The 72,089-nt window shown below is 43.0% G+C and overlaps 2 protein-coding genes and 1 pseudogene across 4 annotated transcripts; 2 read left to right on the top strand and 1 right to left on the bottom strand.

Moving 5' to 3' along the window:
• The first annotated feature begins 21,753 nt into the window (after positions 1–21,753).
• Positions 21,754–24,492, top strand: LOC147881903 (pentatricopeptide repeat-containing protein At1g03540-like). Its single transcript, XM_087401474.1, has 2 exons — positions 21,754–22,783; positions 22,868–24,492. The coding sequence occupies exons 1-2, from the start codon at positions 21,754–21,756 to the stop codon at positions 24,490–24,492; spliced, it is 2,655 nt and encodes an 884-aa protein (XP_087257600.1).
• Positions 24,493–41,185: 16,693 nt separating this feature from the next.
• LOC147881901 (uncharacterized) lies at positions 41,186–63,240 on the top strand. Of its 3 annotated transcripts, none has more exons than XM_087402036.1 (8): positions 41,186–41,552; positions 41,820–42,185; positions 45,292–45,396; positions 45,552–45,779; positions 45,900–45,958; positions 55,259–55,478; positions 62,509–62,557; positions 62,922–63,240. In XM_087402036.1, exons 2-8 carry the CDS (start codon positions 41,937–41,939, stop codon positions 63,032–63,034), a joined length of 1,023 nt encoding a protein of 340 aa, XP_087258162.1. In that variant the 5' UTR covers positions 41,186–41,552; positions 41,820–41,936; the 3' UTR covers positions 63,035–63,240. The 3 variants fall into 3 exon arrangements, with proteins under 3 accessions (XP_087258162.1, XP_087258164.1, XP_087258163.1); XM_087402038.1 differs by having other exon boundaries at positions 41,189–41,552; positions 62,509–62,571; positions 62,801–63,240; XM_087402037.1 differs by lacking the exon at positions 41,186–41,552 and having other exon boundaries at positions 41,569–42,185.
• LOC147881902 (uncharacterized) lies at positions 57,615–59,957 on the bottom strand (annotated as a pseudogene).
• Positions 63,241–72,089: the final 8,849 nt, after the last annotated feature.

Below are 72,089 nucleotides of genomic sequence, written 5' to 3'. Positions count from 1 at the left end.
CATCTAAGGGAGGAAATTATCGTGTGGTCTCTTGGTATAAAAGCTTCTTTTTAATGTCCCTTTCCTAGTGATAACTATCTCTATCACTCAGCTCGAAAGCAGTAGGAAGTGAAGAGGTGCGTGAAGTTTATTACCCCCAACTTCATGTCACATCTTTTATGGAGACGCTGGGTACGTTTGATATTGGATTCATCCCACCTTACTAAACAATCTCAGGTTTACTTGATTACATGTTATGCCTAGTATAGGCATGTGTTTTCTGATGTGATAAAGAAGATGCCTGGAAGAACTCCGTTAGAAGAGATTGCAACCCATTTAAGAGAATTAGAAGATTGTGAAGGTGATGCTCAAGCTATTCGCACGGTCATCATGATCATATCCTTTATGTTTGCATTCTTGAATATGTTGGTGAATCAACAATGCCAGCAGCAGGCACAATGATAGATTGGGATTGTTTCATGCACTGGCAGCTTGGTGTGAAGAAGAGTTGAGTCTTTGGATAGTTTTTGACTGTAAAAGTGGAGTGGTGATTCTCAATGCTTTCAACTTCTTTTGCTATGCAAATGATGAAGAGTACAATATTTTAAAGTTATTATGTGCACTTCCAATTGTGACAAGGGTGATTCTTGAATGCATGTATACATAATGTTTTCATGGTGCTGGTTGGTCACTTATTTTTGAAGATTTTGTTGAGGATCACATTGTGGAGGGTTTTCAACAAGTGGTTATGCATAATAAGTTGGTCTTGGTATACTAAGGCTCTATGGGATCTTATTTGGATCTTGTTTGGGATATTATTTGGATCTTGGTGTTTCCTTTTTGTGTTTTATCATGGTGAAGATTCCAATGTTTCAAGGGACCCAAGGGGAAGACCCGTGGTCTTATCTTCGGGATTTTGTTCGAGGATGTCGACTTTCTGAATGGTCCATGAAGGATCGGGCAGAGATTTTGCCCGATTTTCTTAAAGGTGTAGCCTTGAGTTGGCATGAGGCCTTGCCGGACTCTACCAAGGAGGACTGGAACCAAGTGATGGCTGCAATGAAGCAGAGATTTGGGATAGTGGAGTCGCCAAATTCTTTGATGTTGCAGTTGGACCGGTTTTATAAGGAGAGGGTGAGATGGTCTTTGCATTGGCAATCCGATATGAAACTTTATGGACAAAGTATGAAAGGGCAACTTTGCGAGCTGTGGCATCTACATCATCAGCCCCTCAAAGTCTCGTAGGGATGGAACACTTAAAGATGAGCAAATGTGTTATGGCTTTGGAGCCTTGTCTTTACTCAAAAGTAATGAGTAAAGATCCAACAACATACATGGAGGCACTTCGCATTGCGACCAAGAAAGAAGCTTCTCTAAAGATCGAATCCTCTTTTGTGTCTTCAACAGCTTCAACTTCTAAGGTGGAGGTAATGGGCACTCCTCAGGTACCAAAGTCCTCTGAGTTAGATCATAATGTCTCCCAATTGATGGCAGAGTTTGCTGATTTGAAATTGCATTTGGTTAATGCACAACAACCTAGAGCACCACAGAGTGAGGATAGGCCTTGAGATAAGAGTGGGGTGACTTGCTATGAATGTAATGAAAAAGGTCAATATCACCCTGAGTGTCCTAGATTAAGAAAGAAAGAAGAAAAACAAGTATCCTTGTTAGAAGATTCTTCAGGGGATGAGGAAAGAGAGGTAATGATGGCTAAACAGGGGCGTGGTAAAGCAAAAGAAGAAGAAGAAAGCAAGGAAGAAGTAGATGAGGAACATCAGGAAGAGGAACGCTGTAATAAGAAAAAGAAGGCATCTAGAAGGAGAATTAGCTAGTTAGACTTTCCTTTAGGACAAGGCATTGGAAGCTATGACTTGTTGTCCGACCTTGAAGAAAAGGAAGCTCATATCACCTTTGGTCAATTACTTACTTTCTCTCCAAAACTATGGAAGGAATGGGGAAAGCTAGCAAGCACACGAGTGTCAAAGAAGAAAAGCACCATTCCTATTATTCAAAATGATGATACAGAGGTTTGTGATGATGTACTTGTGGTTGATGTGATCATTGATGGTCAAGTGATTTCTAATGTAATGTCATGAGTGAGAAGACCATGATAGATGCTCATTTAAAATACTCCAGTAGTACCTGGATGGCTAGAATTGCAAGATGTCTAGCAATATGTGGAAGAAGGCATGTTTCCCCAAGGGTTAACTCCACAACAGAAGCAGAGATTGGTAAGGAAGGCTTTGTCCCTATACTATTGTTGATGACATTCTTTATAAATTGGGAAAAGATAAGGTGCTCCGTTGATTGGTCCATCCCATAGAGACTAGGAGAATCCTAAAAATGTGTCATGAATGCTCTAGTCATTTTGCTTCAGTAAGAACAGCTAGGAGAATTCTTAATGCAGGTTACTTTTGGCCATGCCTCCATAAGGATGTATATGAATGGTGTCGAAGTTGTAAAGTATGCCAAAAGTTTGGAAGGCGACAGTTGATTCCTAGGCCCTTGAAGCCTATTCCAGCATATGGACCATTTGAGAGGTGGGGGTTGGACTTTGTGGGACCACTCCCTCGCTCGTCTCAGGGCAAGCATTATTTATTGGTGGCCACATATTATGTGACTCGATGGGCAAAGGCCAAGGCCACAATCAATAGCAAGGCAAGCATAGTTGCAAAATTTCTCTTCGATCAAATTTGTTCACGCTTTGGTTGTCCTTTGGAAATTCTCACTGATGGAGGAACCTCTTTTAGAAATGAACTAATTAAAGATGTGGTGCATAAGCTAAAGATAAATCATAGCATGTCCACACCATACTATCCCCAATGTAATGGCTTGGCTGAGAAAACAAATGGATTGTTGTGCAATTCAATGGAAAAGCTTGTAGACACCAAGAAAAGACATTGGGATAGGCACTTGGCAGAAGTTTTATGGGCTTACAGAACCACACACAAGCTAGCTATTGGGTTTACACCATTCCAACTAGTGTATGGAATAGAAGCCATTTTGCCCGTTAAATTGGAGATACATAGTCTTTGCACTACTGTTGCAAGAATAGAAGGACAAGAGGATGCCTATGCTCAATGCTTGGTACAGCTAAAAGCCTCGGATGAATGCAGATTACAAGCCTCACAAAACTTGGAAGATTCTCAAAAAAGGTGCAAGGCCCGTTTTGACACCAAATTATGCAAGAAGAGACATATTGCAGAAGGAGATTTGGTCATGAAATTTGATAGCCGGCTTGACAAGCAGCTAGACAAAAAGTCTATCGACCGATGGGAGGGACCATATCGAGTCAAGAAGAAGTTCACCAATCAAACCTATCAGCTTGAGGATGTTGACGGCATGGTGATACCCGGACGCACCAATGAGTATCGCCTTAAATTCTTCTATGCTCGACCACCTTGAGGGCCAGCAGACCCTCTCTATCAGTAGAGAGGATCTGCTAGGGGGGGAAAGATGTGACGCCAAAATTTGATATTTTTTCTTTTCGCATTGGTATTGTTTTTCTCTATGTTCGACGAGTTTGAGTATCACAAATGATAGCATAGCGGCTAAGATATTGTATGGGACTGAGAGGATGAGTGGAATGGATCATTGTAAATACCATGTGTATGAATGATAAATACCTTGGTATGGGGTGAGAGTTATTTGTGTATGGGATATTATGGGGTTTTTAGAAAATAGGAAGAGTGAGTCATATAAAGAGGTGGGCTCATGTCCATGTGTTCCAATAATATACGAGAGATCACATGCCAAGCGTGTGGAAGGCATGTGGAGGAGTGTGGAGTCAAGAGGAATTCTTTTAGAATTCCTATGTGGAATAAGGAGGATGTGGACATATGGAAAAGAGAGGGTCCTTATGGGCTCCATGTGGGGAAACTCTTGACTTTCTCAATATTTTAAGAGTCTTGAGCATCTTTTGATGGGACACATGGCAAGAGTAGCCAAAAAGGACATGGATGGTGACATATGGGCTTATGTGATTGATGGGGATAGGAATCTACAGGCAGCAATTGTAAATGGGTGAAGGAGGGTGACAAAATCTCTATAAAAGGAGCCCTCCTCTCCTTGTTCAACATCTCTTCCACCATTAGGCCTCATGTTATTATAGCTCTAGTCTCCTCAAGCCTCTTCCATGAGCCTTCTCTCCCTCTTGTAGATACTCTCTTATGTAAACTCTTGAGTCCATCTCTCTCTAGTTTATTCTCTCTCTATGAGTAGTCTTGGCACTTTCGCTCCCTCTTGTATGTATGAAACCTCTTCTTCTCCCTTGTGTTTGTAGTATTTTGAGTTTCATTGGAGTGGAGTCTCACTCTATTGGTAATGAAGGTCACTTCAGGTTCTCTCTCTTGAGTGTCTCTTCCTTTTTTTCCCATTGCTTTCTCTTCCAAAGTGCTCAAAAGTGTTGTCTATTTGGGCGCTCATTGCGCATACATGGTTTGGCTATTTCCCAAGCCACAAAGGGAGCTCTTCCTTCCCTCCTAGGAGACCTCTATGGGACTTGGATCGTTGATGAAGTCTAGGCATGAAGGTAGTATTCTCCCAAGTCGGCACCAGTAGAAGGAGTAGGTGTTTTTCATGACAGTTTGACTCCCTGTCAGTATTTTGCTCATAACTTTTTGCTCGCTGGTCCGATTTGAATGAAACTTATATCAAAGTGAAGCTCTCTTCAAGGAGCATCATTCTATGTTTGCAGTTATTATATAAGATTTCAAACCAAAAATCTATGACTCTCTATGTGTGACTGTTTCTTTTTCAGATAGTTTTTACCCCCGTCTAGTAAACTGTCCATATCTTTCTGACCCCTTCTCTGTTTCTTATGAAACTTATATCAAAGTGAAGCCCATTTCAAGGTGCATCTGGTATGTATTTGAATATTTTATATCATGTCTTTGCTTAAAGTTATGGGTCTCTGTGCCTTATAATAGTTTGGAGAGTGTTTGAGCTAAGTGTAAAGGTGTCTATGAAGGAGGTGCAATGTTTCCTCGGAACCTACCCATCTGACCCAATCAGCCCCTTCAAACTCCTCAATATATATCAGTTCATGTCATGTTGAGCCACAAGATATTCTTTCAATAGCATATCGCTCTTCTCTTTGGTGCAGACCGGCTTGCTGAGATTATGGCCTCTGCTGATCCTTTCCTTCTCCCTATGCTTGAGTACAACATCACTTGGGATGTTACCATCTTCATTCTCATCTAAGGGAGGAAAGTATGGTGTGGTCTCTTGGTATAAAAGCTTATTTTTAATGTCCCTTTCCTAGTGATAACTATCTCTATCACTCAATGCGAAAGCAGTAGGAAGTGAAGAGGTGCGTGAAGTTTATAACCCCCAACGTCATGTCACAGTACCCCCCTAGCTCACATGGAAGATGCCTCCACACACACCATGCATGTGGGAGGATGCATTTAATAAGGGAAGCCCCTAACTTTGGTTATAAAAGGTGGGGCTATTGCTTGATACGACATGCTCACTCTTGTATAGCCACCACTTTTGTACTTTGATCTCCCATTCCCCCTCAATATCAAGAAAGTATGCCCCCTCTTCCTTGATGTCTCCCTCTCTTCATTCCCTCTTGCCACATATACTCTCCTCATCCCCCATCCCCTTGCCTCTTACGCCATAGCTCCCTTGTTCATTTTCCTCCCACCTCTCCTCACTTCCCCTCCTATGTTCTCTCTTTCTCTCTCTCCCTCCCTCTTTCCATGGCTATAGAATGTCGCCATTCATTGTGCCTCTATTGGCTTGTGGTGGTTTGTTTTTCCAGTGACACATGTACATGACCTAATGATTTTTTGCTTGCTTACTTTAATGGGTTGTTTCAATAGGTTTTCTTCAATTGTAATGGGTACTTCAACTTTGATGGGTTTGCTTGATGCGCCATTATATAAGCAGCTCAAGAATAGTATTTTAAAGAGTCAAGTGCTCACCCAAATTAGATTTGAAATATGTATGTCCAACTAGTAAGAACATTTCAATATTATGCACTCAAGCATATATTGAAATTTGAAGATATCTTATAGACAAAAAGCTTCCAATTACTAGAGTTTTTAGTTTACAAGAGACAAGACTCTTTAGCCATGAGCTATTGTAGGGTCATGAAATCACCAATTCCGAAAATTATATACAAAGAATCTAGAAATTTAGTTGACAAATTGGGGACAACTTGCATGCTTTCATGGCTCGTAAGGAGCAAATGACATAAAATGCATGGTGGCAAGTTGTAATAGAGAGTCCGATAGATGCATCAAAATTTACCTGACAAATATGACATAGTAATGAATCCTTGCTTCCTTTAGGAAGAGTCTCCATGGGGCATGGTTAGTTTGCACACCATGATGGCATATTGTTGCTTCAAACTTGCCAACTATGCATTGAGAGCCATCACAATATTATGGGCCACATCATCTATCATTTGGCTTTTAAACCACCGATTCTCCTTTAAAAAAGTCTCATTTTCTTCACCAAGTCTTTGGAGCTACTCTTCCATAGTATCTTGAGCTCCGGCCAATGCACTTGAGACTTGTCTTGTGTAATGGTAACATTTGTTTGAAGCCTCACCCATTTTGTCGCTATAGGAGGGAAGTCAATAGGGAGTCCTTTAACAAAGTGCCAATATAAAATCCTTCAAAGAATAATAGGACATCCCCATGATGAGGCTTGTTGCCATATAGATCAATGAAATATCTCTGGGTTCCCACAGTCACTTATCTTCCATCTAACATGTCAATAGGTTGAGATTCCAATGTCAAGAATCTTCATCGTTTCTGGCTTCCCTCACTTCTCATTGCTCCCCCCCTACTTGTGTTGGATAGATAGACAATAATTCCTCTTTGGATACCAATTTTTTTAATGTCCTTCCATTGGAAGCCCTTAGGATCAACCCACTATGACGTATGTTGGATGATGTCAGAGGTACAATAGCAATCCTTTGTATGCACTCAAACATGCCCGCATCTCAGCACACTACTCTTCTTCTTCAGTCTCCTCTTTTGTTATTGCTTTGCTCACTATCTTGATGTGGCTCCTCTCCTGACATTGCAAATGGTAGCAAGTGTTGTGTGAAAGTAGAAGGTGGATGCTGTCTGAAGATATTGATGGATGCAAGCAAGATAAATCTAAGCACAAGTAAGGCATGCAATATGATATGTTCCCATGGTTTTACAAAGGAGGCCATTGGTTCGCTCTGTTTGACCCATGGATGCCGGATAATAGATACTAGAAGTGTGATGATCAATACCCATGCGATCCATGAGTAACTCCACTGCTTCATTTAAGAATGGACTCCCATGGTCAGAGACAATCTCCATGGGTGTCCCAAACCTTGTGCAGATACGTTCAAATATGAATTACCATTTGCAGTGGGGAGGGCGATAGCTTTAGCCCACTTAGTGACATACTGAGTGGCTACCAAAAGATACTTCTTTTTGCGGGCAGTCATGGGCAAGGGCCCGACAAAATCTATTCCCCACTTTTGAAACGGATGGATGGACATCACTGGGTGATGTTGCCCAGGACGCAAATCCTTCCTACCAAAGAATTGGCATGGTTCACAGGTTTTGCAATACAAAGTGACATCCTTGAACAAGGTCGGCCAATAGTATCCAGCATGTAAAATCTTCTTAGCTGTATAGTCACTGGCATAGTGGCCTCCACAAAATCCATCATGATAATGCTTCAATACCTTAGGCACTTCATCTGCATCAATCGCCCGTCTTAGTACCCCATCCATTCCTTGACGGTACAACACCCCATCAAGGAGGGTGTAGCGCCTACTATCTCTGTGGATCTTCTTTCTCTCATAGCTAGTACTTTCTGGAGGAAAGGAGAAAGCAGTTAGAAACCTGTAGATACCACCATGCCATGGATCCCCAACTTCTATGGCCACTACAAGGGTTACATCAAGGCACTTCTCTAAATCAATCAAAGCATTCTTCAAGTTGGAACAACCCCCTTTTACAATTTTGAAAGAAAAATCATATTCTTGTAGAACTGCCAGCCATTTGGCCAACCGGCCCATGGGATTTGGTGATTGAAGAACTTGCTTTGCAAGACCAGTGCTAGTGAGTATAATGAAGGACTTTCCAGCCACATAATGCTTAAATTTCTCAATGCAAAACACCAAAGACAAGGCATGCTTGTCAGCCTCTGAATAGCATCGCTCAGTGTCGAGCAATTGTCAAGAAGCAAATCGAACGGGATACATGAACCGATCCTCCCCTTGCTGGAGAAGAATACCTGCGAGAGTGTGCTTACCATACCCAGGATTGATATAAAAAGTCTTTGACCAATCTGGATTGCATAGAATGGGTCCTGAAGCCAGAGCATTCTTGATTTGTGCAAACCCATGATCACAATCCTCATCCCAAGAGAAATCAACCCCATCTTTTAATAGCATAGTCATGGGTCGTGTCAAAGCAGCATATTGATCAATGAAGCGGCGATAGTATCCTGCTAGATTGGCAAATGAGCATACCTGACGTTTGGTTGTTAGCAGGCAGAGCTTGAGGATAGCTTCTACCTTCTCAGGCTTGACGCCCTCGAATGAGACAATATGTCCCAATAACCTCCCTTGAGTGGCTCCAATGGTGCATTTCTCAGGGTTGAGACTATCGTTTGCATCATTGACCCTTTGGAAGGCCAACCTAACCTTCATGACATGCTCCTTACGTGACGAGAATATAAAGAAATCATCTAAAAACACCTCCAAGAAATCCCCCAAATAAGGAGCAAACACCATCTGCATAAATCTTTGAAAGGTAGCAGGAGCATTGGTGAGGCCAAATGGCATTACTTTGAATGCAAATGTCCCCCAGGGTGTGGCAAATGTGGTTTTAAGCACATCTTCTTTGGCAATTCTAATTTGATAAAACCCAGAGTAACCATCACAGAAAGTATACATCTCATGACCACTTACCTTCTCAAGAATGAGGTCTTGAAAGGGCAGAGGATGATGATCCCTCTTGGTGGCTGCATTGAGTTTCTTATAGTTGATGCAGACCCGCCACTTGTTGTTTTTCTTTGGGGTGACTACCACTAGTGAAACCCATTCAGTATTGTGAACCGGAACAATAAACCCAACCTCTACAAGCTTCTACAACTCTGAGCGCAAAGCATCCGTCTGTAGGGGCCCTAATCTCTGATACTTCTGAGCCATAGGCTTCGCATCAGGCTTCAGCTCTATCTTGTGCTCTATGGCAATCACATGGCAAAGGTAGTGGTAGCTAGTTGCAAAGAGGTCAAGGAAATCTTTGAAAATTTCTAGGAACTCATCTTTCTCACTTGGAGTGAGGTCTAGGGAAAGCATAGACTCAACTTGTTGAGGACTAGCTGTTACCTTTTCTGCAGATGGCGGGGTAGGAGACACCCCCATCATGTAATTTTCCTCCTCTGAGAATTCCTCCCCCCCGTCTGATTCTTCCATTGATTTAGACATGAGCATGAGAGAGTATCACTGTCTTACTCTTCTTCTTCTAATTCCGTGGCACCGGGTTGCACCAGGATCTTCTCCTTAGAAGCACCGAAAGACATGTGTCCTGTCTTCCAATAGCTGACTACATCAGTCTTTCTCAACCATGGTCTCCCGAGTATGGCTGGGTAACTCCTGCCTGTATCTTCAATGTCCACTACATAGAAATTGACAGTGGTGGTCAACCCATTGACACTGATGGGCAAATCCTCAATGACTCCTAGGGTGGCGAGTCGTCGACCATCTGCTACCTTGATTCGAGTGGAGGAACGCCTTGTACATTTCAAATTCAATTTCTTCATGATTCGGGGCACCATGATATTACATGCAGCTCCCCCATCAAAACACACATTTTGACATGGCAATTATCTATGATGACATCGACTGTGTGTGGGTGCCGATCAATTTCTTCAGAGATAGAAGATACCTCTCTTACCTTTCCCTTTTTCTTGTTCCTCCTTGTTGAGAGCCCTTGCTGTAGCTCACGTCTCACCTTAGGGCTGAATGCTATTAGTTGAGGGAGCGTGATGCTCAAAGAACGATGAGCAAGGTCCTGAACGACCGAATAGTCTTCTTGCCCCGAGCCGATGGGAAAATCTGAGGGCGACCACTTACTCCTACGGGATCTTTTAGTCTTCTCTGTTGGTGGGTCTACCATTTCAGCATCTGAGGGCTCTGAGAAGGACACCTTCTTCCTAGGGCGGCCCGGTCCATGGTTTGGAGAGGGGTACGAGGTGGTATGACTTCTTTTCCCGAGGTCAAGGATCTCTACATGAGAATCCTCAGTGCCAAACTCACTTAGAAGAATCACCCCTGGAATATTGGGGCATTCCGTGTGATAATGACCCTTCTGGTGGCACTTGTAGCATACAACATTAGCACGGTCTCTTGGAGGGTAGTTGGCTTGATTTTTGATGCCCGCCATCTCAAGCCGAAGATCATTCAGGGTTTTGGCTAGGTCATTGACTCCAGGTTCTGTTGCAGGGGGGGCCTCTTTAGGTGGAGGGCCGAGGGAGTAGAACGGAGGGGGGCTCGTGGGCGAGGCTAGGGAAATCTTCGAGGTGGAGGGTGAGAGTATACACCTTGTTGAGGGTAAGCATCTAAGGGAGGACCATACATTTGAGGTGGAGGCAGTGGATACATCCCTGATGAGGGGTGGGGGTATTCCCCTGAGTTAGACCCCCCAGGTTGTTGTTACAGGAATTGAGGGGGTTGCGGAGGGACAATCGTCTTCTTTGAAGCGGGGTCAGACTGAACTTTATCAAACTTTTGAGCAATCTCATGTGCTAGCACCATAGTTTCTGGATTCTCCCATTTAAGCTTGAGGCGGAATTCATCACTTGCTCCTGCTACAAGGTAGCCCAGCACATGCTGAGTCATTCCAGCTCGAAATCCGGCATTGTCCTCCTGTGTGGCAATTAAACGGTCCAGGAGCACGGTCGCTCAATCCACATATCAACGCACCGTCTCACCTTCTGACTGCTTCAAGTTTGCCACCTGCAGGTACACATTCTCCGGCTCCTCTTCTTTGTCGAAATACTCAATCATTGCTGCTGTCAACCTTGGCCAGCTTTGGCGAACATCTTCGGCCTGCTTCTCATACCACACTTGAGCCAAACCCTCTAGAAATGTGGGAAGAACCAACAGCCATCTGTCTTCAGTAAGAAAGTTGAGCGAAACACAATGGCGCTTGAAGGCCACAAGATACTCATTTGGATTTTCTTCCACTCGTCCACAAAACATGGGAATGTCAGCCATGCTTGGAAGATGGAAAAGGGAGTGGCAAGACAAGGCTTATCTATGGACAAACAATAGAAAGAGGAAGCTTGAACTGAAAATCGGGTGAAGATACATCCACAAAGCACACATAGGCAGGGTAGGGTGTGACTGGTGTATTGTGAAATACTACGCAGGAAGAATCTTCAGCATAGAATAGCACATAGACAATCTTAAAAGGACCAACCCTCATGATATCACATCCATCTTTACAAGCGAGGGTTAGAGATGCGGCGCTGCATGAGGTTGTTCATCAAGGCAAACAAGAATGCCATGACAAATGTCAACAATTGGAGAGCTTGCACATCACCTTCAGCTTCTTCCAGTTCTTGTAGTCACCATGCTATTTCTTCAAGGGGTGTGCGGTCTGGCATCCTTCTTTTGAGCAATGTCCTTGAGGACCTTCTTGATGATCTTTCGAAGTCGGTGAACTCGTATCAAGTATGCCCAACACTTAGCTTCATGATGACCACAACCTTTACATTCCTTACAAATAATCACCCTCCTTCATGGCTTGCGGCTTTGTTGGGGTGGTGCTTCCACTCGCGTCATGCATGATTGAAGTACAAGCTTCACGTGCCAAGAAATCAGCAACTAGATTTCGAGCTCAAGGGATATGCTGAATTTTTACCTCTTTAAATTGGTTGCAAAGCTCCAATGCTTGTTGATGTCGTGGAACCAAGCCTTTGCTCCGCACCTTCCACCTTCCACTAACTTGTTCACACACTAGTTGAGAATCTCCTTGCACTTCAAGTTGCTTGGCATAATGCTCTTGTGCCTTTTGTAGCCCAAAAATGAGCGCCGAGTACTCAGCTTGATTGCAAGTACTTGCAGGTGCAGACTTGCTGTAACAATACTCCTCACCACCCGGTGAAGTGAGCTTCACACCCATGCCAGCAGCCTTGGTCGAAGGTTTGTAAGCTCCATCAAATTGAAGGATCCAAGATGTCATCACACCAAGACTAAAATGTTAAGGGCAAAAGCAGCAACAGCAAAGAGGAACTAGGGGGGGAGTCCTTAGATCATTAGTCCTTAGATCATTATCATTAATACGTTGTATCTAGTTTATAGTGAGATATGAAAAGACGGAAGTTCTAGGACTAGGCGGAGAACTGAATAGGCACGGCAACCGTCACGGCAACCGTGAAGGAGTTATGTGTGCCGGTTAGATAAAAGAGAAGAGAGCGATCATTCAGGGGGCTCATTGATGAGGATCGGAGCAAGGATCAGTGTGATCAGAAGAGGAACATTGTTATGTATCAGAGAGTACGGTGTTGTACTGCTCGGAGAAGTGTAATACAGATATTCTATTGCATCTATCTTATTGTTTTATCATGAATGATTCTGTCGATCACTGTTCTACTCTATGAATTTTCATACGCAGTTCTGAAGTTCGATTACGCATGTAAATCTGTCGCAGTAGTGCGTTTCGAGTTAGTCTTCAGAGTAGAGAGGGCTAACACTTTGGCGACCACGGAAGATTTCCATGTTCGTCGCGGTGGATACCCCGGAGAGGTTGGATGCTCCCCATCTGTAATACTCTGATTCCTCGGTGCGTGGACTAGCGCATGAATGACGCTGGGAGTGAGCCAGGGGGAACATCGCGCTCTCCGGCACGGCCTCGGGAGCCTGCAACTCCAGTATCGGCACGTACAACCCGCGAGGACCGGCATGACAGATATGTGGCTCAACGTGATCTTCTCTTCGGCTTCTTCACGGATAGTGAGAGTAGTAGCCGCTCTGACACACCTCCGCTGATCCCAGGAGAGGAAGGTCCAGTCGTTTCCGGTGTTCAGGAGGAAGGCGAATCCTCCGGACGCAGTAGCCCGTTCGATTTAACAAGTACTCCTCCGGAAGACGAAGCGTCACCGTTGCGGAATTCCCCACCACCGAGTCCCAGGAGACGGAGGGGTGGTGTGCCTGCAGGAAGCGGAGCCCCAGGTCCGTCACCAGATCCCGGTAGGGGAGGTGGAGGCGGTGGAGGCGGAGGCGGGGGTGGAGTTCCGGCGGTAAGTAGCGCGGCTATTCCACCACTGGTACCCAGGATGACGGTGAAGTACCCCAAGTTTTCGGGACGGGATAAGGAGGATGCGGATGCACATATACTGTCATTTGAGATGGCATGGATGGTGAATACGGCTCCACCAGTGCAGGCGACAGATCTTATGAAGATGGCGACTTTCATCCCGACACTGCAGAAGCAGGCGGCAGTATGGATCGCGCAATATGGAGCTACCCATTTCGCCACGTTTGATCTACTGCGGGATGCTTTTTTGCTCCGGTTTCGGGAGGACAAGACCCGTGTTCATGTCCTGGCCAAACTGGGGAAACTGGAACAGAAGAACCAAGAAGTGGAGGCGTATGCGGCCAGGTTTCGGTCGTTGATCCGCCGCCTCGATGCAGCAACTACCCCGGCAGTCCCCATCCAAAATGCTTACTTCATGGAGGGGCTGAATAAAGGATTGAAAAGGTCCCTGGCATCGTTGGATCTGGAAGCTCTTTCATTGGAAGAAGTCGTCCAAGCAGCGGTGAGGGCGGAACAAGTTCTGTTTACTTCCAAGGGAAGGAAAGGAAAAGTGAAGTATGAGGAGGCTGAGGGAGACTCCGATACCGATAATGAGGAGGAGTCGGATCAGTCGGATGAGGAGGAGGACAAACGTTCCATGAGGCGGAAGGCTGGAAAAACGGCAGGGAAGTCATTTCCGGAAGGATCTGCTGCCGGAGCCAAAAGCCGGGATAGTGGAATAGGGTCCTCTTCAAAAGTTCGCAAGGATTCTTGGTGTAATCGGTGCCGGAATGCAGGACACTTAGCAGAGGAATGCGGTTTGAATGAGCGGTGGTGTGCGATTTGCCAAACAGCGACGCATACCACGGAGATCTGCCGCTATAACGCACGAATAGCCCCGACACCAGCGGTGGCGGCGGTAGTTGCGGCACCAGCCGCAGCACCAGCCGCAGTACCAGCCGCACCGGCGAGAAGACCTTGGCGGCCGAGAACGGCTGGAACAGGTGCAGATGAACCAGCAGGGGAACGGACGTTCCTATGTTTTTATTGCAATCAACCCGGACATCGAAAGGTAGATTGCGAATTATTCAAGCGCCACAAGGCGGAAAAGGAAGCAATCCGGGGATCCGGAGAAGGCAAGTCCACACCAGCAGTGAATGCGGTTCTGATTATCGAATGCGATGATGCCAGTCAGCAACAGGATAGCAAGGAGCCTAGTCCGACGTCCGAAGAAGTACCGGAAGTACCGGCGGGTGTCCCTGTTGAAGGCAAAGTGGGAGGAAGTGCGAGCGGAGATGTGCTCGTGGTCACACGATCCCAGGAAAAGGTGCGGGAATACAAGGCCCCGCAAGAGAAGGGGAGACCTACGGCGTTGGACTGGCAGGCACAACAAAAGGTGCGGTCGACGGTCGGTGAATGGGTCCAGAAAACCCCAATGGTGTTACCTAGGCCGAGCGTGGAAAAGGCAGTCTCGGTGACGGAGAATGGTGCGAAGGTGGCAAGGCGCCTGCAAGGAGAGCAGCCAGAAGCGACTTGTCTACCTACCAGTCAGAAGGACAGCCTGATGACCGGCGAGGAGGGTGTTGAACCATATGATTTATGGCAGGATTTGTGGAAACAGCAAATACACATGACAATGGAGCAATTGTTAGCATTGGTACCCAATTTCCGGAGTTCTCTCATCAAACAATTGACGGAACCAGTCAGGGCGATGGAGTCGGAGATGGAAGCGGTAACAATGGAAGTGTCGTCAGACGGATCTGCAAAGCCTGAAGCGGAAGTACAGCCTCCTGTTTTTGACGAAGCGGTCCCGGTAATTTTCGTAACACTGGAGAACAGCCGTGTGGGAGGGGTGTTGCTGGACGGAGGGTCTGGGGTCAACATCCTGTCCGAACAAATGCTGGTGCCATTGGGTATCACAAAATGGGAATCAGCACCCTTCGCCGTTCGGATGGCAGACCAACGGAGAGTGCAGCCGTTAAGATTGCTCCGTGGATTGAAAATGGAGGTTTGCGGCGTGAAGTTCGAAATCGCTGCGGTGATTCTCCGGATGGAGGATATTAGCGGGTCATACCCGTTATTGCTCGGAAGACCGTGGTTGCGGCAGGCCCATGTGAAACAAGACTGGCAATCAGACCGCATCACCATTCGGAAAGGAAAAAAGAAGCTGAAGCTCTCAGTACATACCAAACAAGGGCTGAGGACACCATTCCGACCGACGATGGCGGAAGGTATCCATATGATGGACGGAATGGGGGTCGAAGAGGAGGATGACTACTTCAGTAGGAATACGGAGCTGGTAAGCTTGTTCGAGGTCGATGTGGTTGCCGTTTTAAAGCAATATCAGCATCAGATTCCCTCGGCTACGCAGGCGTCATCCAGTTCCATGAAAGAACCAGTCGAAGGGAGTCTACCGGAAGGCACAGGAGACATGCCGGGGACGAAGCGGGAGTGGCGGAGGCGGAAAGAGTTTTCGAGCAGGAACTCCGTCGCTCGCGGAGGGTCAAAGAAGACGAGCTCCGGCAGTACAAGTACCGGCGCCGGCGGCTCCAGCAGTTCCGGCGGCGGCGGCGGTGGCGGACGATGACGGTGGCGACGTCGAGGATGAACCGTAGCGGAGAACCGGTGGGTTCGGATGCGGATCCGGAATCCGATTCACCGGGAGTGCCAAGTGTTAAGGGCAAAAGCAGCAACAGCAAAGAGGAACTAGGGGGGGAGTCCTTAGATCATTAGTCCTTAGATCATTATCATTAATACGTTGTATCTAGTTTATAGTGAGATATGAAAAGACGGAAGTTCTAGGACTAGGCGGAGAACTGAATAGGCACGGCAACCGTCACGGCAACCGTCACGGCAACCGTGAAGGAGTTATGTGTGCCGGTTAGATAAAAGAGAAGAGAGCGATCATTCAGGGGGCTCATTGATGAGGATCGGAGCAAGGATCAGTGTGATCAGAAGAGGAACATTGTTATGTATCAGAGAGTACGGTGTTGTACTGCTCGGAGAAGTGTAATACAGATATTCTATTGCATCTATCTTATTGTTTTATCATGAATGATTCTGTCGATCACTGTTCTACTCTATGAATTTTCATACGCAGTTCTGAAGTTCGATTACGCATGTAAATCTGTCGCAGTAGTGCGTTTCGAGTTAGTCTTCAGAGTAGAGAGGGCTAACATAAAATTCGGACATCCCAAGTTTCTTGGTAGTCCAAGATAGGTAGGAGGAGAGGGTGGGGAGAATTCAATACTTGAGCCAAACGTTCAGCACCAAATAAACTTGCAATCCTTTGTTGATAGTTTTTCTTTAGACCAAAAAGAATTACAACTTGAAGCTCGAAATGAGGCAGAAAAGGTTGACTAGGTACAAATAGATTCCTTGGTCGAAACATTACCAATCGTAGCCGAGGCCTAGAAACCTTTGTAGTGAGATTGAGAATAAACCATTCAGGACGAGCTTATCCACAAGAATTAACAAGCAGATGCGCCAAATCTTCCCCCAAGCTTGGGGAGCATCCCACCCTTCGATGGACACCGTTTTAATTACCTCTAAAGCAGCAAGTAGTTCGATCACCGCACAATGAGTAGAAGTAAAATCAAAGTTCTCCCAGCGTATCAGTAGTTCTTCACCATGAATCATCCATGGTGTATCATTCCACCCATCATCTCCTTGAACAATGCACTGGACAATCAGCCGTTAAAGGTCGACATGAAGATCAAGGAAGAGATCTCGTGCATTGGTAGCCATAAGGCACGGAGGACCAGGCACCAAATCCTTAAACGCGTTGAGAAGTGACATAAATATCCACCCTCCTCGTGTGGCATGCGTCCGTGAAGTGAACTTGGAGAAGTTTTGAATCGGCGATCTAGCAGGAGATGTGAATAGAGCACATGAAATGAAGTACTTTTGCTTTTTACAGCAAGAGCAAACTCCCCACGGTTAGAGAGTTACAATTCCCGAGATTTCAATATATAAACAAAAATCATTTCATTTTCATCACTCCCAACTTGTTGGCCCAATGATAAGTCTCCCTTTTGTGAAGGGGGAGGTCTTGGGTTCAAATCCTACTCTTTAATAAAAAGAGAGTGGAGGAGAAAGAGAAAGAGAAAGAGAAAGAGAGGGGGGGGTGCGGGATCTGCTGTTACAGGTTTACAGAAACTCAGAAGAACTATCCATGACCAGAAGATGTAGCAACCCAAAAAACTGTCGCACAGGTGAACACAAAAGACGCGCGAAGCAAGAAACTATCTACGACCAGAAGATGCAACAGCCCAGAAAACTGTCGCACAGGTGAACACAGTAGACGCGCGAATCGAATGTGCACGTACTAGCTTAGAAGGAGCACAGATGGTATAGTTTTGCAGATGCGACCGGTACGAGCGAAAGATTCGCCACTAGCCGTGGAGATTTCGATCCCAGAAGCCACACCATTTCTATTAGCTGGAAAAGAAATTAAGACTAGAGGCTAGAGGCTAAGCATGGCGACTCTCGAGGGCCATAGAGGAAAGGAGATCGTGAGGGCGAAACGTTATCATGGGAGGGGAAAAGGAATTAGAAGGGGAGGGAATGAAGAGGGAGACTATGACACAAGGGGAAAGGGAGAGGGGGAAGAGAAGCATGTACATGATAGGAGGAGGAATGTAAAGATGGAGACATCAAGGGAAGAGGGCCATACTTTATTTGAAAGAAAGGATGAGAGGGAAATATCAAAGTACTAGCTAGGTGGCTTTACAAGAATGAGTGTGTCTCATCAAGGAATAGCCCCCTCCTTTTATAGCCAAAAGAGGGGGTCTCTCCCAATTAATGCATCCTCCCACATGCATGGTGTGTGTGAAAAAGTCTCCCATGTGGGCTAGGCGGTTACGCACTCTCAATTGTGTGCGACAACCCTTTGCCTCAATATTCCACATAAATCAAGCCCCATATCTCAAGTCTATGATATATCTCCCTTGGTCTTTTCCCAATTTTATAATATGTTCAAACCTCTAGGAGGACAAGTGGAGGGTTGGCACAAGGAATCTTGCCACCTCATCCTACTTTCCCCATTATTTAACTTGCTCTCTTGGACCTTCTATACCTCCCCCACATGGGCCTATCCTATATGGAGGGAATAACCCAACATAATATCCATCTCCACCTATTTTATATTACTTCTCCCATGGACTTTGTGCCATAACTCACTAAATGCAGCCTAGGTGGAGGGGTGGCACATGGAGGAGCCATGCCACCTTACATTTTATAATATTACTACCATGGATTATGTACAACACACCTTATGGGTCTTCTTACGTGGAAGGGTGGCACATGGTCATGCCCTGCCACCTCAACCCTAGGCCCTATGCACACCATATTTTATTATACTATTACCACATATACAAACACACACACATATTAATGCCTTTTTCCTTAGACAATTTTATCCATAACAGTGCATAATAGATAAGTACCAAATATAATCACCACAATGTGGCCATCTTTTGCATGTGTATTGTTATGAGGTATTCATGAAGGCAACATCAAAGTGTAAACTCTATGATATGCCATTGCCTAAGTTGTGGATAAAGTAGATGTACCTACCTGCTACAACTATCCAAGAGGGGAGAGAAGCTACAATAAGGGCATTTCATGGTGTTCTCTAAATAACTCATCTTCACAAAAAAGAAGGCAAAAAAAAAGAGCTCCTTCATGAAGAGTGCTTAAAGTAGGAGCCTTAATATTGAATATCTCAATATATTGTTGAATATTGGAAGATGTAGAATTCCAATAAAATTCTATCATAGAGATAATTGTGTCCTTGGGAAAATTGGCAAGGCACGTCCTAAATTGCTTGTCTTGCCAGTGAGCTATAAAATTGTGAGGCACATATTTTGGGATGGATTGAACTAAGTGATTTATAAGCTCCTATGATTGAGTGGACTTATATGACACCAACCATCTCTTCTTGTTTGATCCTTCAACATCACAGAGATAATTGTGTCCTTGGCGAAATTGGTATGGTGCATCCTAAATTGATCGTCTTGCAAGTGATCCATGAAATTTGTGAAGCACATATTTTGGGACGGATAAACCAAGTGATCTATAAGCTCTTGTGGTTGAGTGGTCTTATCTGATAAGAGCCATCTCTTCTTGCCTAATCCTTCAACATAAACACATTCCAAATCTCTTACATTTTACAATGATAGAGTTGCAAACCTTAAATCCATTTGGAAAGACAAGTGCTTGCCCTTCACACAAAATTGTGGAAATCTACTATGTATGCATTCAATGTGGTGCCTCTTAAGGTCTCCTTATGGACATATCATTGGGTCCCACACAGACCTTAGGTTGTCAAACTTGCTTGCCTTTACAACACATGATTGAGTACGTATACAATAGAGGATACATACTTCACATGCAAAATAATATTTTTCATGTTGAACGATCTAATTTAAGAATGCATTTTTATAATGTGTTAGTCTCTTGTTCAAGTTTGCACTTGAGATGAGCTTAAATAACAAGTTTATCAAATTTCATTAAGCAACACATAAGTTATGGACTCAGCAACTTAACCATATGCAACATATTCCACAAACCTCACAAAAAATTGCTACACCCAATCATGATATTGCCCCATGGTAGATTTGTGTGGACATATTTTGTAAATTTATTGTAGTGTATAGTAAATGAATGGATCTATTCATGAGAAGAGAACTTACTATTTATTTACTAGCTCATCAACATCTTCATCTTCACTTTCATTAGTAGTCTACAATTTATTGAAGATTCATCATAGAAAAACATCTTTCTCTAGTGATGTGATACCCCAACATGTAGGACACACATTGGAACAAACATTTGTGGATGGTCTTTCTTTCATAGATTAATCAATACACAAATGAAGCAATAGACATTTATTGATCTTTGAAAAATCCTTGCTTTCTCAAGGTTTGAGCACACACTTTCAAACAATAAAGAATTCAACTCTCTAATTGATAATGCTTCTATAATTTGAATAAAGAAACTTTTGTTAGAGGTCGACAACATGTATTTGTGTAAAACAAAGTACTATCCAAAAAGTAGTACGCCTAATACCCATAATGTGTTGCATATGGCATTGAGATAAGTCACACTTTTCCCCTTTGTAGGCTAAGCTTTAAAAGTGACGCATGGTAAAATGGTGTGGTCTTGATGATATATGAAAAAAGCCCTTCTTTATGTTTCGGGTACATTACTTGCTATGTCCAAGAAAATGTTTTTTACAACAAATACAAAACTTTATGACATGCAAGATTTACAATTTATCCACATGACTTCAAAATTTTAAAAAATCCATGTAATTTGAACTTAAAAAACCTTGAATCGCAAAAGATTCCACTTCAAAACCTTCAAAACTCAAAAGATCCCACTTAATCTACCGTTGGAATCCAATGCATTTCATTAGTGTCCCAACTACATAATATTATTAATTTGTATGATAGTGAGGCTGGCTGCTTGCGCTATTATTTGAAGTTCAAGCCATCATTTTTTTCACATGATTACTCAACACTACCCACTATTTATCCAAGTTTTAATTTGGCTTTGGCCCGAGACTCACACCCTGTAACTTAGTCAATAGGCTAAGACATACAAACTATTATTACAAAATTATAAATATTTCAATAAAAATTCAAATACCTTATAGTCCTTCCAATTTCAAATATATTTATTTAATTTTTAAATGCATTTGTAGGTCAAAAATTACAAACCTCCAAAATTTGCAATTCACAAAACGTAATTTTAATTTTCAAAATTCACGTGATACTGAACCTCAGTTTTCGCCCTTAGCTTGTCGTCTGCATTGATTGGGGGTAAATGTTTTTAAGTCATTGTTTGAATCACACGGGTGGATGCTAGTTGTTGTTTTATAGGGGTGTTGAAGAATTTGAAAAAAGGCCAGTCAACGTCGAGGGAAGGAGAACTCATCCAGCAGAACCTCCACCCAAGCATGCCGTGAGCCAAGCCGACGGCCAATGAACTTCCAGACTCCAGAGGGAACCGTTTTTTGTGTCATATGTCCCTGAATCCGCCAAATCCATGGTCCAAGATGCATTCAATGCACCATCAATGATGATGTACATATAGCAAGGGTGTTTACAAGACTAGAGCCTCCCATGTCCATCCAAGGAAGCCTGAGCATATAGTGATTGGAGACTGCTCGCCAACTTTCACTTAGAGAGAGAACCTCCCTCCAAGGTAGGCTATTGCAATTGAGATGGAGCATCATCATGGCTCAGAAGCGCGAGACTCTCTTTCAGCCAATCTCTGTCAGTGGTCCCTCAGCAGAGCTTTGGTAGAAACACAAACATTCCTCATCAAAGACCCGCCCCGAATTTATCGACCACAGCGGCCTGCTGTGAAATACTTCGCCCAACTTGCTTATCGAGTTTTTTCTCTACTGGGTTTTCTTGTTCAGCATCGATCTCAAGGTAGCTCGGTTATCGAATCGTGTTTTCTCAACTTCACTGCGCTGTCTTGTTCAACGTAGCTCTCTGCTTGTTAGTTGGTTATGCGCCCACAGCTTAGGTTGCCTCTCTGCAGCCATTCCTTTAATGCAGACAGAGCTGGAAATACAGTTGATAAGAGGTTACTTAAGCTGAATGAGGGTAAGGAAACTCGTGCCAATATGGTGCAATGTCCACATGAATTTCAAGTCTTTAAGACTAACAATTTAATGAATATGTATGTGAAAAGTGGGAACATGGTGGATGCTCGCCATGTATTTGACAACATGCCAAAGCGGGATGTGGTGTCATGGAACATTATGATCTTGGCGTATGCCAGGCAAGAGGACGGTGCACGGGCTTTGGAATTGTATGCACGGATGACCCAGGAGAGTGTCCAACCGAGTGATCGAACTTTTGTTGGCTTATTGAAAGCTTGCTGTAGTCTGGCAGAAATGGACAAGAGGAGGCAAGTTGGCAAGAAATTGGGGAAAGCAGGATGCCTGGAAAAAGGTAGAATCATCCATTCTGAAGCTGTACAGCATGGATGTGAGTCAGATGTATTTGTTGGAAATGCCTTGGTGGATATGTATTCAAAATGTGAGAGCATGGATAATGCATTGCGGGTCTTTGATGAATTGCCTCATCGTGATGTAGTTTCCTGGAACGCCATGATCCTGGGATACAGCAAGCAGGAACAGGGTGTATTGGCGTTGGATTTGTATGCACAGATGCAACAGGATGTTATCCATCCAGATAATCGAACCTTCGTTGGCACATTGATGGCTTGTAGCAGCATGGAAGCATTGGACGAGGGGAAGCAACTTGGCAGGGAAATGGGGGAAACAGGAGGCCTAGAAAAAGGTAGAGTCATCCATTCCCAAGTAGTAAGGAGTGGCTTTGAGTCAGATGTGTTTGTGGGAACTGCCTTGGTGAGTATGTATATGAAATGCAGGGGCATGAAGGATGCACGACATGTCTTTGACAATTTGCATAAGCGTAATGTGATTACATGGACTACAATGATCTTGGGGTGTTCTGAGCAAGAAGACAGTTCTCTGGCTTTGGAATTGTATGGACAGATGCACCAAGAAGGTATTCAACCTAATGGTAGAACTTTTGTTGGTGCATTGAAGGCTTGCAGTAGCCTGGCAGGACTGGAAGAAGTTTATGTGACAGGTGCAAAAACAGGATGGCTGCAGAAAGGCAGAGCCATCCACTTCCAAGTTTTAAAGAGCAACTTTGAGTCAGATGTATTTGTGGGAAATATCTTGGTGGATATGTACGTGAAATGTGGAAACATGGAGGATGCATGGTGTATCTTTGACAAATTGCCTTATCGTGAAGTGAATTCTTGGAATGCCATGATTATGGGCTATAGCAAGCAGGAAGAGTGTGCATTGGCTTTGGATTTGTATGTGCAGATGGAACATGAGCATGTTGAACTGAATGCTCGAACCTTTGTTGCCGCATTAAAGGCTTGCAGCAGCCTGGCAACAGTGGAAGAGTGTGAGCAGAATTTTGCAAAGGTAGGATGCTTGGAGAAAAGTAGAGCCATCCACTCTTTAGTAGTAATGAGGGGATTTGACTCAGACATCTTTCTGGGAACCACCTTGGTGGATACGTATGTGAAATATGGAAGCATGGAGGATGCGCATCGTGTTTTTGATGAATTGCATCATTGTGACGTGGTAACGTGGACTTCCATGATCCTGGGGTATGTGAAGCAGGGAGAAGGTGCACTGGCTTTGGATATGTACATATGGATGCAACAGGAAGGTGTCACACCAGATCATCGAACATTTGTTGCAGCATTCATGGCCTGCAGTAATCTGGCAGGACTACAAGAGGGGAAGCAAGTTGGTGGAAAATGTGGGAACACAGGATCCCTGGAAAAGGGTAGAGCCATCAATTTCCAAGTGGTAAAAAACGGCTTTGAGTCTCATGTATTTGTCGGAACAGCCTTGTTGGATATGTACACAAAATGTGGTAGCATAGAGGACGCACGGTATGTCTTCAATGAATTGCCTCACCGTAATGTGGTTACATGGACTACCATGATCTTGGGGTATGCCGAGCAGGAAGAAAACGAGGAGGCTTTTAGACTTTATTCACGAATGCAAGAGCAAGGTCTGTCACCAAGTTGCTTTACGTTTGTCACTATTCTGAAAGCATGTGGCAACATGGCAGCCTTGGAAGCTGGAAAGGAACTCCATATTCACATTAACAGGGTTGGTTGTGAGACTGTTACTAGTGTGGTTAATAGCCTTGTTGACATGTATGTAAAATGTGGGAGCATGTTTAATGCCCAGAAGTTGTTTGAAGCATTGGATATAAGGGATGTTGTACCATGGAGTGTGTTGATGGCAGGATATGCCCACCAGGGAGATAGTGAACGTGTGTTTTACTTGTTCGAGAGAATGAGGCAGGAAGGCATAGAGCCTACTGGGGTCACATTTCTTAGTATTCTCCAAGTATGCAGTCATGTGGGTCTAGTGGACGAGGCCCAGAGATACTTTCAGGCTATGACCAAACAGTATGGCACTATCCCGACTGTTGAGCATTATACTTGTATGGTGGATCTCTATGGTCGTGCAGGTCAACTGGAGGCTGCAGTGGCAATGGTTGAGAAGATGCCTTTCCAACCTGATGTTGTTGTATGGTCTTCTGTATTGGGTGCTTGCCAAAACTGGAAGAACGTAGAGTTTGGAAGGCATGCATTTCAGCATTTAATGATATTAGATAAAAAACTTCATGTAGCATATGTTTTGATGGCCAATATATATGCGGATGCTCACATTTGAGCTGACTGTGAGAGAATTTAGGTATGCTTAAGCATGGAAGTCAGGACTGAGCTGTAAGATCTCTCTCTCTCTCTCTCTCTCTCTCTCTCAGACACACACACGTGCTGGAAAATATCTGGACCTGTACTTCCAGCTCAAGTCCCAGCTTCTAGTACCATGGTACAGTATGCAGCAGAAAATTTCATAGGCCATGAGATCACTCTAAGAACTCTAGATCCTCGGGACGTGTACACAAGTGTAGAAATGTAAACCATGATGGAAACCAATAACTGAATAAAATGTCCAAAGAAAGCACCCAAAATGTTTACAAACGCTGCACTCACAAACCACACTACATGGAAAGCAGGGTACTGCCCACTAATGCTGGAACTAAGGCCACAATTGTTGCCCAATTTGTTGCTCACCTCCTCATGGATTGCAAAACGACCTTGGATTGACTTGAAAACTTTAAAGGATGTGGTGATGAGACAATGGAATGCATACACCGCATGTGGGTGCACGCACACACACGCACGCGCGCTCGCACACATTCAAAATTTAGAATATGTGGTGATGACCACAATGGCCAGATACTGCAAATCGATCTTGGTCGATTTCGAAACTCAGAACATATGATCTCCATACATACGCACGGACACACATACATATGCACATTGGTAGGCACACACTAATATTTTCCACCCAAGGTTGCTTTCAAACCTCAAAACATGTTCTAAGTAATACTGAGGCACATAACCTCCCTGTCTCTAATAATTTGACCCAACGAGGCCCACAGAGAGAGAGAGAGAGAGAGAGAGAGAGAGAGAGAGAATTTCATGAAGTTAGGTATTGCCAATTTCACGCATGACATACGATGAGCCAGAATGCAAGGTCGTTCTACTAAAGAATGGATTGAAGGTAGTAGAAGGGATAATTATATTTCTTGACCAAAATGGATCTTGCACTTTCAACCTTTGGGAAATGGGGTGGTACCTGTTTCTATTGATGTCAGTTACACAATTTTTGATGTGGAGCTTTCGTATCCTAAAATGGGTGCATCCCATGTTACAGAGGCTCTTGGTAGTATTGTGCATTGGCACTCAAATGTAATGCAACCCTTAACCTTAGACACTAGCACACACATACAAAATGTTCTACTGTGGAGGTCACACAACCATCAGGTTGGTTTCTTCTGATGCTAAACTAGATGTTAATAAGCAAAATATCAAGTATGTTGTGGTTGTCATTTATGTGGATGACCTGATCATCACAGGAGATCATGAGCAAATGTTGTAGCACATGAGGAAGTTGCTAAGTTTTTATTGAGCAAGACCATAGTGGGACAGATTGGGCAAGGGATCATGATTCCTAGAAATCAAATTTTGGATATTGTTTATCATTTGGATTAAGAGTGTTCTCTTGGATCAACAAGAACAACCAACAATGGCATTATCTTTGATAGAAGCTAAGGTACAAGGCAACATGCTTTGCTACTTGTAAAGTAGTTTGGCTAAGGAGGATCTTGATAGAAGAGAGTTTCAGTTAGCGCACCAACAACCTTGAAGTGTGACAATTAGAGTCGCAACGCCATTGCTAAGAACCATGTGCTCCATGCCCAAACAAAACACATCGAGCTCTAGTATCATTATGTGCAAGAGCTCATTAAGGAGCTGGAGTATTGTCCACACAAGACAATTGTAGGGTTGGCTGTTTCTCCGTGGGTGTAGTCCACACTGGGTGAACAACTTATATCAGTGTCTCTCTTTCTCTTCCATTCCGTGTGCTTTTTTTATTATGTATTTTACGCATTTCACTTCTTGCATTGTTGCCCCGTTATCGTGTTGCTCCTAAGAATTGGTATTAGAGCATTTGTTTGATCAATGTGATTGACTCATTTGGAAGGAGGTTCCTGGTTCAAGTGGGAGCAATGATTAATGAAGGCAAGTTCAAGATCAAGAAGTTCAATGGCAAGTAGTACCAGCATTAGAAGTTGTAGATTGAGGACTATCTATACCAGAAGGACCTTTTCCTGCCATTAGGCAAGATAGAAAAGAATCTTGTGAGTATGTTTTCCCCATTATCGTGTTGCTCCTAAGAATTGGTATTAGAGCATTTGTTTGATCAATGTTATTGACTCATTTGGAAGGAGGTCCCTGGTTCAAGTGGGAGCAATGATGAATGAAGGCAAGTTCAAAATCAAGAAGTTCAATGGCAAGTTTTACCAGCATTAGAAGTTGTAGATTGAGGTGCCATTAGGCAAGATAGAAAAGAATCTTGCAAGTATGTCAATTAAAAACTGGCAAGTTCTTGACAGAAAGGCACTAGGAACGATACTATTGTGTTTGGCAACATGCATGTCTTTCAACGTTCTTGAATAGAATACAACAAAGGACTCGATGAGCATGCTAGATACATTGTATGAAAAACCATCAGCTTCCGAAGCATCTATTCAATTTGTCAGAAGTTGGGTCTATAACTGATCATTTGGATCATTTCAATATGAATACAAGCCAACTCCCGAGGGATTCAGAAGGGAAAACTTATGATATCACGTGAGTGTACAATAGGGGGTTTTGTTGAGATGAGGTATAAGCTTATACAGTAGGGTCGGGGTGCCCTTTTTACTTTTTCCCAATCTTAAATTTAAGTTTGGGGGGGAAGAGGGAGGGGTGTAGGTACTAGGGAAACACAAGGTTTTACCTCCTAAACATAAAAATACACACATGTCACATACACATTTGACTAGTGACAATCGGTCATGTACCAAGTGTGCATGAACTAAGCCCGAGCTATGGCTAGTTTAAGGCCATGGTAGGGAAACAAATGAATATTACCCATTGGTCAATATTTGAAGATTGTCTAACATATATCATCTAAACTTTATTATGGAGTCTGATCTAAATAATTGAGAAAGAGCGTAGATTTAAGGAAAGGGGGGACATAAGTGTGCTTTTGGTGATATCCTTATAAGCTTAAACAGGGGTGTTTTATTATGCTACATGGACCATATATAGGGGTTTTCTTAAAGTTCATGCACGCAGGTGACGTCCCTCTCGTACTAAGAGTGAATCTCTCGGGAACCAACTAAGGTTTGTAGGAGTAAACTTTGATGATGAGGTTTGAAATATCCTAATTTTGTGCTCATTGCCAAAAAGTTGGGATGGCTTGGTCATGGCTGTGAGTAACTCTATTTCTAGGTCAAAGCCTTTAAAGTTTGATGATGATGTTTGTGTTCTCCTTAGCAAGGAAATGCGATCGAAAAGCACAAGTGAAGCATCAAGTAATGATTTGACTCTTGAGAATTGGGGAAGATGAAGGGAGAGAGGAAAGAGCCCAAGACATCGCAACAAGTCGAGAAGAAGCAGATCCAAATGCAAAGGGAACCTAGAGTGTTGGCATTGTGGGAAGAAGGACACCTAAAGAAAGACTTTTTGTTGTGAAAGAAAAAAGAAGGAGATGGACAACAAGCAAATGTAGTAGGTGCCTAAATTCTTTCATTGGATACTATCACTGATGCATGGGTAGTGGACTCGGGGACTTCATTCCATGCTATAACTCATAGGAAATATTTTCAAGACTATGTTCAAGGTGATTTTGAAGAAGTTCATTTAGGTGATGATGAAGCATTGAAGGTTGCTGGAAAGTGCAAGGTGTTGATAAAATTGCAAAATGGAAACCAATGGTTGCTGAAGGACTCTAAGGCATGTTCCTGATTTAAGAAGGAACTTAATTTTAGCAAAACTATTGGACGATGAAGGTTGCACAACCATATTTGCAATAAATTTGTGGAAGGTCACTAAAGGTTCAATGGTAATAACAAAAGGACCCAAGGTGGGTACGTTGTATTTATGTACTAGTAATGCTTATTCCTTTATTTCTTTAGCTTCTACAGGAGTGGATGTAACTCTATGGCATCATAGGCTTGGACACGAGTGAGAAGGGGATGCAGATTCTTCACTCAAGAAAATTATTGCTAGGTTTGAAGCAGGTTGATTTGGACTTTTGTGAGAAAAATATTTATAGAAAACAAAAGAGAGTAAGATTTCTCAGCATTGGGAAACAAAAGAAGAAAGAAATGTTAGAGTTTGTGCATATAGATGTATGGGGCTAATGTATCATATTATGTTACTTTTATTAACAATGCAACTAGAAAAACTTGGGTTTATTACATTCAAAGAAAATTTGAGTCTTTGAAACTTTTAAGAAATGGAAAGCTTTGGCTGAGAATGAAGCAAGAAAGAAGTTGAAGGGTCTCAGATTTGATAATGGAGGCAAATACTGCAGCAAAGAGATTGATAGTTATAGTTCACACAATGCAATTCATAGAGAGAACTCCAAGAATGACACAAGAAAATCCTGTGTCACAGAGGATGAATAGAACAATCACGGAGCATGAGAATACATACATAATTTCCCTCCATGTGCAAGCATCAACAATTGGTAGCTTGATGTATACAATGGTATGCACAAGGCTTGATATTGCACATGCAGTGGGAGTTGTGAGCAGATATATGAGCAATCCAAGTAAAGAACATGGGATGTCTATAAATTGGATTCTCAAATATTTGGAGGCACAACTATTCGTGCATTATGTTTTAAAGGTTGATACATTTGTCTACCTATAAGGATATATTGGTTTAGATATGGTTGGTGATAAAGATGGAAGAAGGTGCACCACTGGGTATGTTTTCACTCTGGATTCTTAGATTTTTGAGAGGCATGACTGCTCATACATTATGTGTTAAAGGTTTAAACATTTCTCCTATGAGGATATGTTGATTCAAATATGGTAGGTGATAAAGATGGAAGAAGAAGCACCACCGGCTATATTTTCACTCGGTAGGTGAAACATCAGTAAGTTGGGTTTCAAAGTTGCAAAAGGTTGTTGCCTTTCTACGATATAAGTAGAATATGTTGTAGTTACAGAGTCTAGCAAAGGGATGATTTGTTTGGAGAGGTTTATGGAGAAAATTGGAAAGAAGAAAGAAAATTCTAGCTTGTATAGTGATAGCCAACATGCTATTCATGTCACAAAGAATTCAACCTTCCATTCAAGTACCAAACATATACAGCTTAGACAAAATTTCATCCAATCTATTTTGGAGGATGGACAGTTGAAGATGAAAAAGATACACAATAGCCAAAATCTTGCAAAGGCACTCTTCAAGAATGAGTAACAATAAAAGAGATAGCCAGATCCAAAGAATTTTAGTGAGTGTAATAACGGTGGAGTTACTATGATGAGCCTCCAAGTGGGAGATTGTTGTATGTGGGGCCTAATCTTTTTTTAAGAGGTCATTTTTTGTCGTGCTGTGGACCCAAGCATGTTTATACCCCTTCTATGAAGGGTGTAGGAGTGTGAAACACCCTCCCTTAGGATTATTGCTAGGGGTTGGTAGCTATTATGCCTCCTTGGTGGGGGTTCGGGGGCAATGTCCCCCAAAGCCCAAAATACATGAAAATTGATGCATGAGTTGTGTAATAAAAGTTGTAAGATAAGGGGTGTGGATCACATAGCAGGAGAGCAATGAATATACTTCTTGTATGTTATATCTTTTCACTTTCTGGATATGAACCACCTATATCGGTGTCTCTCTTTCTCTTCCATTCTATGCGCTTTTTGTATTGTGTATTGTATGCATTCTGCTTTTCACATTGTTTCTCCATTACACGTTGATCCTAACAGAGGATGCAGCTAGAAGATGGGTTGTAGAGCACAGCTGGATGGCTATGGCATCTGAGGCTATTGGCAGAATACATTGATTATTGGCACGGATGGCAATCTTGGTGCTAGTGTCTTCGAAAACATTTGTAATATGCAAAGTCTAGCAGGCCCCCTATCTATCTCCCATGCGTGCATTGAAATCACCAAGGATGAGGGTATCTCCCTACTTGGAGAACTCTATGATGTCATTGTGTATCATCTCATATGGGCTGCACCCCTCCGTAGTGACCTCACGTGCATAGAATGACGTATCTGGTGGGAAGTAGCACACCATAATGAAGATCCAATGGGCATCTGGTAGTTGGACTCGTATCCACATATGTTGTGTGTGCTCCTCTCTCTGTACTATAAATATGAGTGGTCTCATGTGTGATCTAAAAAGGACCCTCACGCCCCTCGATCCTTGTACTATAATGTCTCTCCTCATCTCTCTTCTATGGGCTGACTCCCATGTACATCAGGCAACTCTCTCTCTGGGCTCTCATGTGTCTCAATATAAAAGATTATGTTTTTGTCAGTGTATGTTTTTGAGAAACCCCCAAGTTAGGACCAAAGGGTGCCATTGCAACTCCACACTACCATTTTCAATCCAAAAAGTGCACTTATCCTAACAGTGGATGCAACTAGAAGATGGGTCGTAAAGCACAGTTGGATGGCTATGGCATCTGAGGCTATTGGCAGAATACATCGATTATTGGCACGGATGGCAATCTTGGTGCTAATGTCTTCGAAAACATTTTGTAATATGCAAAGTCTATTAGGCCCCCTATCTATCTCCCATGCGTGCATTGAAATCACCAAGGATGAGGGTATCTCCCTACTTGGAGAACTCTGTGATTTCATTGTGTATCATCTCATATGGGCTACGCCCCTCTGTAGTGACCTCACGTGCATAGGATGATGTATCTGGGGGAAGTAGCACACCGTAATGAAGATCAAATGAGCATATGGTAGTTGGACTCGTATCCACATATGTTGTGTGTGCTCCTCTCTCTGTACCATAAATATGAGCGGTCTCATGTGTGATCTAAGCCATGCCCCTCGATCCTGGTACTCTAATGTCTCTCAGGCTGACTCCCATGTACATTAGGCAACGCTCTCTCAGGGATCTCATGTGTCTCAATATAAAAGATTATGTTTTTGTCGGTGTACGTTTCTGAGAAACCCCCAAGTTAGGACCAAAGGGTGCCATTGCAATTCCACACTATCATTTTCAATCCACTTAGTGCACTTATCCCATGGGCCCGACACCGTGGGCCCGACACCATCATGTGCTGTCTAGTTCCCGCTCTTGTTTCTCTTCCTTCTCTCCCTTGTCTACTTGCTCTTGAAGAATCACCTTGCCATCCCTATATACAGACCATTTCCCTACTTCTCTTGTTGCTATCACGTGCACCATTCCCTCCCTCTGATGCTCTTGTTATAGGAGAGTGAGGTCATCATCTAGATAGACCTTGGTCCCTTTCAAAGTGTCCCTCATACCATAAGGGTAGATCTATCCATAGCAGTCCTAAGCTTCATTACTAGTGGTCTCATAGGTGTCCCTATTGTTCCCACTCGCCAGGTTGTCTCTTAGGTGATATTGGCCCCCATCTTATCAAACAAAACTTTGGCATCTACCATTGAAGTGTCCCCCACTATAAGGCCTCTCACCAAGAAATTTAGCGCCTTGCTAGCCCTTCTCTTTTCCTCCTCCAAAGCTTCAGAAAGGAACTCTTTCTTGGCTGTTTTTGTACCTTTCTTGACTACATCTTTCCATCCCATCATCTTTTCATCTCCCTTGTTGATCAGTTGTTTGAGTTCAGCATGTGTTCCTTGTAATGTTGCTTACATAGCTACAATATCTCTTCCAGGGCGGGGGGGAGAGAGAGAGAGAGAGAGAGAGAGAGAGAGAGAGAGAGAGAGCTAGTGGTTTAGTCGCATCTATATATCCCGCATCTGTGTGAGGAGAGATGTTGTGAGATTCATGTGTGGAGGTGCTTTTCTAGGTGTGCTGCATGTGTCATAGTAAATTTATCTTGGCCCATGAGTTGCCTTTTGCATTTTATGTAGCTAGCTACTATTGTTGAGTTGTAAGGCTTTGTGGTGGCAGTACTTACATGCTTGTAGATCTCCACAACAAGCCCCATAGGGATGTGTGGAGGTAAGTTTGTCTTCTTAAAATAAAGTCAAGTCTTTTTATGATTGCAATTTTGGATCTTTTTGAGTATTGCTTTATTTTTACTAAGGTTCAATGACAAACTGAGTTCTTTTGCATACTCTTCAAAGTTTTGAATGCTTACAAGTGGTATTTGAGTATTGTATTGTGGATTTGTGAGAGTTTACAGGCTCTATCCACACGAAATTTTGGTCGATATTTATGGGTTGAGGTTGGTCCTCTACAAGGTGTTAGTTTACCTTTGAAGAGTGTCTAAACTCTAAAATGGATAGCTAGTCCAAAGTCTCTCCACTAAGTCAGAGCTACAAAGGACCTCCGTTGTTGTAAAGTTTGATGGAAGGAACTTCCCTTCTTGGAAGCTCTTTTTTCATCTCCTTTTCATGGGAAAGGGTTTGTGGAGGCTTGTATTAGGTATAGAAAAGAAACTTGCCAATAATCAAGGACTAGAGAAGATGTAGGCAAGGGACTTAAAGAATGAAAATGCTTTAGGCCTTCTAGGTTAAGCTCTAGCAGACGACTTTTTTTCATCGTGCAGTGTCTCATTGGGTCCATTTCTTAGGCTATGGCCACTAGTACTCGATTGCCCCTCTTTCCAAACCATAAGCCTCTACCAAAAGACACTTCCCAACTGTGTTTTTCTCAACAGAGTGCTACTCAAAATTTGAGTCCTACTATGTTTCTCTCAACCGAATGCTACTCAAAACTTTAGTCCTAGTTAACACTCTAATCTCAACAGGTTCTAGCCTCACGTGGTTGCCCAAGAACAAAGGTGGACCTCATCAATTATATGAGAGCTCACAAAGGTGAACCTCATCAATTATATGAGAGCTCACAAATTTGTTAGCTCAAGCATTCAATACTCTAGTTTTTAGAATCTAGCACTTGCAAAGGGTTAGCACCTCTTCCCTCTTTCTCTCCTCAAGGTAGATGGGATGTATGGACCTGATCCGCTAGCTCCATCCCAACACCCCAAAAAAGGAAGGAAGATGGAAAAAACTTGTAGCCCCAAACAGAAGACGATGAATGAGGGGATTTTAAAGAAAATGAACTCTCTCTCTCTCTCTCTCTCTCTCTCAAATTTGGATTCCGCATGTCTCCCCATTGTTCGGTTTGCCTCTATGCTTGGTCCACCCAATATGTTGCATGCTTCATTTGTTGCTCTACTCTCCCACCAATATGTTGGACCCTTATCTATTTTGGTTGTCGAGGCCCATCTCTATGTGCCTCCTTAGATGGCTACCATTGCCCATCTCTACGTGCCTCCCTAGCCCCTCCCTAACTAGTTGCATGTGTGTTCTCCTCTTGTGCTCTCCTTTCAAGCTTTGTGTTAGGGTTTTTGCCCGGGGGATTCAGAAGGGGCAACTTATGATATCATGTGAGTGTACAGTAGGGCTTTTTTTAAAGATGAGGCTTAATTTTATACATTAGGGGTGGAAGCCCTTTTTACTTTTTCCCAATCTTAAATGTAAGTTAGGGGCATGCCATTTGGGGGGGCAATGGTTGGAGGGTGTTAACCCTGTGGCAACAAGGGCCAGAAGTGCAGTCTAGGACAACAACTATGAGAGCATTGTGTGTGTAGAGTAGCAACAAAGCTCTGCTTGTAATATCTTGAGCCTGAAAGATAGTATGATAAATCTTAAAGGATGAGAATAACCAACATCCTCTCTAGAAAAGATCCAATCATACTTGCAAAATCAAGATCTAGAGAGAGAGAAATACTAAATATAGAGAGAGAAATACTAAAAGCCTACACTTTCGGAGGTCCCTCCACTTTGTGTAGAGACCCAAAAGGTCCCCCCCAAAAGTGGAGAGACCAACATGTATAGATATCTCTCAATGGAATGAAGCTCCCACTCTTTGGGGTTCAATGTTCAAGCTCACTATTGTGTTCATGTGATTGATCTCCATTGCGTCCATGCTCTCTTACACTATCGTGTTCTACCCTTGCACTCTCTACCCTTGAACTCCCTCCTCCTCCTCCTTCCTCCCTCTTCCTCCCTCCTCCTTATCCTCCTCCCTCATCCTTCTCCTCCATCTCCTTCTCCTCCCTCCTCCTTCCTCCTCCTCCTCCCATCTCCTTCTACTTCCTCCTCCTTCCTCCCTCCTCCTCCTTCTCCTTCCTCCTCCTTCCTCCCTCCTCCTCCTCCTCCTTCCTCCTCCTCCTCCCATCTCCTTCTCTTCCCTCCTCCTCCCTCCTTCTCCTCCTCCTTCCTCCCTCCTCCTCCTCCCTCCTCCTCAACCCTTATCCTTCGAATCCGTGAAGGAGACTAGCTCTCCACTCCTCAACCTTGGACTCCTCCTAAACCCTATAACCCCCTCTGAACCCTGGAACGCCTAGTTAACTCTCTCAACCCTGTCCCCCTTTCCAACCCTAAAATCCCCTTCTAAACCCTTGAACTCCTATGGAGGCAAGAGCCTCCATCAATCGTTATAATCAAGCCCTCTTTCTCATTCACGCACGCATGAGATCTGCTTTCCACACTTTAGCCTACACCTCTCATCGAAACATGACCCGAGGACCTATGCTACACTTGTGAACACCTATGCTACAACGAGCAACGACACGACTATAGGTGACCAACACCCTCGGAACCTGCACATGGGTAAAAAGAGACAACATTTGGTGCTGCTGCCAGGGAGGTTAGCGCCTAAAGTGAAAGCAGAGCACGTGCTTGCATGTGTGAAAAAAGATGTATAACCCGGTACTTCATACTAAATATTACTTCCCATGATGTGGTGTTTGATGAGATGGTAAAGAGAGCTACTTGCCATCATTAGTTGACAATGGTAGAGATACAAATTTGCAAACATCCATGTAAATGTTTGATGACACGCTACCTAGCTGAGTAGGTGTAGTCCACAGAATGAGGGAGTATCTCTTAGACCTTTTGCAAGTCCTTAGGTGGAGAATGCACACCATGACCAAGAAGCCTCACCATCCAAGAAGATGCCAAGGTGGGTAAAGAATCTAGTGGATGAGGTTGAGGACATTGTCAAGGACATCAAACCTAGAAGGGTGCAAACACCATATAGGTGTTCCTTGGCTTAGGTGACACTAAACACCCAAAATTAACCCTTAATCCCTCCACATCCTATAAAAGCAACACCAACCCCCCTCATTTCTTTCCCCACACTTTTGCTAGCCACTTCCTTCTCCAAATTCTGTTAAGCCTTCATAATTTCCGTCTTTCTCTATTTTCTGTCCTTCAATTTCCGTCCACCACCACCACCACTTCTTTTTCTGTCAATCCCCCCTCCACCACCTCTTTTTCCATCACCCCCCCTTCCATCTCCATCTCCATCTCCACCTCCCATCATCTTCCTCCCCACCACCTCCACTTTTTCCGTCCATCCCCCATCTCCCCGACTCAAGGTAACCATCATTTTCCCCTCCACCATCTCTCTACCTCTCTCTACACCCCATCTCCCCTTTTTCTCCTCCACCTCCCATTTCCTTCCCTCTCCCCACCCCCCATCTCCACCATCTCTCTACCTCTCCCTACACCCCATCTCCCCTTTTCCCCCTCCCCATCCATCTCCCATCTCCTCCACCACCCCCCATCTCCTCCACCCCCCATCTCCTTCACCCTCCACTCCACCATCTCTCTACCTCTCTCTATCCCCCACTCCCTCCACTCCACTATCTCTCTACCTCTCTCTACACCCCATCCCCCCTTTTTCCCCATCTCCATCACCCTCCACTCCACTATCTCTCTACCTCTCTCTAGAGCCCATCTCCCCTTTTTCCCCTCCACCTCCACGCTCCACCCCCCCATCTCCTCCATCTCTCTACCTCTCTCTACACCCCATCTACCCTTTTCCCCCTCCATCTCCACCCCCCACCTCCTCCACCCCCCATCTCCATTACCCTCCACTCCACCATCTCTCTACCTCTCTCTACACCCCATCTTTTCCACCTCCACCCACCCCTCCCTCCACCCCCCTCCACCCCCCCTTCGCCCCCACCCACCCCATCTCCACCGCCACCCCCTCCCTCCATCCCGCTCTAGCCCCCCTTCACCCCCACCCACCCCATCTCCACCCCTATCCCCCCCCTCCACCTCCACCTCCCCCACCCCCTCCACCCCCACCTCCTCCACCCCCCCTTCTCCACCTACCCCCTCCACCCCCCCTTTTCCCCCCTCCACCCCATCTTCACCCCAACCCACCCCATCTCCACCCCCATCCCCCCCTCCACCTCCACCTCCCCCACCCCCTCCCTCCCTCCCCCTCACCCCCCTCTCTCTTTCCTTCCAACCCCCTTTGTTCTCTCTCTCTCTCTCTCTCTCTCTCTCTCTCTCTTTGCCCCCCTGCGCCCCAACCCCCCCTCTCTTCTCCTTGACTAACAAGGCCTTAAGGCCTTAAGGCTGCCTAAGGGCAGCTTGCTCGCCCGACCGCATAGAGGCGGCGGTGCTTGAGTGGCGGTGGTGCCCGCCCGCGACGACGACGGCACCCGCCCGACCAGCGCCTCTCGGTGCCCTCCCTACTAAAGGCCTTAAAGGCCTCTTACTAAACCCCCCCTTCCTTTTGCACTCCCCTGCCTACATCTATAAAAACCAACCCCGCTCCCCTCCCCCCCTCCACCGCCGTCGGTGGCTTTTCCCTCCCCCCTCTTCCAAAAAAAATAAAAATAAAATAAAAATAAAATGGATAAACTATTCCTAAACAAACTAACCGGTTAGTTGACATTAGGTTCGGTTAGTTGCCCACTGGTTAGTTGACTGACCAACACCCTCGGAACCTGCACATGGGTAAAAAAGAGACAACATAGGGATCTACTAATTTTTACCCTAAACATAAAAGGCACAAGAAAGGTCACACACATACACATTTGACTAGTTACAATAGACATGTAACAAGCTTATGCATGCACTAGGGGAAAAAACAATCATAAACATTTGAGGGTGGTCTAATCTATAGCGATGAGATGCTATTAGATTTAAGGCAAGGGGGGCATAGTAGACTTTTAATGGTATCCTTATAAGCTTAAATAGGGGCTCTTTATCATCCTACATGGAATGTATATAGGGGTTTTTCTAGAAGATCATGCATGCACGTGACGTCCACATCTTAGTAAGAGTGAATCCCCCGAGTTTGTGAGGTTGGGTTAGTTGTGGCATGCATGTGGGGATAGTTGTGTAGGTGGTTTGGTTTGTTTGTTTGTGTAGCATCCGAGTTGAGAGTCTAGGTTGGGGACCGGGGTTGTGTATCAAGTTTGTGTGTTCATGTTTATGCTTGAAATCATTGGATTATCTACTAGTCTTTGTGGTATTGAATGCCGTGTGATCCCTCTCCACCCCCCCAAAAAAAGTATTGATCCAAGTCATTTGAATTTTCATTTGTTAGTTATGGGAATCTCAATTTTAGGCTACCCATTATGTAAAGGCAAAGCCACAATGCTCTAGCATTGAACTATAGGGACCTTTTCTCTCTTTGATTTAAAGTTTTATGTGTTTACATTCCTAGATGTAATGTCATCTAGTTCTTGATAGGGCTCACGTTGTGATGATGATGTCTTTTTCCTACCGTGTGTTGAATAATTGATATTCTCCAAGGTTGAAAATTGAAGAATCAAGTGAAAGACATGTGTGGTGTATGGGAAAGTAGACATGCCCCCAATGTTTTGTAGAGTCTTATTTACAACACTTGAGTGCACTTGCAGAAGAAAATGGGGCAAACCCTTGAAAAGTAGTCATAGATTGGGTCATCTATTTCCATCCATGAGATGTGAGAGCTCATAGGAAAAGCTTGCTACAAAGACCCTATATATTGACCAATGAATGTTTTTTGTGAAGAAAAAAGGAGATAGTAAATATTATTCAAAAAGTAGAAGATTATACAAAAGTGTCTCAAGATGAGACAAACTTTTCAAACATCGTGCATACTAACGTGTGCAGGCTATCTTCTCTTCCAAGATCTATCAAATCTAATCACCTTAAACAGGTCCCTCCTAAAAGGAATATTTCAAAAATATTTGTCATTCTTGGCTTTCTAGATGGCATCCAACATAACACCTCTAATATCTAAACAATATTGTATAGGGAATCAGTGAGCTTATTCGATCCCCCAATACAGCCTGCTTCCATCTAAATTGGACTTAGTAATCCCTCCCACCAGGAATCAGGGATCACTACCTCAATCTCCGCCCTCCTGCTTGCCTCCCTAAGGCCATCACATTAGCATCTCATAGAGACTTTTGCATAGTCCTCCAAATGCCTCAAGCATGAAAGCAATCCCACAATAAATGGTAGGAATCTTAGCATTTCTATTGCACAAAGGGTTGATATTAAGCCACATTGCTAGTCTCTCTTAGAGGCACACGGCTTGTTAGGACTCGCCAAAGCATGAAGTTAATTCTCCTAAAGGGAGTAGCCTTCCAAACATGTTGCATCTCAATTCCTAGACGTTGTTTCTATCCAAAGGAGCCACTTGCGTCCATCTATTTCTGATTTGAGCAAATATATTACTATCAAGCTTTTCCTTCCACTCCTGACGATAGTTGCATTTACTTAGAGGCTTCCCTCTAACATTGATCCAGCCAATTAGATCCTGCATAACTTTCATTTGCACACTCATAGGCCAATCGTTTTAGTAATCACTCATAGGCCAATCGTTAGTAATCACTCCTCCCAAAAAAAGTATTTCTCTCTGTGTCAGTCCAAACTTGTTTTGCATCACGATACTATTGTACCATGTTCGATTGGCCTCATCCCATAGATTTACAAATCTCGTGATTCCTTTCTTTTGCAAAGCTCTAGCAATTCTAACCTTCTTAGATGTAAGAGGCATATTACTTACAACTGGGACCTTTGCCAACCATGCAAAAAAATCAAGAGAGGCATCTCCCACCAATGACCTTCCATCCCTTCCATTTCGCTTGAGCGAGCTTGGCCTTCCAAATTCGAATCAACTGTCTCATCACTTTAGAATCTGCTAATTTAAAGTTCCCTTAAAAAAAGAGACATCTTGCCATATGATACCATCACCTCTTAGCCCTGTAGCTTTAATCTAGATGAGCCACTAGTGAGCTAGAATCGACCAAGGCTGAGAAGACCCAATTTTACTCACCCATTTTGTGATTCGCTCTTGAAATCTTCCAATCCAAGCCCACCTAAATCTTCGGGCAGTGTGATAGCACTCAGACTAATTACATGTTGCTGGTTCTGCCAAAGAAAATCCCAAAATATATTGCTCTCCTAATACATAACAATTGTCGATTTGTAATGTCACCAATTGTGTGGCATGGTAACGTTGGTTAAGCAATGACATATAAGAAGGACGTATAATAAACCGAAAGACTTTCCAAAGACAATAGAAGAAAGTGCAACAAATAGTGTGGCAAAATAATATTTGTCAGGTAATGACCTAACAAATAATATTTGTTAGGCAATGACCATAAGAAGAACACATGACCAAAGACTTTTTGAATAGTATTTATTAGGCAATCACCATAAGAAGAACACATGACCAAAGACATTTTGAAGACAATAGAAGAAAGCATATATCAATGCACTGACGATTATGAAATATCTAAATTGCCAAAAACCTTTGACAATAGTTTCTTTATAATCACTTCTTGAAGACTTTGGACAGTTGGAAACAGCCTAGCTGCCCAAAATACTTTCTATTGTATAGTGTCTCGAAGTTCCAGGTTCGAAGGGGAAGATAAACTTCAAATTACTGCTCACCTCCCTCCCTCCCTCCCTCCCTCCCCCCCCCCCCCCTCCCCCTCTCTCACTCTCCCCCCCCCCCTCTCTCTCTCTCTCTCACACACACACACACGCGCGCGCGTGCGCATGCACTCTCTCTCTCTCTCTCTGTGCCCCCCTCTCTCTCACACACGCACGCATGCATGCACTCACACATGCTCTCTCTCTCTCTGCCCCGCCCCTCGCTATCACCCCCCCCACACACACGGGTGTAGACACACACACACACCTTTTTTTTGGTAAGACACATACACGGTCATGCACGCGTGATATAAATATAAATATAAATAAATAAATAATATATAGAGAGAGTATAGAGAGAGAGAGAGAGAGAGAGAGAGAGAGAGAGAGAGAGAGAGAGAGAGAGAGAGAGAGAGAGAGAGAGAGAGATGTATGGGCACGATGACATTTGATATATGTCAAAAAGATATTCTAGAAGTTTAAGAAAACAAGTTAACCCACAAGGCAATTGACATTGGGGAAATCATTGATGCAAAATGTAAGGTGGAGCTAAGAAGCTCTTTAGCAAGGTATCTCTCTAAGGTTTATGGGTATGTCTACTATAGGATGCCCTTTATAAACACAATTGGAGAGAGTTTTTGTAATGGTCTTATTCCCCAGGAGGATATTAAGAGTCATTTCCAGTGGACTCTAGTGTAGAGCTATGCAATTTCTCTTATTCCTACACTAGGATATTAAGAGTCCCTTCCCTTGGACTCTAGTGGTAAATGGTATGGTGAATCATAAAACTTTGAAGTCCTCATGGAGGAGTTTGCATTTATAGTGGACTCTTATGCAATTTCTCTTATTCCTACACTAGGATATTAAGAGTCCCTTCCCTTGGACTCTAGTGGTAAATGGTATGGTGAATCATAAAACTTTGAAGTCCTCATGGAGGAGTTTGCATTTATTGCATACGATGTCACCTAGTTTCCTTGGCTCAGGCCCCACATCAAATACTCGAAATGCTTTTCAATGCAAAGCTTGGTCAAATGATGATAGTATACAACACAACTTAAGTAGGCCCCTCCCCCACCCCTCCCCACCCGCTCGATTGAAAAGATCCAACTTGGAGTTGCATGTTGTAACTACTAGACAACAGAAAAGGACATAGGAAGTGGAGGCAAGGCTTTATCGGGGCGTTGATCGAGATTCATGGGTAGTGCAAAATGCGTGGGAAGAGACTAGAGAGGTTGAGATTGAGAGTGAGGATGGTATTGGCCAATCTAACCAAAAGAGTATTGGCTTATCTAACAAGGAAGTGTATTGGGAGATTGTATTAGGGAGATTGATGATCTTCCTCAAATGCGAATAACTTTATTGCAAATGCTAAGTGGAAGTGAGCAAATTCAGTTGGGTTTTAAGATCTTGACCTTTCAAAATGGATAGTGTCATCTTGCAAAATTGCAGTTTGATCACCTCACAACCATGCCTTTTGCAGCTTCTTTCTCATCATCTTTGTGATTGTTGACTTTCATCAATCTGCAAGGTGAGACATTCAAATTCTTAGTTTTGCTCTGCATTCTCTGCAAATTCCGCTTGAATTTCTCTGCAAATCTCTCGTTTGAGCTCTTCAAATTGCAATTCCGCTTGAATTCTCTCCCAATTTCTCGTTTGAGCTCTGCAAAGCCGTTGCATCCTCACAAATCCGCATCCTTGCCCTTCCATTGGATCAGTTCCGCCTCGCAAAATCGCATTTGGTTCACCATCTTGATTGCCCTTCTTCCTGTGGATCCCTCACAACCATGCTTTGCAGCTTCCTTGCAGAAGAGTCCGTCGACGACACCAACAGCACCCGTTGCCAGCCTCTCGTGGGCTGCTTTTTACTCGAGTAATTTTGCTTTTGCCAGCTCCAGCAACGCAGAAATCCCAGATGCCCGCCCATGGGAGTGCCCACTCAGATGAGGAGCTTCCTCCCCCTGCGCATTCTCGCAAGAGGAGCCCTCCCAGAGAGGATCACTCGGAGAGGCCCTCGAAGAGACAAGCCACGGGTCGTGATGTTCTATTTCGGCTGCTAGTTCCTTCGAACAGAATTGGAAGAGTCATTGGGAAGCAAGGGATGCGAATCAAGCAGCTGAGAGAGGAGACTGGTGCCCACATCAAGATCGCGGACGCGATCACCGTAAGTCCTCAGCCTTACTGATCTTGCTCTTGTCAGATCAGATCTTTCGGCGTGTCAATCACAATGCACTGGATCTCATTCCATGGGGACCAACATTTTGGGATTTAAAAATTAAGACTTGTTCGTGGTAGAAGAAAGGACAATTGCGTTGGTTGTGTCGCTGACAGGTGCAAAAATGTCTGATTGGCTAAGATCTTCTCTTTCTTCGCGCATGACAGATTGATGAGGTTCCTGTCGCATAATTTCCTTTTTCGAGTTACGACCAATTGGTTAGACCGTAGTATCGGCGAATTGTGCTCCACCAATCATATTTTTGTATTTATGTAGTTAAAATCAGCATAACTTTCAGGACTCGTATTTTGTTTCAAAGAATTCAGGACTTCTATTTGAAAACCAGAAACAGGGGAAATCATGCCCGCTCTCCAGCCAGTCTTTAAGAGGGCCATGCATGCTTTAAAAAAATCTACACTTGTAACTCCCCAGTACATGGTGCCAGGAGTAGACTAGGATGTCCTTTTCTATACAGTGAAACTAACCTTGCGTTTCTTAGCATCCCATGGGAAGAAGTAGAAGAGGCCCGGTAGGTATCCTATCAGCCAGCACAGTTCAGATGCAGAAGACCGTCCTCTTCAGCTGAAAAAAGGTTCTTAGGTTATAGTAGGATTGGCAGGAACAGCTCCTCCGCAGGCAAGACAAGAAAGACACTTTCCTAACCTCGAGATGCTTTTTATATATGAGGTTTGGAGCAAAACTCCCGCAGTCATATCCATTGAATCACACCCCTGTGCAACTTTATGGCTAAAAGCCGGCACAGGAGGTCTATGTGTAGGGAGTAAAAGACTCGAGTGGGATTAGAAGGGGGATAATCTTAGAAACGGGACCCTGTTTGGAATGGGTCCTTAGAATGGGACATGCCAAGACCCAAAGCTAGTGTGAATAAGTTCGGGAGTTGCTTACCACCCACAAGATGTGAGGAGACACAGAGGGAGATTTATTATCGGCTGAATACAGAAAGCTGGTCGTAGAGTTTAGTCCATATCAGTGTCTCAAAATTACAGGTGTATTATCACAAACACTATGGGAAACACAGGCAATGGCAGAGGTATAATTATCCAGTGGTTTAAACCAGCATATTTCGTGGTATATGTTGGTTAAATCCCTCAAGGCAAAATACAATGCATTTTTAAGTAAGGACGTGTGTAAATGATTGTGGGAAACAGGCATTGGACCCGAAAGGTTGGTGGAACCTTAACAATGTCAAATTTTGAAAGTGACATGCTGAAGAGCATGAGCAAAATCTGTTTTCTCATCTTCCATCTGATGGTAGAGATGCTATTTTCAATGTGCATGAGAGTTTGCAGCCAAAGAAGCCATTTCCTTGTGGCATCCTCAGTTAAGTTAGCATGAGCAGGTAATTATTCCTACCAGTCAGGCTTACCTTGTGTCCCACATGATCTTCCAGGTACAACTATTCCATAGTCTTCAGTTGCCATTCAAGCAATTTAGGAGCCACAACTCTAATACCAAGCTCAAGAAGCCTGCTTCAGCCCATATGCTGCATTGTTGTCATCACGCTTATACTAATGACGCACTCCACACCAGAAATGATTAGCATAAAATCTCAAGGATAGAAACACATCCAGGCCATCCTATTGAGTGTAGGATATGGGCTCTTACATCATTGTTTGGACATTGGAGATTGGCATAAAAGAGCAGCTGATTTATGTCATCTGACAGAGTAGCAGTGAGCCCTTTTTCTCAGCCTATGAGTAGTGTCAATGGAAATCAGCCAGAAGTGTACTCAGGGACTTTTGAGTATAAAAGAGCTGAGGATTCAAACTTTTTTGGTACTTGTGACGTTGGTATGAGATGTAGAGCAGAGGAAGTGTCTTATGCAGACTTCTTTGGACTCAGATCAGCCTTCATCTATTTTTTGAATTAAGAAGGATGCTGCTTGCAGAGCACCACAGCAGTTTCAGTGTGTATGTTTGAGAGGCCCTTGGGTTATATTTGACTTACACAAGAAGTTCCACATTTGATGATGTATAGTAACTACAGCAGTATTGGATTGGCCATAGTGCCTTCTATGTACAAACGAGACGCATCTCAATGTGCTCATCAGAGAGAAGTTGAGAGGTGCTGAAATGCTAACGATTAACTTTGTTCAGGGGATAACGTTCCCTTTAACAAGGGGCTTGGGCTGATAATTTCAGAGAGTCAGGCATAACGAAAGACATCCTGGATTCTTCACAGCTACTCAGATGTTAATCATTGTAGTCAAGGAGTTATTGTCCCTCGCAGTCGCTCATTGTGATCTCATATATGGTTGAGGTTAGTATCCTACTCCTTGTCATTGGGGCATTGGGGGTTAGCAGTCTCTAGTCCTACTATGGGTTTCAACCCCTTGTTTTTCTTAAATGACGCTTATAGAAATTGGATAAATTTATTTAAATTAAATGTATGTTGTATTTGGTAAGAGTAGACTTTGTTCATTCTATGTCAAATTTCAGTGAGAGAAAGCATATTGGAAAAACTCTATGATAAGTTGCAATGCTCGTCTAGATGAAAGTAGTCTAAAGTTTTGGACTGATACCTTTCTTGAGTGTGTTGGATGCCAGCACGATGTTGCATATGCTGGATGGAGACATCCGTTTTAGTCTAATTAGATCGTTTGTTTCTCTGGCTAGAGTAGGCATAAAAATTAATGTGCATTGGGAAAATTGAAACATATTTATGTTGTGTGACACTCATCTCTCTAGAAAAAAGGCTGCATGAGCGCTCAGTTCACTTCCATTGCAGGGCAGCATTAAAAATACAACATGGAATTTTTGAAGCACATGTTGAGGACTATTATACAAAGATTTGTAGTGAGGTCCTGGAATGTTAATTTCTGCAAGAAGAAACTCTATGAGTATCAGTCGTGGCATCTTTGGCAAGCTAAGTCAAGAAATATACGAATTGTATGGAAAGTTTTTAGTCTGTGGCTCTATGGCACTTCTGTTGGTAAGTGCACTCTCATTCTATACACTGCAGCAGATGTTGTGTCAAAGGGTTTTTTGGGTGCTGTTTGAATTGTGGACTTAAGAGGGCTTTTGAATGCCTGCAGAATGTTGAGGAACGTGTGATATTGATTTCATCCAAGGACGAGGCTCTTGAATCTCAGTGTGTTGCAGAGCAGGCACTCATTCGAGTGGCCACCCTTGTCATTGAGGTATTGTTTTGTCTGTAGAGCACACGTATCTTGTTTGTCCACATTTTGATTGGTGGAGATTCTGCTATTTCAATGTCTCTGCCTCAAATGTGAAGGCTGCTTACAAGTCATCTGTAGGTTAGAACTCCATCTCATTTTGATCATGTGTTGCCCAGTCAGACATTGAAGACAACGTGACCACGGTAGCTGTTGGGCCGAACCAGTATGAAGGTCAAAACATGACCCGGCTCCTGATTTCAGGTTCGCAAGCTGGTAGCGTGATTGGAAAAGCTGGAGCAACAATTAAGGAAATAAGGGAGAGTTCAGGCGCCAATGTCCGTATCCTTACAAGAGACCATGTACCCATGTGTGCATCCGTGTCTGAAACGGATAGACTTATACAGGTACAGTCAAGACGCTTATTTTGTCACACAACTGTTCAGAAAATTGAGCTACGTGTTTAAATGCTGTTGTCATTTGTGCATCATTGTCTGAGGGATCCAGGTTACCTGAACTTTTGGCAGATGTGCGGGGGAATTTCGCAGGTGCAGAGGGCACTGGAACTTATTGCTGCCAAGCTAAGGTCTGAAACAACATCAGTTTGTGCTGCATTCTTGCTGAGTGTTTGATTTGTGGCCTAATCTTAATTGCATTTTAACTATAAAATGTCATCTGGTCCAATAGTTAGCAAAGTCAGAAGTTAAGTGTTGGGTCTTTGGAAGGCCCTATCCTTTTTTATTGAAGAAATACTCCTGTATTAAACTTGGGCCAGGAAGAGCCCCTATTTTCATTTGTTACTCCTACAATGTGCATGAATTTGAGCAATTCATACGATTTGGAAGAACAAATATTACGATACATTGGCCTCAGATCACACAAAACCAATATCAATCGCAAAAGTGGCAATGTTATATTATTGAAATGGTCACTAAATTTTTAAAACTAGGATTGACATGCCATAAATCCCTTTACAAAACATCAAGTGGTTTAACAAGTGGAATACTAGCAATATCGTCGACAGCCATAGGAGGGGGGACGAGCATTTTCTGAGCGAAATCTTCCGAGCGTCCGAGCGAAGGAAAAAAAAAGCTTCCAACTATGCATAAATATGGCAAAAATCGATCAGAAGAAAACATAGTTTCACTTAGAAATATGCAAAGTATTATAGCAATGCCTATTTTATACAAAAATCTTTAGGTGAATCTGTAGGTGGTGAGAGCATAATGGGATGGCTTTTGAAGAAACCCACATGTAGAGTAGACTTCTCTATGAAAATTCCCTTATGATCCTTCTTACAACTTTTACTTAATAGGGGGTGACATTGAAAACCCTCTCTCAACCTATCTTCATGAAAGAGTTTCTTCAAAGAAAACTCATTGAAGCAAGCCATCCAGGTAGTTTCGCCAGCGAAACCCCTTTGAAGCAAGTCTCCCAAGGTAGTTTCGCTGGCGAAACTACCTTGGACAGCACTTTTAAAAGTGACATAACTTTCATATCAAATGTCCAAATATAGTCATTCAGCCACTCAAATTGATCGGAACACCCCATTTGAGCACATCTATGAAGTTATATTTTGGAAAATCTTCCATATATAGTATTAAATATTACATGTATTTTATGAGAGTGATATATAAGCCCAAGTTAATACTTATTTATAGTAATTTAAACTTCTTTAGAAACATGTCCATAAATATGCTATAAAAACACTAAAAAGATATTGCCATATGATATAAATGTGTTAATAAGTAATTATATATGCATAGTATTATTACATTGAGAGTGATTATGAGGAATGTTTCTTAAAGGAATCAATACTTTTTTAAGGTAATAACAGGGGTACAAAGGGATGTCTCTAAATAAGAAAATTATGTTGTGTAAAAATGAATGAGTGACTAGTCTGTATATTTTTATGATAAAGGGATCTAGTTCTAGTGAAAATAAAAGTGTAAAAACCATGTTTCCTAAAGAAAAACATTTTTAAAAATCTCTTGAAAAACACGCTCGGATAAACCTGCTCATAGGTTTTTGCTCGTAAAATTGACGCATCCCCATAGGAGGGAAAGGGTCCCATTGGCTCACCATCATCATTTGAATCATGTAGTGGTGAAGCAGCAACAACTGTTTGCAGTGGATTTTTGATTCTGAACCAAAACTTGATGCTTGGTTTATTGCTGCAAGATCAGAATAAAGGGACTCAACTTCTATGGCTTGTGCTTATGTCAACACCAAGGACCCCACTCTTCTTTGAGAGGATAAGACATGTATTGCAAGAGCTCCTGCTGGTCTTTTGGATCACATGAAGTACTGGACCTGAGGTCCCATTGCTGATTGAGATGACCAAGGCGCGACCATCGTTGGTTAATGTTGGTGGATTCCCGCCAATCGATTTGGCAATTAACTGCCCAAGACCAAGTCCTCCCAAGGATAACTTGTTCATCCATAGCACCTGCAGACATAACATAGCAATTACTAGACACGCTATGATTATTAACTGATATTGGTAATTCAATACAACCTATTGCGGGTGAGATTTTTCCATTCACACTGAGTGTACCATGATAGTCGTAGGTTCAAGGGTTACCTTAGATGTCAAGAGCTGGGTGCACATCTTGTACGAAATCAGGTTATGGCTTGCACGAGGGTCAATGAAGGCTTCTATAGAGCAAATAGTTTCCTTGCACAATGGCAAGTGTGCTTGTACTCTAGCGGAGGCAATAGTGAGATCATCCAAGGGGTTTAACCCTTCCTCGGATGCCTTGAAAATTGTTATTAGCCTTTAGTTTTTTGCTTTAGCCTGCCGAGCCCTAGCCTCCTCTATCGCTTTTTGATTCATAAAGAGTTATAGCAATCCATCATAATCATAGTTATAGTAATGCATGCAATCATAAGAGTGACATTTAAGAATTAATATATATCAATTTGAAACATGGCTGCATACCTATAAGAACTTGTGCCAATCATGAGACTTGACGCCAATAAGCTTATTGTCCTTTGTAAATGCTCCTTTCAAGCAATGCATGTGTCCTATTAGTGTCTAAAGAGAGGCAATGTCCTTGACTGTTGCCTCCTCTCTCTCGAAAAATATCCATGGTGCTTTTGAGAGAACTACTTTACGACCATGCATTTGGGGGGCCACAACTGGGGCATCCTATCTATTTACATTATATCTGCGTTCTTGTTTTCTGGTTGGTCCGATGACAACGCAAGACCTAGCAGAATATTTATTGCCCATGTCACCACATTGGCGGCGGCACCAATGTCAACACTTGCAATCTTGGGCTCTTCTAGAGAAACAATCTATACATTATGGATTTGAGGTATCGTAGGTGCCGGGTGTCATGTTGTGCACGCAACGCGTTCTTCTTGGGCTGGTGTTTCTTCAATAGTTTTCACTCACTCTTTCGGCCCTCCTTGCTCCTTTCCCGAAGGGGGCTGGTTCCTCCCTTCAGGGGCCTGGCCCCTCCCTTCATGTCACTTCCGCACCCCCAAGCAGCAAGAAGAAAGGAGACGTATGTATGAGACTCGAGTCAAAAAAAAAGAGCAAGGAGCTGAATAGGCTTTATAGGAACACGAGGCCTATGAGACCCACCAGAAGAAGCTGAAGATCATGTTTTGGAATTGTAGAGGCTTTCCTTGGTATAAAGGGGCTGGATTGAACGAAGTGCTACATGATGCAGACTTTATTTTTCTTGCAGAGACTTGGGAAAGGGATATACGCAGGATTCCTAAAATTGATGGTTATTTGGTGCACTCCATCTGGCAAAAGCAAGTAGGTATACGAGGGCAAGAAGGGGTAGCATGCATATACAAAGACCATTTACATGACAAGATCTCCATTGTCAAAGATGACATCCACAAACGCTTCATATGGATCATGGTAAAAGCAAGCCATCCGCCATTGTATATTGCAGGATGCTACATCCCTCATAGAGAATCCCCCTTTTACCAGAGACATGAGGTTGATCCATCCCAACCATTTGGTTGATCCATCCCGACCATTTGGAGACCTATGCTTAGATATTGCCTTGTTCAGCAAACAAGGAAATGTTATGCTTATTGGTGACTTAAATGCACGCATAGGAGACTCACAATTTCAATATCCCACACAGCAAGAATATATAAAGGACCAGGAGATAGACATTGACCCCGGTTGGTGTAGATGCTCGGAGGATAAAGTGGTGAACGCACATGGCACAGCATTGGAGCACTTGATGAATGGGATGCACATGTTGGTGTTAAATGGGACAGCCCATTTCCCAAAATCCAATTCCCCTACTTGTTTCCCTGCCAGCGGGGGGGCTAGTGTAATTGACTATGCATTGATTCATGTGGAAGCTTGTAATCTTGTCCAACAATTTCTCACTTGGCCCGAAGTCTCTTGACTCAGATCACAAACCACTCTATGTAGAGCTTAATATATAGTTGGCCACAGCAATTTTTGAGCAGCATACAGTAGCTGAGTGTGGATATAGAATAAATGAGGCGAAAAAGATGGAGTATGCTGAAAGTTTAGAGGCATGCCTGTGCATTGATAGACTTGAGGAATTGGTGCACAAAGAAGCATGTAAAAGAGAATTGTCCAGTCTTAACCTAGCAGGTTTTGGGATTTGGTTGCTTCTTTATGCAGATGATGTGGTTGTTTTCACTGATAGTGAGAGCAAGATGCAACAAATGATGGATATACTCGGCATATTCTGTTCGGAAAGTGTTCGGAAAGTGGGCTGGCTGTTAATGTTACCAAAACTAAACTCATGACAGTCAAAACTATACAGCCAAGCAACCCCCCCTCAATCTCATACATGGGTCAACTAGTTGATACAGTGCACTCATTCAAATACCTAGGCATTGGAGGGTACGAAGACCAAATGGCTTTGAAACAAACCAAGGTAAAGCTTTAGTGAAAGAAAGAAAGAAAGTTTATTAAAAGTCTTCGAAAGACCAAACGGTCTATGAGACTGAAAGGACCTCATACAACGGGCTGAAAGGGTGGGCATCAACAGCTGTGGCGCCTCTAAGCGGGCATCAACACCCGTGATGAATACAAAGAAAAGCCATAATCATAACAACACCGATACATGAAGAGAAACCTTTTAGCTCATGGAGAGGATGGGCACTAGTGGCATTGTGATGGTCATCTAGAAGCTGGCGGAGATGTCAAGCCTAAGAGGGGATCGGTGATGTATGAGGCTGCGATGACATAAAGCATAGGATAAATCGCTGATGGTTGTTGATATGTGTGCTCCGTGGTCTCCTAGCTATGGCCCTATGACGGACAAGTTCCATTGTCACTCCTGTTGGCCGTGCCGCCGGTCTAGTAAGCATGGAGGGAAGGTCCCCTAGTCTAATATGTGCCTCAACACGTTGCTGAGTTTGCCGTGTCTCTCGCTCTAGTCATCGGATCTGTTGTGTCTCCTTGAGCTCTCCTAGTCAGTGTTGTCTGGTTGGAAAAACTCAGTGACCATGATCCAAGTGGAGTCTAGCTGTACACCTTGATCTCGCCTATGTGTCTTGAGCAAATGCTCCCTGTATCGGGTGGCCTCATGGATGAAAGTCGCCAAGCATCTTTGATTTGGGTAGGACAAGAAGCTAGATAGGGGTCCGAAACTGACCGTGAAGAGACAGTGATAGCGACCTTTGATCTCATAGTACATAGAGCATTTGAAAGTGAAATGCTCCTTTGATTCTATCCCCCTGTTGATCACATAAAGTGTAGTTTGGGTATGCCCTCCGCCCGTCCACTGTTGGTGTGGAGAAACATGGAACTACCTGATCGATATCCTCAAGGAGTGGGGGAGAAGGATCCGTGTGTATTCTGGTGGATCAATGAAGTCCTCTGCCGAAATCCGCAAGCAATGGTCTTTGTAAAAGCCGAGTTTCATAGGAAGCTCACGAGGTGCTAACTAGGTCCTTAATCTGTGTAGCTGTAAGAGATCCTCTTGGATAACTTGGTTGACTTCGTGATATGTGAGCAGACCCGAGGGGGCCTCAAATCCTATACTAGAAGGGGGGTAATCTATGTGGAGCCCTAGGCTCTCAAACCATTTGCATTTACGTGCATACAAACACCTCTGGTCACCCTCTAAGGACCCCCAAGTCTGTATAGGATGCAACCACCTCAACTGGTAACCCATCTAGTGTTAAATGCTCTCTATGCCCTATCTGAACGTGCGTGAGACTCTCTCATAAAGGGCCATGATTGCCCAAGTGATCTCTTGATCATATTGCAGCTCTTGTAGACCTTTGATGAGTCGAGCTCTTGGCATTGTGTCAAAAAGCTTTGCGAAAATCCACAAATCAACAATAAACCCTTTGTCTCCGCGCCTTAGCCTCCTCAATGATCCCTCTGAGTGTGAGGATGTGATCCATGGTCGCGTGATCTCTCCGGAAGCCTGCCTGTCCCACGGCTCTGAGTCCGTGAAGCTCTGCAAACGAGGTAACCTTTGTGTCAAGCATTAATGTATTAATGTTGGACATGACATGTCCAATTATAATGGTTGTTAATTTTCCGTGCTCATGGGATCTCCTTCCTTGTGAATGGGAGTGATGGTGTTAAGGATCCAGGTGTGAGAAAAACTAGGGGAAACCGCTTTGTTAAAAAGCTTTGCTAAGATCGAGGCCAACGTATATATTCCATATGCAATGAATTCAGTACGTAGGCCCTCATGATCTTTCGCTCGACTGTTGTGAAGCTTCAGGGCTGTGTGTTTGATGCCATTGGTTGTGGAAAGTGTGCACGATATGGGGCTTGGTGTGTGAGAGATCAGGTGCTGGCTGGTTAGGGACATCATGTGGCGTGCATGTTTGGTGTCCGTGAGAGGGGATGGGGCTTGTCGCTCAAGGAGCTTCCACGAGAAGTCTTTTAGAATTGTTTTTGTTGTGGCGAATGAAAGCCTGCTTCTTTCGGCATACTCAACAACGGTCCGCCTCACTAGGAAGATGATGCTTAGCCTCGAATAGAAAGATGATGCTTAGTCACGAATCTGAGTTGTCGGCGTAATGCCTTACACTCGGCATCATACCAGCTGCTAGAGGGTACTGAGTGAGGAGGCAGCCGGTGCGTGAAAGGTGATGTGTGGAAAATGTGTAGGGCAGCCTCATGCAGAGATCGTGTGATTAGGGTGGCTCAATCCTCTAGGAGCATTATGTGGTAAATGTAATTTGAGTAAAGTGAAGAGGTGTGCGGAATACTCGGGTTTCGGTTGTGATCAAAATGTATGTGATAAGTAGTGTGTGTGAGTGGTGTTGTGTGCCTCGTAAGCCCTGGGGTAGATATATTAAAAATAGATAGGTGGGGCCTGCTCCTGGAGGTGGTGGGGGGATGGAGAAATCTATGATATGTGAAGTTGAGGCAAGAGATCCCATGAGATAGTCAACTACGTTGGAGCCCAAAACCACCTCAAGGCCCCCCCGCCCCCCCTCCAAAATGTGGAGAGCAAGTGAAACCACCTAAGGAGGGTTAGTGATCCATGCCATTGTGGATGATAAGATCATGTATGCTGCCCATGCCGAATAGTGCATGCCCATAAGATGTGATTTGGCTCATCTATCTGCGGAGACTTTGGACATTTCAGCCTTGTCTAGATCAACATCTGGTAATAAGATAGAATCATTGCGAAAATCTAGATACGTGGCTTGTACTTGTCTTCGGATTGAAGTCCCCAACAAGGAGAACTTCCCCGCGGCTCGAGAAATCTATGATGTTCGGGTAGAGGGCAGCGTATGGTGAATTTTTAGCATCCTCTCGCATGTCTCGAGCAAAGTATGGGGTCTTGGGAGGAAAGTAACAAACTGCAATGAAGAGGCCCTCTCGGGAAGGGTGTTGGATCCGAACCCACTAAAACTTGGCATGTGTATCTTGCCTCTCGATAGAGATCGCCCCGGTAAGGGTTGATCTGTATAGTATTGCCACTCTCCAATCCTCGGACTCCTCTTGTCTCTCGGATCTCATCCCAGTATGCTGCTTCCCATGTGTATCCATTGACTTCCAGCAAAGGGTGCTCTGGACTCTGGTTTGTCTCTGTGTAAATAGTGATGTCTTGACCTATGTAAGACTCCGAGAAAATCCTTGGATCTGACCGTAAGGTACCATTATAGTTCCAAACACTGTAATTCAGGGTCTTGTTTACTCTAAATCTCATAGGACCTGCCCCCCTATGTAGGGCATAGCCACCAGATGCCCCTCAAGGACCTATCAAGATCCGCCCCTCGCAGACTACTACCCAGTTCCCCTCCTTGCGGGCGATATGAAGGCCTTCGTAGGCTGCTGTTTCACGAAGTCCCTGCATGACCAACTGCATGGTGGCTATCTGTGCCTCTACTTCCTCAATTGCTGGCCCACTGCTCGGGGCTGTCACTACTTTTGCCACCTCCTTATGGAACTGTGATATCTCTTGGCCCAGGTCCTGCTCTGCCTCTTGTGTACGAAGGCCAGCTACCACCATGAGGAGGTGCTCCCAGGTGTTAGATGGGATTGTGTGACCATGAAGTGACGGGTATGGATATGGCCTGAATGGGGGCTGAGTGATAGAGGGTAGGACATGGGGGCAGGGGACTGAGAGTGGTGAGGGGACATCCGGAATGCGGATGTAGTGAGTTCGACAGGGATGGTGGCTGGCTGAGTGGTAAGGGTAACAGAAATGAGGCGTACTGTGGTGAGCATAGAGAGTCGGGTTAAGAGGGCATGTCGGGGCTTCTCCTGACCCCAACAGTGATGATGATGCTTCTAACTGTGGTGCTGGTGCTGTCACATCCATGGATGGTGGCTCCGAGGATGGTGTAGTGGATATGGTGATGATGATGATGGTGGTGATAGTGATGATTTAGAGATCTGGAACATTTGTACCTATCCATGTATGTTGAAGTCTTACTGATCTTTGAACGCGTTCACGAATTTAAAGCCTCACAAACTTGGGACATGGACATAAGTGTCTTGCATTCTGCTCCACTAAAAGATTATGGAACTTGCTTTTTACTTGTCCATGACGCGTAACCAGAACGAAGTGGAAAAAAATTCCAAGTTTGGGCTTCCAATCATCACATCTCCAGCCCTATTCAAATCAAAAGTATTTCTGCAGCATTGAATCAAAAGGCATACCATAACTGCCTGTATTTTTATGTACCTTAGAAGTCTATTAACTTCTTGTCAGCGTGTTTCCTTTGGATCTGAACAAAACTTACTCATCTCATTTATCGCATAACTGATGTGTGGTCTTGTATTATTAATTAAATAAGGTAGCCCATAGCACTCCTATACACTGTATTCATCATATGAATAAGTTTGCCCATAGCAATCGTATACACCGCGGAATCAAAAGATACTGAACCATTATCTTCTGTGAATTTACTCCTTGAGCCAAAGGTGTTGAAATTGTCTTGTTGTCCATATAAAAATAGCTGAGGATACTATGAAAATACTTCCTCTGGGACAGAACTGTTTCTGATGTAGTCTGTTGCAATACTTCAGACCCAGATAATAGTGAAGTAATCCCAAATACGTTATCTCAACTTTACATGAAAGCTGCTCTTTTATCTTTCCAGTCAACTTCAATCATTTCGTACAAAATCATGCAGAAAAGAAGCAAGGCTATTGTAAAAAATTGACGCCTGGTCTAGGGCAGCTCCTTGAAGACTCTGTGAGTGCCCACAATCAAATTGAGAAATTGAGTGCACCAAGAGAAGACTAAGATTGCAACACAAGAACTTTGTTGGATTCACCATCTTGTAGTAGAATGGGTTAGCATCATAGAGAGTGTTCGACAACATAACGAATAGTTTGAGGGAAATATATGTTCGTGATTGACTAAAATCTACTTTTTATAGGTCTGAATCCCTTGCTGCCTTATGTGACATATTCATTAGTTTTGTCTGCTTTATTTTGTCCCAGGGAGAACCCTCCACGTGAGGTGGTTTCGATGAACACAAAGCCACCACCGGCTGCTCTTGTGGGAAACGGGTTTTCGTCTTTTGATACAAGTGTTTATATTCAACAACTTTCAAAGATTTCAGCTGAGATTAATGTTCCTAGTGGCCTTATTGGTGGGCTGATTGGAAAGGGTGGTACTAATATCACACGGATAAGGCAACAATCTGGCGCATCAATAAAGGTAAACGAAGCAGCAAATCATTCCTTTTAAACATAACCTTAATTTCCCTATTGATACTTGTTGTGTTACTTTGTTGACATTGGAAATGAGAAGGACTCTAGAAATGACTTGTTATAATCTTAATGCCATACTTCACCAAATTTATTTATAAGGTTAGGAGGTGGACTTGTTCTCATTATCCTTGCATTATAGTACCAATGGGACGTTTGCAAAACGCAATAGATCATAAATGAGTCAACACCCTAGCCTGGTGTTTGTGCAGCCCCTCACAAGTCAAGGTCTCTCACATGGATTCCAGGTACTTTTGGTGATTATGTACATGATTACTTGCTGTCCTATCATTCTACTCCTTGCTACTATCAATTCTGCCAGCTGTACCTGGTGATTAGGGCAGATTTAACTAGGCTGTAGGCTAGCTTAGTTACAGATTCAGACATATTATTCACTTCAAAATCAAAATATGTAATATACACTGATATACTTTGTACTTTAACTTTGCAATTACATAAGCGACTTCCAACGAGTTTACAAGGTACAAGATGGGACATAAAAATCTCCTTGTAATACATAGGGTACACCCTCTTTAACAAAAGTTAATCTATGACTGTGCTAATCAGTTTGGACAATCAGTTTATGCAACCATTCTTTCACCAAAATTACATCTATCGGTAATTAGCATGAAGGCTAGATTCCTAGCTGCCATGTCCACTTCATAGACATGGTCACGTAACTGCATTAGCACTCCCCATTTCTGCTCAAGTTTGGCATTTATGGAATTGTGAGTACTACCAGAATCAACTAGGATGTGGACTGTTGTACCCAAAACCAACCCATATATATATGAACAAGGCCATTGGGCTCAAACACTTTCATAATGAGTTACAATCCTGAATACAAAGATTTGATCTAGGACTATAGCGTGTACGGAAGAATAGTATTACCATCGAAGTTGCACCGTTTGACCTAGTCTTTAATTGCGTATAGTGCGCTCACATGTGTTCTTTTTACCCACATATGAGGCAACCACCCTCCTTCACAAACTGAAGGGTTTGCTCCGCTTTGCATTTTGCACTCGCTTCCCCACAGTTTGTGATGAACTTGCGGCTTGAGCTGTGTAGCCCCAGTTACAATCCTGAATACAAAGATTTGATCTAGGACTATAGCGTGTACGGAAGAATAGTATTACCATCGAAGTTGCACCGTTTGACCTAGTCTTTAATTGTGTATAGTGCGCTCACATGTGTTCTTTTTACCCACATATGAGGCAGCCACCCTCCTCCACAAACTGAAGGGTTTGCTCCGCTTTGCATTTTGTGATGAACTTGCGGCTTGAGCCTGTGTAGCCCTAGTAGGACAAAATCTATCTTTTCGTCTAAGATTCTTTTGCTTGGTCCTCTCCCCATTTCGGCTGAGGGAGGGATTGTTGGGTGTTGACATTACGAGTGAGGTCATCCTCATGGAGAGCATTTCGAGGTCTAAGGTTCGTATTAGGTAGTGAGGCAATTGCCACTTGTGTGTACACCTAAGTGTTCGTTCCTACTAGTCGCGGTGTTGTTTGATTGGACCATGCAAGCTGTCCAATGCATGGGTGACGTGTGGTAGAGGCCATGCAAGGTACATGTGAGGAGGTCATAGTTGCCAGGAGTTTCTGAAACGGGAGGTTTCAAATGGGTTTCATATGTTTGAAACGGGTTTCATTCGAAATGTGAAAATATGTGCATTCATACCTAGGATATACATCATGCCATATACAAAAATGTGCAAATAAAGATTGTAAGTGACTCCATAGTGCAGACATGATACAAAAAACATACATATCAAGTACAAGCACCATACATACTGAATCCTGATCATACAAAAAGCTAGTCATCAATGATCATACATTATACATATTAGAGTACTCAATGATCATCTTCACACATACATACTGAATGATCATACATATTGATAATTGAATCTTGATCATACTGATCACACATACTGAATACTGATAATAATAAAAACTAGAGTCATCAATGAACCTCCCAAGACCTCCATGGTGATGGACTATGAAGGTAAAAAGGTCAAACTACAACCGGAATTCAAAGTACTGTCTATCAATAATAAGTGACAATTTACAAAGTCACAAATCAAAAGTCAAGCCTCATTATCAATGTCAGCATCTTCCTCCTCAACCGAATCCATGTCCTCATCAGCCTCCTCCTCACTGCTACTGGAACTCCCAGAAGACTCATAAAAAGCATCCTTATGAGATGCAGGCGCAATTGAACTACTGGCACTAGCTCCCTGGGAGGATCGGGTGTGGTGAGATGAAGCCGTGATCTCCTCGTACAACATGGCGTAGATATCCTCCTCCTTAGGTGGAATCACCGGCATCTCCTTGCACTTTGTGATGTCAATTTTGTAGGGATTCACCTGCCGAGGCTCAATGGGGTAGTTCATTTGCTCGAGCAATCATAGATTGTAGTGGCAAAAGACCAACCTCTCCAATTGCACAATGGACAATCTGTTCCTCTTCTTGGTATGGAGTAAGGCCCATGTACTCCAATTTCTCTCACAAGGTCCAGAGCTACAGTCTTGTGAGAGAACTCGCATCGCTATGCGTCTCTGAAACAAAACAAGAGACATTCTCAGACTTTACAGTTTAGTGGCAGCTTCCAATTGCTGAGCTATACCCACATGTTTTCAAGTAATAAGAAAGTATTGCCTCTAGGGTTAAGTATTACCAAGTGGGGTGCCTCAATGCCATATTTTTCCCACCAAGAAACTGCTGCTAGCTGAGTCTCCTCTCTCTGTGCATTGCGTGATCCAAAAACACCGCTTCGGTTGCGGAAAAGAAGACGCTCATCCTCCAGCTTCAAAAGCATGTCATCATCATCTCCCATGATCTTGCTCATATAAGCTGACCACCCATCCTCTAATTCTCTATCGAGATATTGCTGCTCATTCCTCCATAGAGGATGAAGGATATGAGCAACAGTATGGATTGGCCTATTAAACCAATCCCAACGCGTGTTCCAGATCTCCTTAAGGTCTTCAATCCTTCATAAGAAATTATGAATCAAAGGCAAAACCAATAATGTTTAGAAAAAATGAAAACATAGATTAAAAGGAATTCTAAGCATGCCACTTTGCTAATTGGAAAAATGCTAAACTTCAAAGGATGACTCATGAGTACGGGATACCTGTCTGCAGATAGGTGAGTACACGCATGAAGGGCTTCCCCCACTTTGTCCATGAACTCATAGAGAAGCCCAATGGTGCTCCCCTCCATATCTGTCAATCGGAGAACGTTGTACATGGGGTTCATTGTCTTCACTAGAGCTGCAGCCTCCTCCCACCATGCATCTCTCATGACCATGTGGCTGAAGCCAATTGCTTTGGGCTCATTCCTATCCCCCCATTGCTGCCAATCACGGGAAACAACTGTACGCAGCAAGCCATGCCGCACTTGAACAACCCTCTCCGACATTATGAACATAGAAGCAAACTGTGTCTTTGAGGGCTTTAAAAGGTCGAGGTCACTATTTTCCCTGAACATGCTCAAGACCTTGGGTCTTTTGGTTACAAAATTTACCATGCTCAAAGCTTTAGAAAATATATGAGAAACCCAAGGCAACTTTGCCATGTCCTCAATGGCAAGATCCAAACTATGAGAAGCACATGGTGTCCAAACAATAGTGGGAAACTCATCCTCAAGCATCCTTCCCATGGACACACAATTGGAGCCATTATCTGTGATCACCTGCACCACATTTGCTACACCAATCTCAAGAATAGCTGTGCGCAAATGAGACCATATATATGCACCTGTCACCACTGTCCCTGAAGCTGATGCATCTATAGCACGAAGGAACATAGTTCCTTTGCAAGAGGAAACTAGAATGTTGTAGACATTTCTTTTCCTCACATCTGACCAGCCATCACATAGCAAGGTGCAACCATACTTCTGCCATGTTCCCTTCAGAGGCTCTAGCTCTCTCATCAATGCTTCTTTCTCATGGCGAAGCTCTTTTGTACGCAATGTCTCATAGCTCGGACCCTCCCACTCACACCCAATACGCGAGATAGCTTGCATAGTAGACTTCCAACGAGCAGTTCGAGTAATATTGAAAGACAATGCACATTGCACAAACAACTTTGTTACCTCTATACTTGCCTCCTTCATAGCTGCCTTTTGCATGGCTGCCTTCATATCTCCTCGCTTAAACAAGGGAAGGGCACTTCTTTTAGCTGTGGGCATGGAGCCTGAAGAGTGCGACATCTGCAAAATGTCATTCTCCTCCCTCATTGATGCTGGAATAGCTGAGATATTTAATTCAAGCTCATCCCATGCATTGACTCTATCAATTGGAATCCCTAGCATTTTAGCTTTCCAGGCCTTCAAGCCATCATACACCTCCTTTGGCACACGAGAACAAGGGCCAATACCAAAGCCCTTTGTTCGAGAAAAGTGAGCCTGCAATCTCTGAAATGTCCCATGATGCGGCTCAGCACAAAAGTTGCAGGTCCACTTGCCGGTGACATTGCTCCACAATGCACTACCTTTTCGAGGCATCTTCTTGCTTGCAAAAAGCGATGTAGAACAACAAAAGTAATTGTAGCTTTCCAGCCTACATCATGCATGCAAGATGAGCAGATGAATCAAGAGAGGAGCGTTAGATTTCAGAAACATCAGAAAGAGCAGATTTCAGCCTGCATGAAAGGATGCAGCACCAAATTCAAGAAGAAGGGTAGACTGTAGAAAGGACGATTTAATACACATTGGGGATGATTGGGGGCACAAACCTCGAGAATGAGCAAGAGGGAGCGTACGGGCTGCACGGACGGAGCGTACGGGAGTACGGAGTGCACGGGGCCCGGGCATACGGCGAAATGCGTCAAATCACGATTTTGCCCTCTTTTGAACCCTACCCAAAAATTGGGGCTTTATGAAACGGGTTTCATACGTATGAAACGTTTACACGTTTCATACGGGTGTAAACGTTTCATACGGGTTTCATACAAGTATGAAACGCGTTTCATATGCAACTATGGAGGAGGTAATCAAAGGCGGTTTGAGGTGGTCTACATATATGTTGCAGCTCGAAGGATTCCCTCTCTCTTTGTCCATCTGACTCCATGAGAGTTGTGTGTCGGTTGTGAGACTCTTCTGCTCGTATATGGTCGTAGGGTCCTTAGAATACTCCTGTGTCGAGTCCTTGAGTCTGGTCCTTTGTACGCAGCAACAAGTGCAGTAGCAATGAGCTGCAGTCCATTTTGCATGTCTTATATACATGCTGTTTAGTCTCTTACTGTGTCGCCTCACTTTCATAATTGGGTTGTGAAGCTTTTCCATGTTGTGTATATTCAGAATTTTAGATATTGTCATTTCATGTGATACACACATCATTTTATGTGACGATGGTTTAAACTTAAATCCTACAGAAATGGCGTTCTAGTCGTTCTGGAAGGGGGAATGGCATTCCCTTGTAACTATGCTCTCAGCCCCAATCTCCTCTTCTGATTTCTAACTGCCCAGCAACCCTGCCCCCCTCTTTGCTGCAAGTTTAAAGCGGAAATGGAAACTTTAGACTTGTAAAAGTGATTTTTTTTTTCATATTTCCATGTTGTTTGATGATGTGTCATCTAATGTAGTGTTCCCGTTCCCCAATCCCGAAACGTTCCCGTTCTGGCATCGGATGTTCTCAGAACGTTCCAATTCCTTGGTAACTATGAGAAAAATACATAAGGAGAGAGGAAGAAGCCAATGCTTCATTTAGCCATAGCATGGAAGATTCCACAGTTCCTCCCTCCATCTAGAGGGCTACTGGGCTGCCACATCATCCAGAGGGCTATCAGGTTGCTACATACAAGCTGAGGTAGGGAGATCTCTAATCCATCAAGGCATCATCTAACCAGAGGTAATTATAAGTGGAGGCTACAAGTCCATTGGGGCCTCGACCAACCCCACCAAAGGGGGAGGCTACACAATCCGTTGGGGCCTCAACCCAACTATACCACCTACCGAGGGAGCCAACCCAATTGGGGTCATACCAAAGCTCATCTCGTGAGGTCATCTCTTAGAGAGTGATTCATCAGAGACCAATTGGGATCCGAGATGGTCTAGAAGTGCGGTGTCGATTTGTGACTCGTTTGCCGGCCCTCGCCAATGAGGACTCATTGTAATTACAATAATCCCCCCCCCTTCCCCTTTTCGTAACCCAACCACGTCGAGTGAAATGAGTGTGTACTATTATAGGCTGCACCTGCTTTTCAAATATCCACAGGGTGTTTGCTTTCTACCAAATTTTTTCAATGGCTAACCTGTTCCTCCATCGGCAAAGCTATGTCTGGTTTAGGTCAAACTGCTTCCACAGTGCCGACAATTCAAAATCTGCTCAAGATCTGTATCAGCACCTTGATCAACTGCCAAGGCTGGCCTCTGTATGGTTCCTTCAGCGCGTCACCAAGCATAGAAACATGAAAGACCAGTGTAAAAGCATTCCCCCCACGGGGTTCGGTACTCATGTTGATTTCAGTCCTTTGGTCTCATAGGCTTTTTGGGCCTTCCACAGATGTTAGTAGACCTTTCTTTCTTTCTTTCTCTCTTCTTCCCTCCCCCAAGAAAAGTCCCTCTGGTCGCCTTCCCATGATTTCCATCTTGCATGTCCGGCATGTATACCTTGTTTCAAGAGCCCTAAGACTTCCATTCACATCTTTCTTCCATCCTACCTTAAAATCACCCATCAGCCACCAGTGATGTTGATTGTAGTTTTCTGCTGGACATAATGATTGGCGCATTAACTACACTAGAATGGATAAAGTGAATTTCTTCTTTTGGTATGGGGAGTTCCTTGTGTCTACTGCAATGTTTATTATCATAGTTCTTTGCTGGGCATACATGATTGCCTCGTTAACTACGGATGGGTGCTTCTTGGAGGGAGTGATCTCTCTTGTCTTATGGAAAGTTCTCTTGAAAGACCAGGGTCGTGGTTGGTGGTTGTTCAGTAGCGCTTTATATTCTTGATACTGGTTTTTTGTTTGTTAGGTAAGTGAACAGGAGGATGGCGCATTGGAGAGGGCTGTCTGTTTTGAAGGTACATCAATGCAGGTGAGAGTCCTACAACTGCGATGCTGTTTTTCAGAGAGAAAGATGTCTAGCATTTTGTTGAGTGAAGATGGGGGTTCCAAGACAGAGCACTGTTCTCTTTAAAGTTGGATATCTTAGTGTGAGGCAATGCAAGCCGTGTTGTATAATCTTTTATTGACCTTATTTATTCTCTCTTTTTCTTGGCTGCAAGATAACTTCATCTGAACGTGTATATTGTATAATTGAGCAGGTTATGACTGCGCAAACTCTTGTGCGAGCATGTTTGGCCTCCAGGCAGTAGTCGAGATTTTAATGACATTGCATTTGTGCGAGCAAGATAATGAGCTAACTTCTGTTGTGTTTCTGCTCAGGGTTTTCCTATCCTGAAGGTGCTGTAATCAATTATGAAATTATGATCATTTTTAAATTATTCTTTTGGTCTTGTGCTCTGTACTTTGTCTGCTGGCTTTTGAGGATTTGTTAATGCAAGTAATGAAGACATTTTGGATATATGATAGTTTAGTGGAGCGACTGTCCAGCACTGAAGGTGAGATTTTGCACATGCTTGCAGTATGAAATATGGGGAAGTTCGTCACCCCTTGTAAGATGAAGCATTGAGATTATTTTCAGTGGTTGGCTTTGCAAGTACAGAGGTAGGACACTAAAGATGAAAGATTTGAAGTTCATGCATACGAGAGCTGTTTTTTGATGGCCAAAATGCTTCTTATATAATTATAAGTTTATTCATTCTACAATTTATTGTTATATTTGTGGGCTTAGTATTTAAGGACAGATCTTTTGGTCTAGTATATCTTGCATGGCTCCGGTCTCTGGTGTACAGGTTGTTCAACATTTTCCTTGAATTGCAAACTGTGTGTGTGTGTGTGAAGTTAACTCAAGGATACACATCAAAGATTGCGCTCTAGGTGTGTATGGTGTACCTCTATGATTCTGAAACACGAAAACTATGCCCTGAACTCTTTAGCCTTAACAGTTTTCATGTGGTAAGCTATTTTGTCAAAATATTGAAGACTTATCGTGCAAACTTTCATAACGTGGTTACAGCCTTACGGTTTTCATTGGTAAGTTATCTTGTCAAAATGTGGAAGACTTTGATTTGGGTTTGGATCGTGCAGACTTGCATAATATGTTTATTATAATATAGGTAATATAGAAGTTGGACTAATAGTTTCTTCAAGTATATGTTATAGTTTAGGAATTATTTGGATTCAACATTGCAAAATGAATTTACTTTCAACCACCTTTTAATTAATGGTTGTCGAGCATCAATTGGTTCTTCTTTAGAGTATAGCCTTCAATTATGTTGGATCTAAGATCTAGTGAAAATATTGGTTAAAGCTAGACTAAGTGAAAACTTTGAAAAATCAGCCCCATTGAAATACAAGTAGAGTTGCTAGCTATTACCAAAAAGATATGGCAGCCACTATGTAGGCCTAGTCAAAAGTAATAGTTGAAAGACACACGCCAATTGCAAAATTCGATATCTATTGCTATTGCAATTGGCGTGAGTACAGTAACTAGCCAAAATATATGCATCTCTTGGATTGTGTTTCTTGTGTCGGGCTGTAAATCAAATTATCGTAATTCGACATTAGGTTTACCATGAAAAAGATATGCATCTCAGCCACAATACCCCAAAGTGTACATCCCATGTGCATAAGATGTTAGAATGGGAGTAGTCATTGACCTATTATCTCCTTAACCATGCCCTCTCTCTTTATGGATAGGTATGCTCTTCACCCATAAATCTTCACTCTTTGTTTGCAAAGGCCTCCATGCAGCAAGTCCAATCCTTTGACAAAATGTTTTGACCTTTTGGGTTGGTGGTTCTTAGATGTTCTTTTTTGAGTTGTAAGTAGGCCCATGTATTGACAACCCTTGGGCACTTGAGTTGACAAAATTTGACAAGGTTGCACGTCTTTTAATAGTCGTCCATGGTGCTAGCTCTTTAATGGATGTATGCGCAAAGATAGGTTGGAGTTACCCTTGTATTTCCTTTTCTCTTTCCTTTTTAATGGAAAAATTACTTGAGCTCGTTGGTCGAATAGAGTGGGTGACTCTATCATGGGAGCAACTTGGACTTCCCTAGCATTTTCAAAGCCATGCTTTGTGATATGAAGCTCTTTGGCTCATCTACACTTTATAGAGTCACCATGGTGGGATGAGACAATGGAGAAGAGTCGAGAGTTGATCCTTGTACTTGTGAGACCTTGTGAGGGGATAACTAGGCACCAGAACAAGGTTAGTGAATAGTCACATGGGGGGATGTGAAGGGGTGTGAATGGACCCTTGAGGTTCCAACTGCCCATAACTTCCCTTAGTCTTCTATCTTGGGAAACTCAATCAGGGATTGCACGTATGTAGAATGACAATGATCCTCTACTTGTATTTTCGAGTTTTTGAAATTCTACTCTAGTTCCGAATGAGGAAAGATTGTTTATCACATTTGAGTTGTAATCTAATAGGTAGAATTCTGGAATGAGTCTCTACGTGTTACACTGGCGATCTTGCAATGGTTCTTACTTTCAAAATACTTTGGTTCATGAAGAAATTTGCCAGTTTGTGGCCTGCACGATGGCAAGGAGCTGTTGTTCAAGATGAAGAGAATTGCTTGCTCAAAATGGGAAGGATGTAGGAAATGCATGACGGAAGCCCGAGTGAAGGTAGTCGGTAGAGAGCGGCCATGGTAAAGGAGGAGGAGATGGCTCTGTCTAGTTATTCGACTTGATAAGAATTCCCTTAGTGTTCTCCTTTTCGATTCAAGCAGAATTATTTTTTTGAAAAACACGTACATGCTTGCAATGCAACTTGGTGAAAAGATATGATGAAGAGTCACTGTATACTTCTCCCCTAGAGATCATTCTAGTCTTGGTCTACCGGCTTTTCCTGTTTACAAAGCATAGACAACGCTCCATCGTCTATTCTAAGCATTGTGAGAGGCAAAATTTTGTAAATGGGGCATCCATTTCTCTGTTTGGGAAAGCACAAATAAACACGGGACACGGTTTGCTTTAGCATAGTTCATGGAGGAAGAGAAATTAAATGCAGAGGTTGAAGAACCAAAGGGCTTAATGGCTCTAAGATCTGTAGGGGTGCAAGAATAATTCAAAGCACAGTGACCGATCAAGAAAAGAACGTCAAAAATCACAATTGGGCTGCCTTTTTATCTACAATTGTTGTTTTACACTCCAAGATTGACGCTTCAGCCTGCAAGAAACATTAATCAACAAAAGAGGACAACATCAATGAGGTCGATATGTGATGTGCAACCCTGTGATAATGAAGATTCTTGTTTGAGAAGACTCAAAGAAGCAACTTGTTCCACTAGAGCCCAAGAGCTTGGGGGTAGCCAAGCCATTGCATATTTGTGACACACAATCTGAGTATGAGAGAAGCTGGCCTGTGATTTTAGCGATGAGATATTTGTCATCCCAAAGGATCTCAAATGTCATCAAAGGATTTTCATCAGATTCCATTTCTTCTGGTGGCGCATCGGAGTTTTGGAGCAAATCTGTTTCGACTTCCATTCAATTCTGGTTTGAGGGGTACCTTCACATTGAGGCAGATGGAGAATCTCCAATGACCTTAAGAGATCCGATTTCAAAGTACAGAGAATCGTGATAAGGAAAGATGTTGTCAAAGTTCTGCAGTCTATGGATAGTTCTGAACAAACAGTTTCATCAATCGCAGTTTCTTGAATTTGGTAATATGGCATGATCCGGCAGCACCTATTTGATCTGACTCTGAATTCTGGTTGGTTCGAACGACTCACCAATTTACAACATACAATGTCGCATGACTATCTCCCTCAACGCAACTTTGAAATGGACATTGCAAAATAGTTGGTCGCTTGGACAGCCAAGTTCGTGATCAAAAGACTGCAAAAAGCTGTTATTTCAAGGTTCAAGATGAAGAAATTGATCTTTGAAAGTGATGGATGAGTTCCAAGGAGAAATCTCAGTCTTGTTGTAGCAAAATCAAGCGATTGCAATAGAAGGAAGGTGGTTATGAGGCAATTGATGATCTTGCCCATAGTCCAATTTTAGCATGAAGAATTACAGTCTTGCTCTAGTTCTATCTATTGCTCTCATGGCTCAAAAGCATCCCGAATCTGTTGCTTGAGAGGTCGCAAGAAGTGGTGTTGGTTCAAATCTGGTTCTCTCCAACCCTTCTTGATGGAAGCATGGAAAAGGACGATTGTCATGGAGAGCGAATTAACACCATAATCTTCTCGGTGGTCTACTCTATCCAGACAAAAAGATTGTTCTTTGCTACAACAAATGCCATTGTCATGAATTCCGAGACAAAGAATTGAAGATAAGCCAAGAGGTGCCCACAAATTTCAGTTTCACATACGAATCATCTGTAAATTTCGGTTTCAACTTGAGCAGGCAACCGATGAGTGAAGTTGCAATGATTGCAAGATGTAAATGTGGTTATAGATGGAGCCTAAAGCAACTACAACGATTGTGGCAATGGAGCAAAAGAGATATTTCTGTCTACAATGGCTTTATGGTTCATTGGTATCAGAATCACCTTAGTCTTTGTGAAAGACATCTGAGTAAATTACATTTCACAAATATGATTCCGCATAATGGTTGATTTTCATGGGGAGGCCAGACTCTCTTGATTATTTTCGACAGACATTGTTGTGGATAGTATTGCAAAATCATTCAAAAGAGGAGTATAGTCTGCGTAGTACAGCAACAGTCTATGTTGTGTTGGAGATTTCCAAAGCTCAGTCTAGTTCTAGAGCAATTGAGGCATGCAATGTATGGAGCAAATTGCAAGCAAAGTAGCAACAGTCCAACCAGACTTCAGTTGGAAGCAAGAAGAAGCATATTTTCTTTATAAAAAAATGCGCCATTTCTTGCAGAAGAAATCCGGGCTGAGTTGATAGTCATTTTTGTCAACTATTTCAGACTGAAATCTTTGCCATTGATCCATCATCCAGAGGAGAAGCTAGCCTTGGAGGGTGTTGCTGAAGCATCATCCATGCTTGTTTAGAAGCAACCTACAAAGCCATGAAGCATGGTAAGCAGAAATCGTCCAGCACTATAAAGAAAGCAGTGAACCCCGGCTAGTTCTGCATAAAAGAAAGCCACAAGCATGAAAGAGGACTTGGCTTGTTCCTGTGATGATTTGGCTAGCAAAGGAGAGATTGTAGCTCTAGGTAAATTTAGCCAGCCATGAAGAAAGATAACATAAATAAATCTAGAAGTATGCCCCAATAGAAGACCAATAAAGTGGAGCAAAATTTCCCCAAGGTTCATAGAAGACAATCAAGTAAAGTTCATATTGCAAAATTCTAAATCCCTAACAGTTTGAAGCATAAGCTTGCAACAACCTAGTAGAGATCACAGCCATGGGTGTAAGCATGTGGAGCAGCAAAGTTTGCATCAAGCAATAATGAAGGACTACCATTCAACAAGATTGAATCTTGAAACTATTGGCTCGTGACAAGCAGATAGCTTGCTATGAAGATTGTAGCTTTTGCTAGATGATTTGAAGTGTAAGTTGAGGTTCTGACATCAACTCAGGAGCAAAGGGAGTACATCAATTCAAAGTCTGATCTATTTTTATTCTAATCAATTGACAAAATTTGATCTTTGGGTTACAATATGAAGTGCAAATAGTCTGAACAAGTTGAAGCAACATCGAAGGTACAATTATCTCAATTGTTTTCTGATTTTTGATCATGGCAAAGTCTAAGAAGAAGAGTCGCAGCAAGCAATGTCATTTATGTGGAAGTGTTGATCATAGTTCGAAAGATTGCTATATGTATTTGTGCAAGCATTGCAAGCAATATGGACATTAGAGGAAGTATTGCACTGATCTTTTGGAGCAAAAGTTCTATAAAATATTTCCAGCTTTATGTGAAGAAAAAGCAATCTGAAAAGTCACAAAGCTCTTGGATAAGCTTTTAGAATATTCAGTTTTGCTTGATAATGCAAAGGATTGGTATGCCAAATTTTATAAAGATGATTGCAGATCTTTTCGATATATTGCTAATATCTTGGAACTTCAAGAAAGAGTTCAGATTTTGCAGTCCGAATATTCTCATGAGGAAGATGATGATTTTGATTCCAATTTAGATTTTGAAGATGATTCCAAAGATGAGCAAGGTATTTGCTGTGTTTATCTAGATGTTTCAGTTTCTAATCAAATTACAGATGTGTCAAATCAGATCAGATCAAAAAGTCATTCCAAACAGTCCGAAAGCAGTTTCAGGCATTCCGAAAACAAGTATGGACAGCCAAAGAAGTCAAGTATGTGTGAGGATTATCCAATGCCAATCAGTTCTAGGGGGAGGCCTCTACATATTCCGAGACAAGAGTTTTTGTAGGCTACTCGAGATGTTCGCCTTTGTATTTTATGGGATATGATGCAGCCCGTGCCCTTTACTCTGGATCTTGATTTGGGATTCGCTCATCCGATGCGCATCAGGCTGCATTTTGCCTCTTTTCCTACATCATGTTATCAGTGCCGACAGGTTTGTCATCTTGCACGTGCTTGCCCTTCAACTTCCATGACCACTCCTCACGTTCCTTCTTCAACTGTAAAGTTTACTCTTCCTTCTCCTTCGGTTTCTGCTAAGGCTTTACAGGATAAGCCTTCTTTTACTGCTTCGAAGCATTACTGGAGGAAGGTAGAAAAATCACAGATTAATCTTCCTCTTGCTAAAGAAGTTCAGGATCCGGCTCCCCTTGAGCATCATCAGCCTCAACACACACACACACACACACACACACACATACACACACACACACACACACGCATGCATGCACGCACGCATGCACACACACACACAAAGCTTTTAGGCTTCATAGAGGCATCCTCTATTGGTCTATAAGACACATTTTTTTTGGGGAAAAATTATAAACTAATTATTTTAACTAAAAATAAGATGCGGTGTACACAGTGCTAGAGTTGGCATGCAGATTTGATGTCTTTGGGGTACAATACACCTTTCCTTCCCCCTTCCTACTTCCAAGTCTTTATAGTCCTCATTTTGGACTTAGAATTCCATAAGAATTTCAAGGACTTGACCTTAATACTTGTTGGAATTTGAAAATTTCCCAAGACTCGAACCCACCAATTTATTTTTAGGTTCAATCTAAAAGAAATTAGCAGACCCTATTCATGATGTAAACATCACATGAATCCCAGACCATGCGGTTAGTAGAGTGAAGAGCTTGGTGCAGTACCAAGGTTCAAACCACCCCCATACATAGTTGTCCACTAATTTCCAAGGTAAGCTATAGTGCATATCATCATTATGTGAGTGTAAATACAGAGCTACCATTTTATAGCAACATGCTAGGGCTGGGAACCCATAAAGTATAATGTCATCCATGCGAGGTCATACAAAACGAATAAATAGAACCATGCATGAATAAGTATGTTCACATTCCATTGGTATAGAATGGATATATCGCTCCGATCAAGCAAATAAGAATACGTCGATGACGCTCCAACATCCGCAACACATGTCGGTGTAGAGTCCTCAAAGAAATCATTTATTTGTCTTTGAAAAATCTGAATTAAATTCCATTCATCAAACCACCACTGAAAATCTGAATTCTGAATTTCATTGATTTCAATGACTGAATTCTGATTTCGAAATGAAATCCACCACATTCGAACATTCTGAATTTTAGACTGAATTATCGGGACTGTTTGAACAACATATGTTGAATTAAAGAACACAAAAATTACTACTTTTCTATCATTTAGACTTTTTGAAATTCCTCTCTTTGAAATCAGATTGATAATCGAACTTTTGGATTGTCTAAAACATGCCAAAACTGCTTTTTGTTGTCGGACATACTTCCAAACTATTTGCTGAATTCCTATTTGCTATTTTTCATGATTCCAAGCTTTCATTTGCTGTATATTTTGACCTTGAACACTTGCCAAGTGTCTGCATATTTGTGGTATGAAGTAAAGGTGATTTTGGAACTCCTCCGGTCTCTTTTGGCTCCTTTTTGGGCTCTTTTGGATCTGGTTTGGGCTCTTCCATTTACCCTCATCTTTCACCTTTTGCATTTCTTCCTCATCAACATCAACATCAACATCAACATTCTCATTTATTGATTTTGTTTTTGTTTCATTTGCATTTGATTTTCCACATTATGCTCCTGCACTCGCATCTTGCCAAAGGCTGAAAACTGTACCATCATTCAAATCTGAATGTAAACCAAATTCTGATTGCATAATATCATCTTTTGCATCATAGACTTCATCCTCAAACTCAGTAAAAGCATCATAAAACATTTAATATATATCATCCTTCAAAGCTTAAATTTTCCTGTTTGGGAAACCACTTCAAGGAGTGATCCCCTTTGGAACATCGTCCTTACCATTCTCTTCACCCAATGATTGAACTGAACTTATTTGCATTTTGAAATCTTGAAAGAGTTGGTCTTAAGACATCTTCATCTGACTTCTTTTCTTTGTTTACCTCCCCCTCAATTGCATCATCACTTTGCCATGCATTGTCACTTGTGGACTGCAGAAAATCAACTTTCTTGCTGAAAAAACACACTCGAATGAATGGGTTAGACTTATCCAAATCAAAAACTGCTTTAGGTGGGTATAAACCATATACATGACTAACTCTCAGCCATCTAATATCAGTTAAATCCGTCCATTTGACCTGATTTTGAAGCTCCTCAAAACTACCAACCGGTAGACTACATTGTTGCTCCCAACTAGGTCTGCATTTTGGCATAGACTGAAACACACCCAATTGATATTCAAAATACGATTCAAGTTTATGAGATTTCTTTCCATACATTTGTCTTGGAATACATAATACGACTTGAGAAGAATCCATCTTTAGGTCACTCAAAATGAAAGCTGAATTTGCCTCTTGACATAGACATGGACTGCATGATTCCTGACTTTCTTACATAGTGTGTGTATCCATTAAAGCATGAACCTGATTAGAGACATCATCTTCATCTTCAAGAGAAAGTAGGAATTGATCCACCACTTCATCCTCTTCATTCATACGCTTATCATTGAAGCATAACACCTCATCCATGACATCATGTTGTTGTACGTTAGGATTCTTTTGCTTCAGCTCAACCTTATTAGCTACTTGACAATTTGCAAATAAAGTCATTAGCATCATGCATTGTGCCATACCTCTTATGGATTCAAGTACATCAGCATCTTGCAAACAATCGGGTCTTCTTAGTGTGAGGTTTAGGGATAGAGAGGGCTCCTCTTGGCTTCTTTAGCTCTTGGGCTGCTCTTCTTCTTCTCCTCCTTGCATCACTACCTTCTCAACTCCTTCCGGTTGTCTTTGTGCTTGAACAAATCCTTCCAACAAGTCATCCTCAAAGGACAATAGAAATTGCTGAATAACTGCACCTTCCTGACACATATGCTCATCAATAGGAACATCAGCCTCAAACACATCATGAGATGAACCATTATCTTCAACATTAGCATCAAACCTTTGGTACTCTTTTATCTTGTTTATCCATTTGCTCATTGAACACAGAAAA

This window comes from Dipteris shenzhenensis, chromosome 30 (assembly GCF_047967505.1).
Source record: "Dipteris shenzhenensis isolate YYH24624 ecotype China chromosome 30, Dip_SZ_1.0, whole genome shotgun sequence".
In the NCBI taxonomy this organism is placed as follows: domain Eukaryota; kingdom Viridiplantae; phylum Streptophyta; class Polypodiopsida; order Gleicheniales; family Dipteridaceae; genus Dipteris; species Dipteris shenzhenensis.
This window is presented reverse-complemented; position numbering and strand designations above follow the sequence as displayed.

What these genes read in the sequence shown, in the direction of transcription:
- LOC147881903 (XM_087401474.1), top strand. Translation starts at nt 21,754, where the DNA reads ATGCGCCCACAGCTTAGGTTGCCTCTCTGCAGCCATTCCTTTAATGCA. An exon ending in TGGACAGATGCACCAAGAAG is followed by an intron (nt 22,784 to 22,867) that starts GTATTCAACCTA and finishes TTTATGTGACAG; the next exon opens with GTGCAAAAACAGGATGGCTG.
- LOC147881901 (XM_087402036.1), top strand. Translation starts at nt 41,937, where the DNA reads ATGCCCGCCCATGGGAGTGCCCACTCAGATGAGGAGCTTCCTCCCCCT. An exon ending in TGGCCACCCTTGTCATTGAG is followed by an intron (nt 45,397 to 45,551) that starts GTATTGTTTTGT and finishes TGTGTTGCCCAG; the next exon opens with TCAGACATTGAAGACAACGT. An exon ending in GAGGGCTGTCTGTTTTGAAG is followed by an intron (nt 62,558 to 62,921) that starts GTACATCAATGC and finishes GTTTCTGCTCAG; the next exon opens with GGTTTTCCTATCCTGAAGGT.